This window comes from Corvus hawaiiensis, chromosome 8 (genome assembly GCF_020740725.1).
Source record: "Corvus hawaiiensis isolate bCorHaw1 chromosome 8, bCorHaw1.pri.cur, whole genome shotgun sequence".
Classification (NCBI taxonomy): Eukaryota; Metazoa; Chordata; class Aves; order Passeriformes; family Corvidae; genus Corvus; species Corvus hawaiiensis.
This window is the reverse complement of record NC_063220.1, coordinates 10,614,489-10,686,253: the sequence shown is the minus strand read 5'-3', so window position 1 is coordinate 10,686,253 and position 71,765 is coordinate 10,614,489. Positions and strand designations below refer to the sequence as shown.

At 45.0% G+C, this 71,765-nt stretch overlaps 1 protein-coding gene across 4 annotated transcripts; it reads right to left on the bottom strand.

Moving 5' to 3' along the window:
• Window positions 1–39,285: 39,285 nt before the first annotated feature.
• XPNPEP1 (X-prolyl aminopeptidase 1) lies at window positions 39,286–70,855 on the bottom strand. Of its 4 annotated transcripts, none has more exons than XM_048311537.1 (21): window positions 70,809–70,851; window positions 69,083–69,178; window positions 66,319–66,449; window positions 60,331–60,394; window positions 58,514–58,618; window positions 58,146–58,238; window positions 57,065–57,208; window positions 56,607–56,702; window positions 54,317–54,398; window positions 53,166–53,376; window positions 50,371–50,460; window positions 49,031–49,081; window positions 47,850–47,908; window positions 47,094–47,171; window positions 46,510–46,581; window positions 44,831–44,891; window positions 43,932–44,001; window positions 42,587–42,760; window positions 41,662–41,738; window positions 40,889–40,987; window positions 39,286–39,834 (listed from the first exon to the last, which is right to left on the bottom strand). In XM_048311537.1, the coding sequence occupies exons 3-21, from the start codon at window positions 66,433–66,435 to the stop codon at window positions 39,706–39,708; spliced, it is 1,872 nt and encodes a 623-aa protein (XP_048167494.1). In that variant the 5' UTR covers window positions 66,436–66,449; window positions 69,083–69,178; window positions 70,809–70,851; the 3' UTR covers window positions 39,286–39,705. The 4 variants fall into 4 exon arrangements, with proteins under 4 accessions (XP_048167494.1, XP_048167493.1, XP_048167496.1 ...); XM_048311536.1 differs by lacking the exon at window positions 70,809–70,851 and adding an exon at window positions 70,508–70,693; XM_048311539.1 differs by lacking the exon at window positions 69,083–69,178 and having other exon boundaries at window positions 70,809–70,855.
• Window positions 70,856–71,765: the final 910 nt, after the last annotated feature.

The window sequence follows — 71,765 nt, the reverse complement described above, 5'->3', positions numbered from 1 at the left end:
GGTGACTCCTTTCTAGTAGACACAGGCATGGGAATTCAGAAGACATGAATCATGTAGCACTGCTGCCAACCACTAATTGGATGTGTGTGTCCAAGTAAAGTAGCTCCTGCATATCTGGCACTTACAGGATACATTCAAGCCATGCCTAAGACAATGAAACTAATTTACAGCAGTGTCAGTATAAGCAACATGTTTCTACTTTTGGTCTTATAAATAAGCAATCTGGTTTTAAAAGTGCCACATCCTGAAATGCCCACATCCTGAGTAGCAAACTTTATATTTGATGTCCCAGCTTTGGGCAACGCGTCCCAGTTGTGTCCCACGCAGGGAGCCATGTCCCTGAATACTCTCTGGGAAGTTAGCTGAATAGTTGTCCAGAAAGTTCCACAAGTGCAAGGGATGAAGAACAGGTTGGGGTGAAATGAGGGAGCAGGCATATTTTCAAGTCATAAATAGAGCAGCGAGTGCAAGAAAAGTGAGTTTGGTGGAAAAGGAGAGCAGACTTGACTTTCTCCAACTCCTCTGATCCTCCCAACCATCTGGAATCAATCATTTGTCTCTATGTGGCCTTATAACATTAAAATGAGCACTGGTTTGAGGCTTGTGAAATGCTCTGTAATCCCAAAACAAAAGGTATCAAATAACTGCAGCATGGTTATTGTTACAAATATTTTCACTCTGAATTATAGCACCATTGCAAAGAGGTTTTGCGTTCCTGCGGCCCTGTAAATCTGGACACTCTTCTTTCCACAAATTCTTTTGCAATTTAGCTTGTAAGATTAATATTTTAAGAGCATCTAATGTTGCTAATTGAACAGGGAAACAGATATGTCAACTTTTGTTTTCCACAGGACTCACTTCAGAAGTATGAATGATAAATGCACCCCAAGAGATATTATCATAATCATCATTCCAAATAAATTTTTCAGACAATGGAGTGCATGGCAGATAACTTTCAGAGAGATGCATAAAACACACTCCATGCTAAGCTCTTTCCTAAACATATGAATATGTAATTTTTTCCTGTTGTAATGAACTGATATTGTTTAGATGAGAAGGACTATGACCAGGTAAAGGCAACATGAAGGAGCTCAAAACCAGAAGAGGTACTGAATTTGCAATCACATTTATCCTGCATACTCACTGTGGAGCTCCACATTTAGCAACTTGATAAGACCACACAGTCAATGGTTTCAGCAGCAGATTTTGCAGTGAAACAGAAGAGTGACCCTGTTATCGAAGAACAGCAGATATTTGTTGGTGTGAGATGGAGAGTTTTAATTTCCAGTAAAAAATGATCCACTGAGCTGAGAAGTGCTTTAAACCAATAGCTGTTTTTTCTGTCGTTAGACACCAATGATGTAAGGTGACTTCTCAAATATATTCTTCCTCAATTCTATAATTAATCCAGTGTTGTGGGAGGTGTTTCTCAGGGTTGTGTTTTACCCAAAAGAAGCAGTATTCCAAGCCAAGTGTCACAGCCCCATCTTAGATGTGTGAGGATCTCTTATGTGTGGCTGGCAGGTTGCTAACTGTACAGCAGGGATCCAAATCCTGTCCCCAAACCCCAGGGCATCACAGGTTGTCTGGAATTTCACTACATAGTTGGGTCCCCTCTTCCTTGGTGCAACAGCTCCTTGCCCCAGCCTTTGAAAATGAATTGTTTGGTTTTGCTTCCCACTCCTCTGTCCCTGATGCTTTTGTCAATAAATAAATAAAATATTAATTCATTGAAGTCTTTTGCTGGAATGAAAGAAAAACAGAAAACATGTTTCATTTCTCTGATTTTTGATAAGGACATTTTCTTCAGAAATGACTTTCTGACAACTTTTCCATCAATCCTACTCAAAGGTTCTCTGCATTGGGAGGCACAAAGCTGCTTTCCCAATTATGCTGCATTTCTTTGTAGATTCAGCTGAAGGAAAACATGTTAAATAAATGATTTGTTTCCAATTACTCAGTCAACTCTAAAAACAAATATGCACACACGTCTTTACATAGAGACTTAGCAGGCAGACCAAAATATTTGCAATTTTATGAGCTTATTGGGAAATAAAAAACACAAATGTCTCTTCTGATTGTGAGCAGGTACATCATCACTACTTGAGCATAACATGGAGGGCACAGGGTTTTTCTGTACTGCAGGTAACTGAAATAAGATAAAATTGCAAGCCTATAAATATTACTCCATACATGTTTTATTTATTTTTCAGATAAAAATGAAGACACACAGCTGTTACAGTATATCTTTGCCTTCAGAACAGTAATATATCACAGTGAAGATATTTTGATGGTGACTTCCAACAGCTGTGTGATCCTCTTTCCTGATAAGATCATGTGTCATCATCTAAGTAGCAGAGGTGAGACTACAAGAGAAATGAGCACACAAGGGAACACCCTGGAATATATGCACAAACATATTTGCTGTTTCATTTTGTTTTGAGTCTGTTTCACTCTGTTTGGAAAACAACTTCTGTTGTCTCTTTTTCTTACTTTAGTAACACTTCTTTTGCATACTTTCTGTTTGTTTGGTTGTGTTGGTTTGGTTTTGATAGTCCCAGGAGCTAGGTGCAATCCAATGTTGTCAGGATTCTCATGTTAAGGGTCCAGCTGACCCTGTCAGCTTTCCCAATCGTCTGTCTATAGTGGTCCTTTCCAGCTTTATCACCATCCAGAGAATGCTTCATTTGCTGCATCTGCTGGCCTGAAAACAAGTTGCTTTTTTACAGCCCCTCCTGGGACTGGTCCACCCAGACAATGCTGTAGTGTTTGACCCATCCCTCAGAACCACAGGTGCAGGTAGAACAATTCACCTGTAAAATATCCTGGACAACAACACACTGATCCACTCACTCACAGTCAGATGAGGATATACTGTCCCAGGAAAAAGGGAAAAAGGATGGGATTATTGCACTGCATGCAACCTTATGCTAACAGCTGGCAGAGACACCGAGTTTCCAACCCTGCTGCCCTGTGTCTGCTCATAACTGCAGATCTCAACCACCCCTGTCTGCTTTTCCTGTTTGTTGAGGAAAGGGATAGAAGAGGATTACAGGGATCTCAGATTTGTATTAGGTGAAATAATAATGCAATTATGTTGGGACTTCAGTCATCTCTGAACTAATCATATCTCCTCCATCTGCAAAATTATAGTGGAAATTGAAAACCTTTGAGCCTGTCATTAGCTCTATGATGTCCTCAAAAGACTTTTTGAAAATCCTGACTCTGGATTTTTGTCTCTTTTTGTTTACATTCTTTGCTTCAAAAGGCAAAGTTTTACTTCCATGTTGAGCCTCTGAGGTGTGTGTAAACCAAAAGGTCCTGAAATTTCTTGCTCTTTTTCATGTCAAGAAATAGTATGATTGATACAACTAAGCAAGCAACAAATGAACTTTAATAACATTGTCTACTTGTTATCTTCACAGTCATCTTTGTTCCAGGGAGAGATAGAGTACTTGTGCAGCGCTAGAGTTTATGTAATTGAACAAGTCCCTTAAGCTTATCATGCCTAAACTCATGCTTAAGCATTTTTGTTACATGTTAATGAGCGCAGATTCAGCAATTTATCCAAGTACTCTCTTAACACTGGTTTTAGCTTTGCAGATTTCCCAGCGGGCTGCCAGCCTCCTCCAACTAATTGACCTGGCTTCTGCTTCATGAAAAAGGAGGAGCAATAAACAGGGAAACATTATTTTCCTGCAGCAGAAAAGGCCACTGTCATCTAGCAATCCTTTCTGACTTGACTGAGCAGGAGCTGGTAACTCCCTTGGCAAGAAACTCCCTGGGAGTCCTCACCTTTAGAGAGCTCAAACCTGTCTCTGCTAAATCCTCTCAGCCTCCCACACACCTGTGTGTGTTTTTTCTTGGCCTTCCAGCTCAAAGAGAGGAGCTGAAAGCCCTAGGCAGCAGTTTTTATGCATGTGATTTCTGACACTGTAGGATGTGGAAGTTTATTTCACCAAGAGAAATCAAATCCTGAGGCCTTCCCACCAGGTGTCCTGGCCTAATGCCAATCAACTAGGAAGTGGTACAAAATTATTTCATCATAAAAACTGGTATCATCACTGTTAAGTGATGAGTAAAATAGACCTTATATCATCAACACTTTCAATTAATTCCCACTTGAGTTGAGCTTGGAGAAGCTCAAAAGAAGATTTACCACATCTCCCAACCCTGCTTGAAAAGCTACAGCTGCTCTGAGTCTCAAAAATGTTCTGCCTGAGGCTTTCCCATCCTCTTGCTTATCTCCTGTGGTTGCTGATGGGGACATGGCAAAAGGAACAAAGGTGACAGAGGAGCCTTTTACTATATCCAGTAATGGTCATTTCTCAAGGGGAAGTGGGCAATTACAGGATAACCTATCTAAGAGGTCTCTTCTGGCCCAGGTTTCATTGATGACATTTCAGTATGAGCACAATACCTTGGTCTAAAGCAGGGGTAGAGACCTTTTTTACTGGGAAGTACAGGTACTTTTGCACAGGGAAGATGCAGTTCCAGCAGGTGAAGCCTCATCAATTTATAAGGATTCAGCACTGCTGTTTTTTTAATCCTTATAAAGGAGAGGCAAGCCCCACAGGGTTGGGAGATCTTTCAAATTCCTGTATGGAAAATTCAGGGAGAAGGATACAAAAAATCCTAGGTTGAGATTCCTGTTCACATCCAAGCCACCTCCTCCCTACACAAGAGAAGCCCTTGAGTTCAAGTATTTCCCTTTATGGAGTGACAAGGACAAAATTGCCTTGAGCTGTCTGAATGTACTGGCAAATTTTCATACTTCTGGGGAGCAACTAGACCAGGAAAGATGATCTTGTGATTAAAATTCCAGCCTGATACTCTGGATATTTCAGTTTACTCCTTGCTCATTATTCTCTTTTTACCTGATACTGGAAAGGCCACTTAAACTTGCTATGAACAAGTTCACCATCTTAAAATATGCATAACCATATTTCCTTTTCCTCTGTTTTACTTATTAGAATGTACATTGTTCGGGTCATCTCCCAGTACTAAAGGGTATTTAGTCATTGCTGCAATAAAAATACATAAGAGCAATAAAACAACACTGTGAAAGACAAAAAAAAAAAAAAAGTGCTAGAAATGCATAATGTCTCCCATTATCAGTATGTCTCTAAGTCCACTGAGAATGAACCATTTGATGGTGGCTCCTGGCCTTCCTGGCATCTCAAAGGGCTGCTCTGACCTGAGGATTCAAGTGGGCCACCTGCAATGAGAGGACAACACTGCTGGTTTATCAGGCTCCAGCAAAGCTCTCACAGGTTGCAAGACAGGTCTGGTGAAGTGTTTGCACACATGGAGCTAAATGCAGTATTTGTTATGTCTATAAAAAACATAACTTTTAAAAGGACATAAGGAATAAGACTGTGTCTCAATCAGATACCAGTGCCAGATATCTGAGGAATTGGTATTTCCACCTTAACCTTGTTTTTTCTCCAGTCTGTTTGAAACACTGCTTGTGTAGAAAACTCATGTGTGTGTGTGTGTGTGTGTGCACACATGTGTTTGTGTGTTTGTACACACCAGTATTCCTCCTTCTGCAAATAAACTACACATATAGGAAAGTCTTGTAAAAAACTGTATGAAGTCTTAAGATCAAGGAACAACAGGAATTTCTTGAAGTCAGTTGAGTTGGACACAAAGTTAGGAACAGATCCAAAAGCTCTGTGAACTCAGCAGAACTGTACTGATGATGCCTTCACTCATTTACTGCAGAACTCTCCCTGAATGACCCTGCACAATGCATTTCATTACATATATTACGTAAGAATCATCAAAATAAAGTTAGTGAAATGAGAAAAAAATCTTCAATATTAAACATTGACAAGAGTGCTATTCATTACAAGTGGGGGACCAAAATTAATTGGAGTGAAATTTTACTCTATATATGACTGAGAATTTCTCTGGGCAGAGAGACTTCATGAAACCAAGGACAAAATGTTTGACAGCTGGGGGCAAAACCTCATCTGTTAATAAGATACGGCTTGAAAAGCATCTTACAGGGGAGGTTGACTTAAACAACAGCACTACCACCTTTAGGAAATACTGCCAGGTTACAGTTTGAGTTCTGTAATAGAGTAACAGTACAGTAATAGCACAGTAATTGATGAAAAATAAAAGTGATTCCAGAAAAATCTGTGGCCTTTCATTACAGTTTTGAAAATTCATCCTGTAGAAATTTATTATTATGTAAATTCACGTTAGCCTAGCCCCATGTATTGCTTAGGGCGAGGCACACACAAATAGTCTCCATCTTCCAGCTGATACATGGTAAATTGCTGAAGTGCAGTAAATGAATCACATGCATGAACCCTTTTTGACAAATGACCTCTCATAATTACTACTTTTCCTAAGGAGACTTCAAGAGTAGAAATTTAATCATAAGGAGAGAAATTCCAGCAAATGATTCCTTCTAGTCCCAGACGTAAAATTTTGTATCTGTGGTTATACTGAATGTAGAAAATGACTTATTGCATTAATTAGTGGAAGCTTTTTTGGCCGATTCACTCTCTTGGCAATCCATGACATGGATGGTGCCACAGGCGTAAGACACGAGGTGTGTGTCAAAGCTTACTCTGTGAGTAACTACTGCTGCTCCTCAGCAGTGCCATTTACCCACACGACGGGAATGTGCCTGGATCCGAGCCCCTGCCAGCAGAGGTCGGCCCTTTCAAAGGTAACCTCGGACAGCAAGGCACTCGCTCCTTCCCACAGCAGTAAGGAGCTCACTCCCTTTTAAACCCAATCTGCAGTAATTTCCCTGCCCCACCAGCGGAGCAATCATTTCAGCAGGAGCAGTGGACAGTTTGACCCCATTTAGTGTCTGCAGACCCAGACCTGTGTGATTTTGTCCCTGCCCACACCGGGTCAGCAGCCCAGAGCACTTCTTGCTGCTGCCATTCTCATGCCCCCATGCTGTGGGGCTGCCCCAGTGCCAGCAGGGAGCTGCCGGCCAAGCCTCTCTGCCCGGGAGAGCTGCGAGCGAGAGATAAAATAGTTCTGCTGAAGCTAAGAGCAAGAGGAAGCTTATTCTCACCCAAGGCATGAAAAAGCTGTAAAACAGCACGATGTGTGCGGGAAGGAAATGGAGCCTGACGGGTTCATATCATGAAAGCACCGAGCGTAGCCCATTAAAAGATTTTGCTATTACTTAGTGCAGTTGTAGCGTGAAGATACCGCAGGGTGGGAATCCTGGGTCTGACCACACCACCACAGCTCAGGAGAGAGCCAGACCTGCTCCTCTGTGTGCCTGTGTGTCAGGCTGTGTGTGATGTAGGTCAGGGCTCTGTCAGAATACACCCACTGTTTGTTCAGCATTCCACTCCTCCCCTCCTCTCAGAAAGGGGGGAAAAAACGAGAAAGGGAAATTTATTTGTCCATGAGGCCTTTTTAAACAGACGAGGTAATTACCTGAGTACATCTATTATATGCAGAGCTGCTCCAATCATCACAAAGCACGATTGCTAAACTATAATTAACTGCCAAACACCCCACCCTGTTTAAGTCACCTTAATGCAGGGACATGGAACAAAAATTTCTATTGTCAATCCATCGTGCAGTGTCAAAGAGAAGGCGGGAGGCCAAGAGCAGGGCTTCACCCTGAAATACATATCTTCAGCTCACTGTGTCAGAAATTCTTAACACTGTATTTTTTTTTTAGAACAAGTCTACTAAAGAGAGTTACTAAACATACATCAGCAGCCCAACACAGCACTAACGGGAGCGTGCGGCAATCAACCAAATGGACCGAGCGAGAGCCGGGAGCAAGAGAGTGTGGGAGAATTTCAAGTGAATTGGTGTGTTCATAAAAAGTGACAAATGGCCCAAAAGGCTCAAGGTTCCTGTTCAAGGAAAGACAGAGGAGCAGTGCTAGCTCCAGGAGGGGGTCTAAATTGTGCGGGGGCTGCAGATCTTGTGGAGCTACCAGGGCACAAACCCCACTCCTCCTCCCCACTTCTGTGCAGGCTGGGCTAATCATGGGTATTTCCTGAGACCAGGTGCTGTGGCCTGTTTTTATCCTGTCACATCTGCCTCCAGGGGAAGAAGATGCATCAGTGGGACCTGGACATTTCCCTCAGGTCAGCAGTGCTAACACCACAGCAGCAGTAATGCCATGGCTGTTTGGGGCCCCTTCTGGTGATGGAAGGAGTAGCTGGGTTGTAGTTTTCTGCCCCCATTTCTTCTCCAGGCCCCAAATACTGTGAAGACAAATGCTGGAAACATGGGTTTCAATGGTTGCTGAGACAGTTTGGTCCTAGCAGTCCCTCAGTACCCCACCACAACATCCAGCATCATGTACTTCAGGAATAAGGGAGCAGGGTTCTGTCCTGTTTTTACTCCCTTTCAGGTCTGCCCAGTTCAGTTTTTTAGAGCTTCAAATGGGCTTTTGGTTTTTTTCTTATGCCTCCATTTTCTGTGCCCAGGGAAGGCAGGAGTTCAGCTGGCTGCATCCCTGTGCCCGCAGAGAGAGGGTCCAGCTGCAGCCCAGTCTGGCCCAGCCCTTCCCTACTTCTTCTCCTTTGAGGAATTGGTGCAAAACCAAAGCCAGCAGCAAGCGGAGTGGATAACAGGAAGTCAGAGTCTCAACATGCTCAAATCCCAACTTCACGTGACAGTGCAAACAGAGTCATTCAAAAGCCTTGAGCTGAGGACCTCCAAAACTGCAGAAAGTGTCGCTGAGGAAAGAGAAATTACCTGGAAAGGAAATCTTCTTCCTGCTCAGCTCTGCTCTACCCTTCTCATATGGCATCAAATCCATCCCAAACAGCAGAGGCTGTTCCAGGGCAGAGCCATGCCAGAGCAGAGTGCACCACTGGACACTGGTAACATGAGCAGATGTCTGCAAACATGGTCCTCCTGCTTCTCACTCAGCACCAGGAACTGCTCCACAGCCCTCTCATCGAGAAACCTCTGGGGTTTGTGGAACTGCAGCTGCCTAGACACAAAAGATGCCCATGAAGCACTGGGTGGGGGTACCCAGTTAATGAAGCACTGTGAGAGAAGTCCTCGTACATCCACAGGCTCATCACTGTCACCACTCAGAGGCATTGGACTGGACAGTTTCTTACTGCTGTCATTTCTCCTATGTCACTGTGCTTGGTGCTTTTCAGACCCTCTGGGATAAATGATCGTGGCCACCATTTAGTTCTGTTTAGAAATACGTGTACCTACAATAGGATAAGTCAGTTGCTGTATGAAGCTCATACTGTACTCACAGAACAGCCACGCTGGCTCTCTGTCCAGACAAGAAAGCAGTAGCAGCAAAGACAGGTCACTACAGCTGGTTCCTTAACTCATATCCAAGAATTCAGGGACTGGGAAGAATTACAGAAGACCAGAGCAGGAAGAAAAGAAATATCTTGTTTCCCTACCCCCATTCCCATGTAATTCCACAGAGCTCAAAATCATTTTGTCCTGACTGCCACAAGCATGGAAGGAGAATCAAGAGTCACATATTTTTTGTTAGAGTGCGGAAAGGGGAAAAAATCAAGCAGAGGGTAAAGCAATAGCAGTTTTTATTTTTTTTCCTTTTTCCAGTCCTAAACTTAGTGGAAGTAAGGGGCATGCATTCAGGGAGGCCCCCAGAGACACCCCTGTCCTGCAGTTGACTTTGCCCATTGAGCAGATTGCTTAGTTGCATTTACACTACCTGACCCACTTTTCATCTCCCTGTTTGAAGAAAAAAAAAAATCATACAGAAAATCAAGCACAGTCGAGATGCACTTAAGAGGGGCTTTGAACTGTGTATCACATAGAAAGGAAACTTGAGGAATAGAGAGACCTCATTTTACCCAGGGAACAAAAGGGACCAGTGTCATAACCTAAACTAGATTTACTCCCCAGTCCTGCCCACAACACACTTCATCACTGCTCTGACAGCTGTTTTCAAAGTTCTGCCTAACGAATGTCATAATATGGCCTCACAAATTATTTTTCATCCAAATGAGAATGAATGGACTTGGGCTTCAAATGAGAGACAACTTCCAGCTCTCTCAAGAGGAAAATCTTCACATATGCATCTATGCACATGTATTCACATGTACTCGCACATTCAACAAAAAAATTTTGTCTATTTGCAACCAAACCAGAAAAATTTCAGGCAATCCACCCCAACAAAGTTTCTCCTTCTATCTTTCATTTGTTAACATAACACATCATGGTGTCCTATTTTCTCTTGCATTTTTAAAAGTGAGATTTAATGTCCCCATTTACCACGGGTTTTATTGAATATAGAAATCAATAACAAACTGCTGGTCAATAAAGAGCTGCTTATGGAAGGGAAAAGCTTCTTGCAGTGCTAAAAAGGAAAAAAAATAGAGAAATAATTAATATGTGTTTGACAGTGGCCACCAGGCTGTAACTAATAAGGGGAATGTATCATCTGTTAGGAGAAAGTTTTCATTTCACGGCTGCCTTGAAGACCTGGGGACATTTCTCTGGCTGTCTGCAAGAGCCAGGCATAGGTAGTTACCATCTCAGATGGATTTTTTAGCCAAGCAAGGAAATTTTTTTTTCATCTCTTTCAAAGTACTTACTGTTGGGACAGAACAGTTTCCTCTAGTTCCCAGCAAGTCAAAAACCACTTTTACATTCCTGTGAAGGAGGACACAGATGCTAATACCCTCATCATCACCATCATCTGATTGTATCTGTTGTTTCATCATGGTGTAGATCCTGCTCCCTCACCGACACAGATCTTCTAGTTTTTTCTGCATGGCTGACTCTGCTAACTGCAGCCTATCTCCCTATCAGCTTGCCATGGTTCAGTGATCTTGGTATCATCCAGCAGAATGCCTGACACAGACCTAGCCCAATTCACTACAGAAGTGATGATATTCTACCCCTATTGAACTGGAGAGGACCCTGGTCACCAGAACAGGCTGGCTACTGCTCATGGGAATAAGGCAACAAGGACAGGAAGAAAAATGTTACAGTTGGTACTCTGCAAAATAAAAGTGCTTGTAAGAAACAAGCCCTCAAACTGATGGAGAGCTAAACACATCAACTGAAATTCACAAATGAGTTATTAGATTTTTTTAGGAACTTCTTCTGTTGCTTCTGCTTTACAAATCCTGCAGTGAACTGCTCCAGAGAGTCAGGGTGCCATGATCACCTCTGCTCAACCTCACTCCTGTGGCCCAGGGATCCAAACAGCACTGATGTCACACAGACCAGGTGCTGTGCACAACCTTTGTTTGTCAGATTATAACATCATTTCTTCCTTTCCAGATGAAGACAGAAAGATGAAATAATGGGATTGTAGCAGGAAATAGTGAGTGTACAAGGCAGATTTCAAATCCTTTGCCTTGACAGCCAGGCTCTATCACCAAGGTTTTGTGGACATATTCCTGCTGTTATATCATCGTACAAACAACTTAAATGCACTTTTTACCTTCTTTTGCCCCATAGGGTTTTATTTTCTCCTTCAGTGCTATCACATTTTAGTTAGAAGTGATCACTCTACATTATCCCACTGTTTGACCCCTCAGGTGCTTCAGCTATTAGATTAGACTGCCCCATCCGTGAAGGCAAGGATATCGATATCAACTGTACATCCATCCTGATGAACCACTAACCACTACAAGATCACCTTGAGGGAGGAGGCATTTAAAATGCCCAAGAAATGAAATTTAGAGGGGAAAAAGACAAAGAAAAGAAAAAAAAGGACACTTGCCTGCATGGGGTACAAGTCCATGGAATAACAGCTTTCAGCAAAGAGTATCTCCTTCTGATGAGGAGAAGCCGCTGAGTTGCTGCTGCTGTTGTTTTTTATGGGAGTATGAACAAACGTCTGAGCTGTTCAGGTAGGAGAAATAATTGAGCTTGTAATCAGTTATAACTCTCCAGATGGAGCCTCATTAGCTTTTCAGGCAACATACATTAAAATTATGACCGGTTCATACCAAAGTCCCAACAAGTCAAAGATCTCCCAAGCATGTCTGCGACCTGTAAGGATCCCTTATAACTCCCACTGCTGCAGTATTTTAGTTAGAGAGGCAATGAGGAGAATGCTCCAGCTCCGAATGCAATCCATTCACAGCAGCAACATGAAGGCATCAGGATGTAAACAGACGGACATTTGGTATATTTAGGGTTTAATCTATATGCAAATTTCTTGAACACACTTCAATAAAAAAATAATTCACAAAAATTTATGTTTACAGCTTTGGGTGTGATTCTTTATGTCTTTAACTAATGGTCTCAGATCTGTACTGCTGTATTTTATAACACGGAGCTGATAGATTGTTTGAACAGCAGCAGAACTGAACATTTCCTTTTGTAAATACAGAAGAGACCTGAGAGTTTTTTCAGATGAGTAACAAACAGTGGTAAGGCACACAAGACCTCTAGTCTAAAATTGCACTTCCCTCTCCCTGTCCCCAGCCCACTTGTCTTTTGAACAGGCACGCAGAGCAGCATGGATGCTCCAGCTGGATCCCCAGGCTGGAGAACCAGTGATGAGGACTCTGGACACATCTGTGTAGGTCATGTGCCCCACAGTCTAAACACAGAATGCAGTTACTTGAAGATTTGCAGAAAGTGAGAAACCAAAATATCATGGAGTAGACCCATAGCATTGTCCTAAGTGAGCTCTAACCAAACCAGTGTCAGGTCAAGAGTATTCCTAAAGACACATACAGCACTGCCAGCAGGAGCTGAGACCTCCAGGGGATCTGGCTAGACTGAGTATAAAAAAAGAAATTTGCATCAGAAACGTCGTATCAGGGCCAGAAAAGGGCCTTAAAGAAAAACATAGGTCACTACCTCCTCTAGTTCCTCTTACAATGAGAACAATAACTCTTCAAGACAGCCAGCCTTGATTGAAAGTCTTCAAGCAATGGAGATTCATCATTCCATTAATTCTCACAGTTTCTCATTTCCATGGCAGTGAAACAGTAGTTTTCATGCAAAATGAGAAGCAGGCATTTTGAAAGGAAATGCTCATACATACAGAAGGAATGAATCACAAATGCTCATACTTAATATCTGCTTAAATCTGTCACAGCAACATGGAGGTTATAAACAAGAGACCCAACAATTTTCAGATCTTTATCTAGATGCAATGTTCTTTTTAATTTTAAATCCTGTATAATGCAGGAAATGCTAAAACATATACTTTTGCATATCACCAAGCAATTCATATGGAGATGGTTTAATTGCCTAGTTCATTGGGAGCCACATTAGTTATCTGCATGTAATTTCCAGAATATTTTATTCATATCATGTTTGTAGAAAGACTAAAAAAAAAAGGGCTATGTGCACTTTGATGGCTTTCTCTTAAAAAAGTAAGAATATTTACATAGCATATCTGATTTAAAATGTACCAGTTAGTAATATTGAATTGGGAAAATTTAAATATAGTTTCAAGGCAAAAAAAATGAGGAATACATAGAGGTAAGTTAAGAGCAAACCTGTTGCATGCAAAATCAATAAAAATACTCATTAAAAACCTCGGCTGCTCAGAGTTAATGGTTCTCTTAGAAGGCTCTCAAACACCTTAAGGGGAAGACAATGCACAATGAAGACATTTAATTAACCTTAACTCTGACCCCCACAGCAATAGTATTCACATATCTTGCAATCATTATTTCTTCCCTACCTGATATGTACCTCTGACAGCACACTTTCTCATCACCTCCTCATCACATGGATCTTTCTGTGCTCTTCTAAATTTCTCCAAGATAAGCATAAGGAACACTTAATGAAATCACAAAAGGGATCACAGGCAACAAAATGAGATTAAAGATAAGCATAGATGGAGATCATCTGCTGGGAAGATAAAATCTTCAAGATATGAGAAGATGATCTGTAGTAATGCAAATGCATCTGTTCCTCTCCCCTGGCTGCCCCACAACAGGAGATCGGTGAAGAGAGAGGAGGAGTTACAGGGAGAGGCAATCTTCTTTTTGACACACAAAAGAAACTACATGATTCTGGGAATGAGGAACCCTGCCAAACCACCCTGTTTTCTTGATTCCCTGTTCGTAAGAAATAATAATAATCATGGCTTTCTCATGGGCACCAAAGTAGCAAGCCCTATGGAGGTAAGATGAAGGATGGGAGCAAGAGATTGGTCCAGGTTGCTTCTCAGGAAACTTCCCAGGTTTCTGCTAACACACTTTAGAATCCCCCCTCCCTCAACACTGTAACCAAGATTAGAACCTCAGACTGGGAATTGTTGGAGATTTACTCTCCAAAAGCTTTTTAACTCAGCTTCCAAATGCACAGCTAATTCACACAAGATCGTACAGGACTCCTGAAAAACATGCCATCTGGAAAAAGGAAAAGGCTGAGGATTTTAAAGATGTGAAAAGGAAACACCTGATTTACACACAGACCCCTCAGTGTTCACAGGGGTCTGTGAGGACACACAGGTTTAATGGGAAGGGAAGGAAACCCCATCCATTACAGAAATTCCTGCTATGGAAGGTGGTAAAAGAAAAGTGTCATTTCCTTGCCCTAGAATAGCCACAAAGAAATCCAAGCAGGTCTTAAAAAGGCAGATCTGCTGAAGGTCGATATGCATTAAGCCTTCAGCTGAACTGCATGAGCAAAAAACGCAACTGAAAGATGTATTTGAAAGTTATTTGGAGAATAAAAGAACTATCTGTTGTGCACAATTACAAAGTAGACATCCCAAGATAGCAGTTATGTGAAATAGTGACAAAAAAAAACCCAGAATGCAGACTATTTAGGAAAGTAAAATTTAGTCTAATACGGGTTATTTTTCCTTGACTTGTAAAGGCAGTGTGCTTTTACTGTACCAAGTCGTAACTGTGAACCCAAAAATCCTCTTAAGTCAACAAAGAGACTGCCATTTACTTTATCAGACTATAAATCCAGTCCCAAAGAAGATGAGTGCAATGTGTGTCATTGATAAATGATGGAACTGAGGAGAGCTATTTTCTAGCCATAACCAGTTCCTTTGAACTCAGCCAAGTGCAACTCATGGCTGAAAACATCGTCCTCTGAAGCACAGCGTCTGCCAGGGCAGCACATGGGCCTTTTAAACAGAGCAGGACTGTAGCATAACCTGCTGTGGAGAGGAAAGCAGCTCAAACACACACAGGTGGGCCTAGAGTAGGCACGATGCTCTGGGAGCCCTGGTAGATCCCCTAGCTAGCCCATGGTTGCCCAAAGGTCTATGTGTCTGTTTTAACAGCTGGAAATTTCAGAAGTAATGTTCTTGTGTAGCCCTTCTCAGGCTGTTCAGGACCAGGAATTCAGACTCAGGAGAGATTATAGGGTTCCTTCAATCACCAGATCCATTCTCTTGGAAGATGCTGAGATGAAGTCAGCCTAGAGGGATCTAACCAGGCTGGATTGATGAGATGAGGCCAACTGTATGAGGTTCAACAAAGGGAGGTGAAGGGTCCTGCCCCTGGGTCACACAACCCCACACAGCATTACAGGCTAGGGGCAAAGTGGCTGGAAATCTGCCCAGGGGAAAAGGACCTGGAGGGCTGGTCAGCAGCAGCTGAACATGAGCCAGTGTGTGCCCAGGTGGCCAAGAAGACCAAGGGCACCTGCTGTGTCTCAGAGATGGTGTGTCCAGCAGGAGCAGGGTGGCGATTGGCCTCCTGTGCTCAGCACTGGTGAGGCCTCACCTTGAATACTGGGTTCAGTTTTGGGCCCCTCATGACAAGAAAGACTTTGAGGTGCTGGAGCGTGTCCCGAGAAGGGCAACAGAGCTGGGGAAGGGTCTGGAGCACAAGTCCCGTGAGCAGCAGCTGAGGGAGCCGGGATTGTTTAGCCTGGAGAAAAGAAGACTCAGAGGAGACCTTATAACTCCCAGAAACTTCCTGAAAGAAGGGTGTAGTGAGGTCTAGGTCAGTGTCCCCTGCCACCTAACAAGCAATAGGACAAGGTCTTAGGATTATCAAGGTAGGTTTAGATTGGATATTAGGAAAAACTTCTTCACTAAAAGGGTTGTAAGGCACTGGAACAGGCTGCCAAGGGAAGTGGTGGAGTCAGCACCCCTGGAGGTATTTCCAAGACATGTAGATGTGGCACTTAGTGACAAGTTAGTCGTGGACCTGACAGTACTGGGTTAATGGTTGGACATGATGCTCTTAGAGGTCTTCTCCAATCTAAACAATTGCTGATTCTATTATTCAATCCTGTTTCATTTATGAGATTCGATGTGATGATAGGCCAACTTATCCAACCTGAGGGCAATGGCCTTTTGCACCCAGATGCAAAGAAAAATATATGAAGTCATTACTTACTGGAGCAGACAGCCTCTGCTATATCGTGTCATCATGCAGACTGTCAAAATAAATGGCTTTGAAAGATCTGGTAAAAGATACCAGGGGAGAGGCAGACAGATGGCTCAGATGGGAAAAGACAAACTCTTCATCAGAGCTCTGATTTGAGCTCACAGTGTCTTGGTTGTTTCCTTAGACCTGACTTTTCAAGGGCTTGCAGAGCTGCCTGCATAGACAGACTGACCTGCCTGTGGGTGAGCTGCGATAGCATGAAGAGAGAGTCCAGAGCCTGTCTGATAAAGCTGCTACATCACTGCTGTTGTTTCCCTCGTAGAAACTCATACACATAGCTTCAACACCCAGGCTTTGATTGTGCTTCCTTGAAGTGAGTCTGGTGGCACCTTGCAGCAGCAAGTTTGGTCTCCTTCTTTGAACTAGCCATGGAAGGGCCAGGCAACACCCCTGGCCCGTATTATCCCCACTTGAGCACCATCTTTGTGTCCTAGGTGTTAGATCAAAACCCAGGGACTTTTTGATTAACTGCAGAAGAATCTCTCTGGCAGCAGATATGAATGACTTCGTGATAAATAACTCCTCCGCTGCCCTTTGAAATCCTAATGCTGCTGATAACTCAGCTATTGAGTCATATTGGAAAAGAGTGGAGACCTTTTGCTCTGCCAGCTCTTGTTTTAAGTCTAACTGCTAGTTCAATACAGCCATGAATTTTTGCCTCCTTGCATACAATATTTTGCTATCTAAAGCAGGAAAAGCAGGAGGAAAAAACACCCTCATCCTAGAAGGAAATTAGCATCCAGCAGCCTAATAACCCATTCTCTGCATCACATGCAGGGTGGTGTAATTAAAGCCATAAAATATTCAGAATTGATCTCCCCATTTGGAAGATACACTTGCAACAAAACTAATGATGGCTGCGGCTGTGTGCCTAGGAGAGGAGATCTCCCCCAAAAGGCTGTTCTCTGATTATTTACCAATGCACCCCATGGCACAGTGACATTTGCAGGTCTCCTCTCACCCTGACAATACCAGGACTGCATTAAACTTCCTGCCTGCGACTTCTGCTAAACAGACTGCCCCAAACAAGGATTTTGTTTTGATGGTCTTGGTTTCATTCTATAAGTGAGGAAGTCTCTCCAAGTGTGTTATGTTCCCTTTGGAAGCAGGACCGATTCCCTAATTTATAAAGTTTTAAAAGAAGGATGAGAAGTCAAGATGAGAAACCTTTTAAGCAGAGTTCATTGACAATAGTGTTTTAAACTGTACAGTAAACAGAAAGTATCTGATCTGCTTTAGGAAGATATCTTTAAACTCTGTGTTACATTTTTGTTCTCTGGTTTCTACCCTTATTTCAGCCACTGCAGTGACAGTTTTGCCATGTCTCTTCATGCTCCAGGGCAGGGTTATGAAGCCACTGCTCTCCTTTAAAACCAAATGTCTTGGAACCATTTGGTAGGAGATCTCCAGATTGATGCCTCCTGCCGAGTCTCCATCCACTTCATCCCAAGGAAGATGAGGAGCCCTGTAGCCAGGCCCATGTCTGCTTCAGCAGACCTACTGCAAAACAGCACTTATCCCAACCTATTACATGGAACAAAACCCATTACTAAAACCCTAGACATCAGAGCCAGTAACTGCAAGAATTTATGGTATAACCCAGTAGCTTCTCCCACTATATTTCATTCTGAGAACTAGATATTCTTCTGACATGCGTAGCTAAGAGAGCAAATGCAGCCTGAGATCCACCCTGCAGCCAGCTCTGAGCTAGAAGAAAACTATTCCCACAATTCAGCTTAATTTTGCTTCCTGTCTCACTCAAAAAAAAAGCTCTCTTGTAGAGAACATCTGATGACTCCCCTTGATTTACAGCTGGAGACTTTAGGAGATGTAAGAAGTAATTATGACCTCCTTCTTAAATATCTTGCTTCTGAAAGCCAAAAACAATCTGAATAAAAAATTAATTGATCAATATTCTCCCACAATTTTTGGCCAATTAAGCCTGTAAGTTAGTGTACCTTAAATAATGTGCCAGAGCAAAGGTTTCATGGGCTCAGCCTTGGCTGTTCACCTGTGAAAAATTAAATATGCTTAATTTTTATGTGGTAACAATTATGTAACTTATTTTTGTAAGTAAATAATTCAGCACAGATGAGATGCTCAACACAGAAGAATGGACTGTGCCTGTGTTTTGCCTACTGATAAGGGACAATTTTGCTGTCCCTTTGAATGCCTGCAGCACAAGCATTAACCTCTGCAAGCATCTTGAGAGAGAAATATAAAATAGCCCTCCCAGCAAAGCTAAATTCCGCTGCCAGCTGACATTTGTTTCTTTTTATCTATACATTTGTCTAATTAAGAAGATATAGTGCTGTTTTAATTTTCATATAAACTCTTAACTTCAATGGGGATGCATTCTGCAAACCAAACAAGGATTTATTAAGATAATAAAGCAAGCACTTCATAAAAATTTAAATGCCTGCTCTGAGCATCTTTTTTTTGTGGAACTAAGAGGCCAAACTGGGGGAAGGATCTGCAGCAAACCACTTCAGCAGGCCCATGCCCAGGCGCATGTGTGAAGTCTGTGTGCGCAGGGGCGGCTTCCCAGATCTGAGGCCACTTGCCCCCACAACACCTACATTCAGCAGGATTTAAGCTGTGTGCCAGCTTTGCACCTTTTCAAGCACAGGGGTGCCCTGGTTCAAATTAATGGATTCATTTACAAGGACCTTGTCTGGGGGGAAGGCATATTAGTTTCCTTTGCTTGTGCTGCACCTTCTGTTTATAACAACATAGTTAATCAAAGGAAGGGGAGATGAAGATCTTTTTTTGCCAGTGTGGCAGGACAGACCGTGAAGCTTTAATTGACCCCTCGAGAGACAAAGTGAAAAGCCTGTGGAATGAGTTGAATTTTTAACACAAGGGCATGTTTTCCTTTCAGTCCTACTCTAGAGACTAAAAGAAAGGGTCGTGCTCCCAGCTCCCTGCTGCCCTGGGTGCAGCTGATGCACCACCTCCTTACCTGAGTTGTTTCAGAAGCAATGCTGCTATTAATACCTCAGGGTAATGACTCGCAGTAATCCCTTAAACCCCATAACTGAAAAAAAATGGCCACCGCTGACTAATGATTTTGAGGCTCGGGCATAATGAATTGACTTCTGGATAAGGTGCCTGAGGATTTTAAAGTGATTGGTAGCTCTGCCTCACTTGTCTGGGCTGTGCAAGCTGCTCCCAAAGGCAACATGCCGTGGATCAACCAGGCAAAATGGTATCCAGGTCCTTTGAGATCAAGGTTGGGAGGGAAAAAGGGAGTCCCATGTGCTATGTCTTCCATCCCTCTCAACACATGGAGGCACCAGGGTGGACTTAGCAGTCACATCACTGCAGACTCCCAGCAGGGTGGGTGAGGAGGGGCAATGATCCTTGCGACTGAAGCAAAATTTTGCAAAATCAGAGAGGCTGAGAGAAGAGACCATATAGCACACATGATTGTCCAAGTTTTTTTAAAGGGGGACTGAGAAATTCCAACTTCAGCATTTAGAAAGATGGGGAAAGAGGAAAAGGTTTCCAGAAATACTCAAAATGTGATGAGAAGTTCCTGCAGAGAACTGGTGAAGTGTGCCTTCTGTCCCGCAGGCTTCTACCTGGCAAACTCTTCAAGTAACCTCTATCAAATCAGATTTTCCCCCTCCCCTTTATTTCTGCATGGGGAGAGAGACCAAGAGGCTGAAAATACTTGTTACAGCACAGGGCAGAAAAGGACAAGCTTCCTGCGCTCTCCTCCTTCCCTGGCCATGACCTACAGCAAGATTGCACAAAACTAAGGACAGGCAGGGATTAGCTGGCTGGCCTGATGAGGAAAGATGTGCTCAGGGTTAGTTTGCCATAGCAAGACCTGACCATGTTTGCCCTCCACAAAATGGACAGCAGATTCCAGTGGCGAAGGTTAGTGAGGACTGTGACAATTTGTTCCCAGTGCTGCATGTGAGCCCTGCATGTCCTTTCTTTCCACTCTCCCGGTAAATCTGAAGTGCAGAAGCAGCATTTTCCCTAGTGGACCTGGTAGTCAACAGGCTGCCACAAGTTCCAGCTGATAATTGATGTTTTAATACATAGAAATTCATGGAGGAGATAAACCGATAGCTTTCAAATGCTATAGTGAGGAATTCTTCTAGCCAAAAAAAGCAGATGATCTGCTTGCAATTTTCCACTATCACTCTGCAGATGTGGACACCTATGTGAAAACAATGAAAAAAAAGTGGGTTTATATAGAGGCAATGGCTTCTGTTACAACTAAAACCTTTTACTTCTTCTAAAAATCATTCTGCTCTTCTCTTCATACCACTGTAGCTCCCACAGTACTATCATAAATAATGAACATCATAAGCCATGTGGCAAGAAAATCTAAACAACACCATAGCAGCTCATCACTTGACTTAAAATATTCTAGTTGGATTTTCTCTCTGCTGTAACAACCATCATGTTTCTCCTCTTCTTCTCGAGTAACTGTGACACAACCACATTGCAAGAAAGTTCCTTCAAGCCCCTAGCATTATGCAGCCTCATTAGTAGCTCTGATTAATTATTCGGCACATCTCCAGCTTGCCCGAGTGGCTGTGACTGTCAGTCCTGCGCACTGATTCATATCGCCAGTGGTTAGTACAGTTCAAGTGCCAAAGGCAAGCCAAAGGGCAAAGTCAAAATAGGTAATAGCATCAGCTGGGAATAGTAACCAGTGCACGTAATGTCAGCGACCTCGTGGTGACCCCACTGAGCTGTTTTTTAATGGCAGGCGCTGAAAATTAAGATTTCATGCCTAGGGACATATTGATAATTTCATGGAAAAGACCACAGACCCGCACTCTTCTTCTATCAATTGCCCTTTAAATGATTGCTAATCTTGTTTTAAGACAAGAAAAACTGCAGTTTAGTTGAATGCTCTGAGTCTACAGGGAGGTTTCATTTCATTCTTCCCTTCCTTTCTCTGAAGCACCAGATGCTAGACAGGATTAGACAGCAGTTTGAACTAGAATGCAAAAAAATAGCCTTAAGAAACATTTGCATTGCCTTAAAAGTCCTCTTGGAGCCAGGCATCCAGATTTTGGTCCTCATTTGAACCAGCTATTTTTTCCTTCACTGCGGCAGTGTTAAGGAGGTTGATTGAAAGTCAGCAAAGTTGTCTTACATATAATGCCCCTGGGACAACTGACCAATGACCCATTGACCATCTCCAAATTTCAGTGAGCAGGACAGGAACATACTTTTAGCCTTGTCTGGAAATGCCTAGTTTTAATCTCCTTATCTTACACGAGAGGGGGAAAAACAGCCCACTCCTTGTTTTGTGGGAATCAGGTTTTTTAGAAGCCTTTCCTCAAATCAAATCCTCACCTAGAAATTCTTCCCCACTATGCCAAAATATAAGTGATGAATTTTATTGCCAAAGGAAGCAACAGATGAATAAATAATAGCTTTATTTTTAACTCATCCCTTAAAAGGCATAAGGATCCCAAAGCTGTCCCACAGGAGTTATACTTTACCACCACTGGGTAAATAGAGATTTGTCTGGTTTGTGAAGCCCAAGTCATCCATATTCATGTCAAACACATAGAGTTCCTGTCAAAAAGGCTTTAATCAGACACAAAGCAGAATGTAGGTTACTCTAGCACCAAGAGCTGCTGATATGGTGATCTACAAAATATCATAGCAACCAGTCCTGCACTGGGCTGGATTTTCCCTGAGTTCTATCAGCAACTCAAATCACGTCTTGGGATGCAGGTCAGAGAAAGGAACAAGCCCCAGGGACTGCCGGCACCGTGCTCTTCAAGCTGATGAGTTCCTGAGTTGTCTTGTAAGAGGAGAAAAAAGACATGAAGTGAAAAAACAAGAGGAATTCAGACTGAAAATGTTCTTTCCTCTGGTGTTAAGCAGTACATGAAATCTGAAGCATTATGTTCAGGATCCAGCCTTTGAGAAGGCAAATTCTCCACTCCATGGTGGTTGATGCGATGGGATTTGGCTCCAGGTACAGCATCCTTCCTAGCTGCCAGTCTTCCTAGCGCCCTTAAAGACTAGCTGGCTGTGCTGTGACCTTCCCAACATATCAGCTTATAACAGGAGAGACACATCCAGACCCACCTACACTCCTCCAGCCCACCAAAGTTCTTGACGGACCAGCACTAGAGAATTCTCCATCTGCAGTGTCATAACCCTGACATTCCAGCAGTACTAGAAACGTTTGTGCTGCGTACAACTCATGCAGCACAGCATGGCCGTGATGTGGTCTCAGACACAGAAGCCCAGTTGTTCTCGAGCCACAGAGCATCCTACAGCAAGGCACAGTGTTATGGCTCCCATCACATATTCAAAAAGCTCTCTGGGACTCCACTGCTGTGCAGCTGACAGCTCCAGCAGCCAGGCAAAGCAGCCTTTCCCACATTGTGTTTCCCTGTGTTTCCTCCCAAGTCTGTCCTTCACACTGCAATCAGCCTTCAGACACCACTCATCTCCTTGAAACTCAGATTCCCATCTCTTCACACGCACACCATGTACTCCTTGTACTCTACTGGGGACAAGGAGAAAAGGGGAAGGGGTCCTATCCCCCTTCAGGAAATGCTAATTAGATTATTTCAACCTGCTCCCTTCAAAATGTACTGTTATGGACCAATAAATTGTACACCCAGAGGTGACATTCCCCAAATAAACGATTACTTAAGGATTAGTCACGCAGCTGTAGCGAAGGCACATGGCTGGCTTTGCAGGAAGGATTATTGTAGCACAGATGAATACAGATGACTCAAGCAGCCAGGGCAGGGACCTGTCCTTCTACTTCAGCTGGGTGTAAAGCTTCAGGCTTCAGGTCTGTCTACCTGTATTCAGCATTTCTGAGGCACACCTACAACACTGCAGCCTGTAATTATGAAAGAAAGGAAATCCTTCACAAAAAGAAAGAGCGACAAACTGAAAAAGTGTTTGCATCTTGATCAATGCACTTAAAATTCTTCCCCCTCCAATTGCCAGTTTCTGAAGGACAGTGGAAAGGCAAAAACTTTCTGAGGCATTTTCAGATGCAGAATTCATAGGGGTACCCAGGGAGCTCTTGGAGAAGCCTGAGCACGTGGCCCTAGGCTGCACTGCAAACTCCTCTCCAAAGGGCCATTCTCAGAGCGAGCTGGAGCTGGGGAGTTTGTGCTCTCCTTCAAAACCAGGAGCTGCACTCCCTCTAAGGAAAACTGTTCTCTGCAAGTCCATAACTCATACTTTAGCCTTGATGGGGTGAAAAGAAATGCTACGGCTGACTTCACTAAGGGTTTCAAATCAACCCCATTATCTGTTACATTAATAATTGCAGCTTTTAGCATAGTGAAGCCCAGCAGTTTCTTAGGACGCAGCAGATGCCCTTTGATTGCTCTGCTTTTTTTCCTATTGCTAATTTAGGATAATGGTTGGACTTGATGATCTTAGAAAGCTTTTCCAGCCCTAATGATTCTATGACTCTATTATTACTATTACTCCCAGGACATCGATGGGACATTTCTTCCTTTTTTTTTTTGGAGGGAGAGAATGGAGACAGGGATGACACTCGCTGAGGCACCGGCATAGCAGAGGCAAATGTTCTCCAAGCAAAGAGACCTGCACCTTGCATCCACCTAAACCCATAATCTCTTCCTATTTTTGTCTTAGAGCCCACAAAATCATGAATAAGACTATTACAGAACAAGTTTGGCAGAAACAGGCCTTAGTTTTACCAAGACACTTCTACCTTCATAATTTCAAATACTTTGTCAACAAAAACTGCTGAACAAACAGCAGGTGACTGGGAAAACTTGGTTATTCGCTGCTTCCGTTCCCCCTCACCCGTTTTTCGCTGGCCCGCAGGTCTTTCCCGCGGTGGCTCGGTGCTGCCGGGCGCGGGTGATGCGTGCCCGGCCGGCGGCTCCCGGCGAGCCGCGCTGCGGGCCCATGGCCGGTCCGAGGGGTCCCTCTGCCGATGGCAAGCGGCGGCGGCCGGAGCGGAGAGGAGCGGAGCTGGGGATGCCCCTGCTCTTTCCCAGCCGAGAGCTGCCCCGCCAGCCCGGGATGCGCTGGCTCCCGACAGCCCTGGGTACCTCGCACCCTGCCCGGGCTGCCCTTGCACCGCCGGCCCCGCGCAGCGACACTGGATTCAGTGTTGTACCTTCGGGTCTGTGCTTGTTTTCAGTGCTAGGAGAACACTGAGGCGCTGGAGTGTGTCCAGAGGACAGTGAAGCTGGTGAGGGGTCTAGAAAACGCATCATAAGGAGCAGCTGAGGGAGATGGGGGTGCTTAGCCTGGAGAAAAGGAGGCTCAGGGGAGAGTTTGTTGGTCTCTACAGCTCCCTGAAAGGAGGGTGTAGCCAGACGTGAGGATCAGCCTCTTCTCCCAAGTAACAGGTGACAGAATGAGAGGAAACAGCTTCAGGTTGCACCAGGCAAGTTTTAGATTCGATATTAGGAAAAATTTCTCCACTGAAAAGGTGGTCAGGCATTGGAATAGGAGCCCAGGGAAGTGGTGCAGTCACCATCCCTGGAGGTGTTTGAAAGAAGTGTAGATGTGGTGATTAGGGACATGGTTTAGCGGTGGTCTTGGCAGTGATGGGTTAATGGTTGGACTCAACAATCTTGGAGGTCTTCTCCAACCTAGACAATTTGATGATTCTATGAGTTTAGGATGGGGTTTTTCTCTGTGGCTGCATGGGATCTGATCCCATGGTGGTGCACAGCCCATGGGGGCAGGCAGCAAAGCGCCAGGACAGTGCTGATAACCCCCCTGTCCAGGGCCATAGGATTGCTTGCTCCTACAGTAGTGCAGGTGACAGGGTGGCCCCACAGCATCCTGTCCTCCACCTCAGAGGAGGGAGGAGACCAGCAGGTCACAACCCAAACACAAAACAAGGCACTGCCTGCACTCAGGTTTTCAGGCTGACAAATAATCTGAACTTTAATGAATGGGAAATACTATTCCTCCCCAGCCTTAAAGAAATGAATCTGTAAGTCCTCACCTCAACAGGGACACAGACACAAATCCCAAATTCCCACACAGGAAGAAAAGGCAGAACAGGGAAGGGATGGATTATCTTAGTGCAGTGGGCAGAGAATGGACCAACAGCGATTTTCATGAGTTCTGCAGCTCGTACCCAACAAATTGTCTTCAAATAATTTTTTCACAAATCATCTACAGCACATTCCCACTAATGTAGTCCAAAATAATGAAATCTTATTTAGAACACTATTTACATTCAAAGTGCCCCAAATCACTGTATTGAAGATATGGATGATTCACCATCTCTAATGACCTGTCAAACCTGGGGAAAGGAGGTCAGAACCAAAGAGGTTTTTCTAAACTTCTCTGGGCTTAGCAGAGACCACAGCAATTCTGCTAAGTGGAAAATAATTTGATGCTGGTCCCAATCCTTCTTTCACACTCATTTAGCCAGCTGCAAAGCTGTCAACAGCAGTGGCAATGCACTACTTTAACACAGGTATAATTTAGCAGAGGGTCATGTCTGCTTTTTTTCCCTGAAGAGACTTTAGAAAAAGCCATCTGTCAGACCTTCCTATTCAGGTCATTCCCAAGTCGTGTACTGCAATACAGTTCATAGAGAATAATGTAGAGTGTTTTCACTTTAAAGTGTGATGATAAAAGAATACCTGGTAGCCAGCAGGAAATTTCGAGGGGTGAGAGGAGTCCTTCCAACTCCTCTGGGGGTCTGACATTACATACTCCTCAGACAAGTAAGTTATTAAGTTGCTTCATTCACACCCTTTAGTGGGAAGCAGAACTAAGTGCAAATCCAAGTCCCAAGTATTTCAGATTTCATTCCTGGTTTGGCATATTATCTTTTTCCAACTCTTGTAAGAAGGTGTTCATCATCTGAGGAGATCAGCTTTAACGAATGGAAGGATAAAAGTCCCCGTGGTTGCTGAATACAGATGTTTGCAGCTGCACCTTTTCTAGGGGCAGTGTGTCAGCTTTCTGCCAGTGCTATAAGGCAGCAGCAAGGTGTTCTACAAACCAGGGAGGATGGCAGCTCAGAAAACTCTGAAGCATCTCCTCTACAGACCACACAAGCGGAGCTGCTGTGTTCCAGCAGTGACACGCTCCAGAAAGGTCCCATCTTAATACCCCTGATGGTGGCAATGACTCCCCATTCTCGCTGGCACCTGGGCTGCCTAAGAGCTCAGTCTTAGCCCCTCATGTGGGACCAGATACTTTGCACCATGATAACTCTTTTCAGCATGTTCACAGCTAATGGGCAGAACCGACCTCGTGACCAAGTCTGCTGCAGAACGCAGACATCTGTGCACACAAGCAGTTCTCTTTGCAAAGGCACTTACACATCCCTAAGCCATTTTTAGCCTAACACTGAGGAGTTACAGGTGCCATCCTGAGAATGCTTTGCTCTTCCTATCACTTATCAGCAGAAGGTATTACTGCAGTCTAGCAGTGCACTCATGCTTAGTGCTTCCTCTGCCTGGAAAAAGAGCACTAAGAGGAAACTTTATACTGCAATTCATTCCTATTTTACTTTCTTCTCATCGAAACTGCTCCCAGTCCAGCTTATAATGACAATCTTATTCCCCAGCCAGGCAAGCCTCACACCCTCAGAGATGCGCTTCCCTCCACAATTCTCACAGGTGATGTTGCGGTGGCTGAGTCCACTTTACACCCCTCAAGTTGCCTTAAAAGTGGTCTCTCCTTACAACACTGTGCTAGAAAGTTCTCCCTTTGTCTAGATTCTGCTGGTCACTGGCCCTCTCCCCCTCCCATCCCTTTTCCCATTGGCCCCTGTTATGCCATTCAACCTTGCCTCTGCCCCCTAGCCCTCAGACTATTGGTTTTGGATGCTCTGCCTGCCTTTGGGAGTTTTTGGGATAAAAGGGGCGCAAGCTTTCGAGTTGTTCTTTCTTGCCTCTGTTCCCTTTGGGTGTGTTGCTGTTAAACGCCTTGGAATTGCATGCAGAGAACCACTCTCTCCTCTCTGTCTCTGGTTCATGCACAGACTCTGTGTGTGTGAGCAGCTGTTTGTGACCACCTGTGAAGGTGAGGTTGTGTGCACGCGTGGGTGCTGGCAGAGAGCCGCCTAAGTGTGTCCATGAGGGACCCAGCAGGGACAAACATCGATCCACCAAAGCCCTCACTTCTTTAAGGTACTAATGAAACTCCACTTTCCTGGCATCCTTAACCACCAAGCACTTTGGAGGAGTGCCTGGGCCCCACTAAAGGGAACTGACAAACACACTGCCTCTGATTCTGATGGGCTCAAATTAGGCCACAGGTTCAGCCCCAAGTAGCTCCATCCACAACGGACTCAAGCTCTTTGCCTGATTTGCAGATGGCAAAAGCATTCAACAAGCTCCTTGCAAGATTTGAAGATCTAAATGTGAAATCAGTGTTATGGATTGACACCAGTTTTTACCCAACAATGTTTTAATTGCCTGTTGTCTCTTTTCACAACCCAGGCTGGGAAAGAAAAACAGGTTTGTTTCACAAGCAGTACCCCTCCAAAGAAGCAGTGAGGACCTGGCATTTCTGAAGCTCTCTGGCAGCTTTGGAGCTACCAAGAAACTTTGAGGGACTTCAACACATTCTGCAAGTTCAGCACATTGCAGAGTATTGCATAAAGAAGCCATAAGCTCTTTTCTGGATCCAACCCTGGGACAAGAATCCATTTGATCCATATCTCTTTGAGATCCACCAAAACTTTCCCATTAGCTTGGCTGAGGTTTGAGTTGCACCCAGAGACAATTTCCTAAAGAGTCATCTAGCTTTTGCCAAGATCCAGCATATAAGGACATGAGGATTTAAGATGTGTCTGCTGTATAAATAACAGAGACATCCACGCCTGTAATTTTTAACTGCCAGGAGTGGGAGGACAGGGCTGAAAGGGAGGAGAGCAGTGGCTGGATGTGTCTCTCCACCCAAATGGCAGACATCACCTCCCCCTGGCCCTGCCAGCCAGCTAATGAAGCCCCATTTTAGCACCTAAGTAAAGGTCAAACTTTCCAAAATCATGCCCTACTGTGGCTCTTGAAGGATGATTTTCCCACACACATGAAGGAAGAAAATATGCTCAAAGCAAATTAGGATATAGACATGTGAAATGTGAAGCTGAAGGTTTATGGTACCTTTATGATGTCTCAAACTCTATTAACATGTTGATTTGTTTTCCAGAAGAGTTCAATCCTGTTTCATATTTAGGGAAAGGGACAGGGGGTGGCAGTTCACAGCACTTTACTTCAGGCTTCATTGAGAAACCTCTCTCTTTTTCCCCCAAAAGGAAGTGAAGGCAGGCAAGCACCCCAGTTTCTCTTGCACAGGTGGATAAAGTAGTGCTCAGGTGCCTAGAGGTGCAATTAACACAGATTTTGTGAGCTTCGGGACTTAAAAGTGTTAAATTTGACCCTGCCTGATTTTGGTAGATTCTGTATGTGCAGGGATATACTCATCCTGTCCTGAAAAAACAAAGCCAAGAGCACATCAGGACAACCCAGACTAAGCACAGCCGTGGCAGGCAAAATTAGTGGGTGGTGCACAATATTAATTCAGCTCCTTACCCATGTGTGCCAGGATGCTGCCTTTAATTAAATTAGCATGAGCTATCTCTTTGACATTCTGATTTAATATTATAGACTCAAGGTTTTATCCCAGCAAATGCATAAAATGTGTATGCATCCCAGGGTCATTTTTTCATGTTTGTCTATACATTCGCTGTTTTTATTTTCCTAATGATCCGGTTTGTCTTTGCCAGCTGGATGGAACGTGTGTGTTACAGACCAAGCCAAGGCTTGGTCCTCAGAAGTGGAGGGTGAATCACTACAGTGGTTTCTTTATTGCAGCCAGGGTGGGGGGGCTCCCCAGTGGGATGGAGGAGACTTATGGCTGTCATCTTCCCAAAAGTCATCCTGAGCCTGAGGAACAAGAGGTAACTGAGAACAATTTGTGCTGGGCTTGAATCTGCTGCTGCCCCATTCACCAGGGCAGAGCTCACATAGGTCCCTGGATCATTCTCCAGCAAATTATGAGGGCTCCTCTCCCTGGGCTGTTTCCTGTCTTTTAAGAGCACTTTGGTACTGTCAAGTCCTGTGAAAATGTCACAGGTAGCTGAGAGCCATGTTCAATATGTGATATACACAGCAGGGTCACACTGCTTTCCTCCTACAAGGAGACCCCTCACGCTCTCTTTGGGTAGGATTTGTTTCAGGCCTCTTGTGCACGAAGTCTCTGGACCACAGTGGCCAGGCTTATGTCCAGCTCGCTGCCCAGCACCCTCCTCGATGGGTTTCTGCCACCCAGGTAGCTGAGTGCCAACCCAAACCCCATCCTGGATCCCCCCCTTGGTATCAGCACTTTTCCTTCAGACTTTGTTCTCTCTCCCTGTGTGCAGGAGGTTTGCCCTGGGGTGGTGAACCCAGAGGAACCAAGGAACCGAACTCTGGTTCTGCAGCACGTGATTTGTTGCTTCCACACAGCCTTCACATTTGCATGTTACTGAATTAATCACTTTAAATTAATGCTTGTTGGTTTTCTCATCTCAATAAACACACTGAATGCAAAACAGTGTCATCCTTACAGGGACTATTCCTAGCTCTACAGTAGATTAAAACTAAATTAGCTGATGTTTCAAAACTGGCAAAACCATGTATATGCCATGCAATTTGTAATGCTGGCAGATTGTTATTAATGGTGGGATGGCTTGTATTAAAAATTCTATGTTTATGAAATGCACTTTTAAGTGCTTGGCTGTAGCAGGAGAACACTCCCTTGCTTTGTTTTGTAAAGGTAATGGGAACCTGCTCTACTCAGGGTCATTACCAGGTAGGTTGTGGCTGTGCTGCTTATCTGGTCTCGTCTCCTCTTGATTCAGCAGCTGGAACTTTTCTGAATTTTTACAGTTTTTCCACCCCACATTGGGAACTCTTTTCTCCTGCTGCAAGTCTAATTGTGTCCCTGATATTTCACCCTACAAGGACTATCTGAGCTGTGATTGAGTGATGTCCCTCTGCACACAGAGAACTGGATAAAGGGATCTGGAACACCTTCTAGACAGCCTCCTCTGTCCTAGTATTTGTGCTTTTCTCTTGCAGAAAAGCCTCCTACTTTTTCAGGAGCTTTCCCATTTATCTAGATCTTGCACATGTTGCAAGATAAATTTCACATTTTCAGGCTCAAGGAAAAGATGGGTGTCCCAGCTGTTCTTAAGATGGCTTGCACAGCTCAGGAGGAAGAACTCAGGCAGGGGAGGATGGGTGAGCCCTGCCCTGGAGCTTGTCTTCCATCCCAGAATAGGAGTGGCAGGACATAGCAGGCCACGTTGATACAACTGGGAATGCTCAGAACAAGGCTGTTCCCTGGGGACAGCCCAAAATTGGACAGTGCCAACACCCCTTCCTAGAGTGTTGAATTCACATTATCTCCACTTTTTGTTAAACAAGACAGACAGGCACTGTGCCATCCTCCCCAAGACAGCAGCAGAGAGCACAGGGTGTTCAGCTGGTGATTAAAGCAAGATCCATGCAATTTTACAGCTATGCCTGGTAGGATTCAAGGTTTATTTTTACTGAGAGATGATACTTAACAGCAACATTAATTTATCATTGTCAGCTTTTACTCCCAGTTATTCCTGCTCTCCATCCCGTTGTCAGGGCCCACACTGTCCCCTCTTTAATGCTGGCACCTCCCTGGTGCTCAGCTGGGGCTGCTTGCAGAATCCAGAGCTGATAAGAAATTATAGCCACTGCTGCAGGAGCAAGAGAGAGCATGCAAAAAAACCTGTCTCTACTGATATTTCACAAAGGAAAATTGAGTCCCACTGAGCCTCCTTGTAGCTATGCAGAACCTTTAATATAAAATGGGTTTGAAAGCTTTTGGTGGAAAGACCCTGTGAGGAAAGGCAAGGAAGCTGGGTATCTCTCCATCAGGTTGCTCACATTATCACAATGCTTTCAGAGGAGCTTTATGCAGGAGATGTTATATCTCAGTCCAGCTACATAAGGGGCTGGTTGCCCCAAAACAGCCACAGTCTTACCTGTTGGTTCCTGCCCAGGAAGAGGCTTGCATTCCTGACTTGCTGCTTATTGTGGGGCAAAAACAAGTTCACCCCTCATGGTGTTATGGAAACATCCAACTTTGCTCCTGTGGTAACAATAAAACCAGTGCACTTTTCTTTAAACTGTGCACTTGTGAAGAGGGGCTATCTTGTAAGCAATGGCCCAGACACCTGCTTCCTGTCACCTCCACTCTGCAGCAGAAGCAAGGCAAACTGCATGAGACATCTCCATCCCATCCCCTGCACCACCAGCTGTGCAGGGACCCATGGCCTTCAGCAAGGGAAATGCAGAAGCATCAATGCCCAGCGTTATTTGCATTGCCAAGCAGAAACATTTGGCCTTATTCCCGTGTGAGAAACCCAGAGACAGTAACAGCACCTGCTGCCTCTGGCCCAGGTGGGGAGCCCTTTTAAACTGACTTGCCATAATCTGGGCAAGAGGTTAGACAAAACGTGTGCTGCCATAGCTCAGCTGTGGGCAGTGTAGGTGGGATGCAGTTTGCTCACGGGTCTGTGCTGGCTGCCCACAGACTCCACAGCAGGTCTCAGCATCAGCAGGGATGCCCAAACAGCTGCTGGCCACAAGCATGATGCAGCCAGCTGCTCACCTGGTAAGCTGTACCTCATGCAAACACAAGGGCTGAGCCCCGTTTGATAGGATGAAACTGTCGGCGTTTTCGGGACGGGGAGCCCGGACAGGCGTTCCAGGAGCCTTTTTATTATTTTATTCTGTTATCAGTCTCACATACCAAGTTGAGACAGAGATGGTCCTGCTTTTTTTCTCACACCTAAGAGCTCTTCCACCTTTTTGTGTTTCCCACATTGATGCCTTTTCCTGATCTTAAAATCAAGAATCAAACATGGTTAGAAGGGAAAAAGGAATTTTACCTTGGTATTTATTTTAAGGACCCTTAGGTGCACTACGTCCAGGTTGAATGCACCGAAATGCACCCTGCAATGCCCACCCCCAGAAGATCTGGTATAACATTATAGGCCTTACTAATTAGCATAGCTATCAAAAATTCCACAATGAGAGGCTTGAATGAGCCCCCCTCCCCAAAGAGCCTTCCCCTGGATGGTTCTATCTCAGTTTACAGAATGTGTTCTGGAGAGGACCTTGGGGTCTGGGGCACGCTATCCTCTACCTCCAAAGCTTCTAAAATGTTTAGTCTCCTAGCTGAACAAACAAGTTCAAGAATGTAGGCAAAAAGCACTAAGAATGCAGAAGCTGTAAAAAGGTATAACAGGGGTATAAAAGAAAAGGCAAAAAATCTTCATGGCATCAACATGAAACCACATTTGGATGTCTCTCAGCTCCTACTCCTCTTTCTCAGCAGCAGTGCAATCACAGCAGCAGTTTTTCAGCAAAATGTTTTACGTCAGGGGCTTTTTTTAATGCTTTTGTGTTTCTTACCTGAAAAGTTCAAGTTCTTCAAAATTCAGCCCGCACAGGAGTTCAGGGCCAGGTTTCATCAGGTTTATGTCAAAAAATATTTTAACACTGTTTTAAAAAATGTCAGAGTACCTTGTTCCAACAAGTTCTAAATGGAAAATCTCTAGCTAATGTTTTTTCTTTTGCTTTAAAAACTAATCCAGTCTTTTCAGTTTAGTTAGAACAGCCAATATTTATAAAACTTCTTTATAATAATAAAAATTAAAATGTTTAATGGATGTGACTCTTTCAGCTCAATAATTTTTCCATGGTTTTTTGTAAGCAAAATTTTTCATGGTCTTATCATCTCATCCCAGAACAGAATAACCCTAAAAAATGTTTTCAAAAGGCAGAGAAAAAGAAAGATTTTCTGTTTGTCCCTTGTTTTGACCAACTCTGAAATTGCTGCAGTGTTTAATTCCCATAGGCACTCAGCCTCCTGAAGGGAGAAAGGGAATGCTAATTTCATGGTTGGCTTTACTTAATGAAGTAAAACTATTCTTGCCCAAATACTGTGCAAATAAGGCAGAATTCTTCCCAGACACTTCCATGATCAAGCTGCACTCAGAAACATGTGATCTGAGCATCCTCACTTGAGCACACTGACTGTCAGGTCTTTGTGCCCCAGCAGGAAGATGGGCTGTTAACAAGTCAGGTATTTACAGCACAGATGTCAACAATTTGGAGTATTTAATTACAGCACACTTCAATTTGTCCTCAGCTCAGACAAACGAGCTGCCTGTGCCAAGGGTCATGTGTGTGTATGGAACTGCTCCAGTGTATCTAATATCATTACATATATCCTTGTTCTGGTGTAAAAAAAGAAATAATCTCTAACCAAGAAGTGCTGGATTAGCCCATCCCCAGCCAAGGCCAGCTCCTGTGTATCTACTGAAGCTGAGCTCTGTGTGGGCTTAAAGAAGCCCTGAGTGAGGATGGGGAAGATTTGCTTTTTCTGACTAACGGCATGGCATACATTTTGCTTGCAAAAGGCCTCTCACATACGAAATTTCACAAATATTATGAAGAGGTCTTTTCTGAGTGCCCAGAGACAGTGCACAAGCTAATTCTGTAGCACTGAGATGATAAAAGCACACCCTGAAGGAATGAATAATTGAAGCCCAGCCCTAAATATTAATAGAACACAAGGAGAACAGGACACATTCCTCAACTTTGCACTTACAGAGCTGCCTGTTTGGATTTGAAGCAGAGATATTCTCACAACCACTCTAAGCTCCTTAAATCCCCTCCTGGAAGACCATGGTGCTCCAAACTAATGCTACCTTTGTCTGAAATTCCCCAGCTCATTTTGTATTCAGACCTCAAGAGGAATGTGGTAGTGTTTATTTGGAAGATGTGTTCCAAAAGCAGATGGAAGCAAAGGACACTGTCTGTTCCCACAGAGGAGAGAGCAGCATGTGTGCAGGAGAGAGGATGCACAGAGGGACAGGCTGCAGCGAGTGGGGGCTTCCTCCAGCTCCAGAGATGCCCAGCCAGGGGAGCCTGACACGACGCTGGGTGACAGGGGGATACCAAAGGCACACAGTAGACACCCTTCAGATGGGTAATGCTCTGCTGTGGGAGACGTTTACAACATGCTGGCCCCAGCCTGGTTTCTAAACAGGATCAGCCCAATGCAGCTTTGTGCATGGCAGTCACAGGCTCTGAGTGCTGCAAGAAAGGGCTCACAGCCAAGCACGCACACGGGAGGCCACCCACCTTCAGGCTCTGTGGGCAAACCCCGCCCTGCCAGCAGGCACCAGAGCGAGCCATCCATCGGCAGGGACATGAAAAATGGATGGAAATGGATTTTTTTTAATTCAAATGCCATCTGAGCATGGAGGTTGCTGTGCACTTGGTGTCTCATGGGGACAGGGCAACACTGCTCTCCGACAGCCGGTGGCAGTGGGCAGCCTTGATGAACCAATTCCCTCGCAACCTTCACAAGTCCTCAGGCCAGTAAAATAGAAGCAATTTAAATTAAATTTTTAAAAAAGGTATTTCTCACTGTCTGTTGATATGTCTTAGGCTGATGTCTGCTGGGACTAAAATAACCTTAAATACCTTCTGGCTGTAAATCAGAGGGATCTTAGACATCAGAGCAGCCACACTCTCTGACCACCTCACACAAGGCGCATCTGGAGGGGGAGCTCCCATCCCTGTGGCTTAAATCAGGGGGAAACTCCTGAAAGGCAGTGTGACAGGGTGATGGGACAGCCAGGGAATAGGCAGGGTAACTTGGCACACCCGGATGTCCAGGTTGGATGTGCCAAACCAGCACACTCCACTGTCAGCATGGAGCTGCCCTGAGGCCACCAGCCCCTTCCTCCTCCTGCAGCAACACAGAGGAACCCCAAGAAACAGGAGGGGGTTTATGGGGTCAGACAGCATTACAGCCCTGCTTCCTTACCCTGTGAATCCCCATCAGACAGACATCACTCCACTGCCTTGTGGAAGCAAACACATCCATGGGCATCCACCACTTCCCAAATTTAGAACGATTTTTAACAAGCTGGAAGCAACAAAATAAACAACACTTGATCTGCAAGCTCCCCGCTCTTGACAGTGTCCCCAGAGGTGGTGGAAAGCTGAGGAGATAGCTCCTTGCTTTAATTGGTACATTAAAATTCTTCCAGGCCACTACACAACTGTTAATAGGCAACTTAATTAAGCACTAACACAGTTCATATTTCTACCCTCCAGAGGCTCTTGTTTAATTTTTTTTTCTTATTACATCCAAAGCCATGGGGAGTTTTGTCCTAATCATGTAAAACAAGCTGAGGGCACTGACACCATGCAAGTTATTTAACTCCTGATCTTCAGACACCATTGCCAGATGTCCAGGCCTGCAGTTTCTTCTCCAAAAACAAGCCAGAGGACTCCAGGAACAAGGTGTGAATTGCTACAAGTCAACAAAAATAAATGTCAACAATCCTTAGCAGCAGCAGCCAACTCACCCCGCTGAGTGCCAAAAGGAGATGGGGTTGAGCAAAGACAGGTCCCCTGCAGGCATCAGGTGACAGACAACAAGCAGGTGGGGGTTTTATCCATTGCCTGAATGACCAAGGAGCCTTATTCAGCATACCACAAGGATCTTCCAAAATGCTCCATGCTGTCCTCTGCCTCACCCCACCCCAAGGAGACCCCTGAGGAAGAGAAGCGGCAAAGGAAAAAAGATGGCATCTCCGGCTCCCCAGGAGAGCTTTGATATTTGGCTGCTCCCACCACCTGGCTCTCACCTTCTGCTGAAGGAAACACAGGAACAAGCACCAACGCCCCACAACACACCCCAGCCCTTCAGTGTTTCTGGGCAACTATTTCCCCTGTGTGCAGCCTGCATGTCAGGCTGGTTTGATGGGTTTTCTGAGGAGGCCCTCAGCGACCATAGTCTCAGAAATTTTCTTCTTTCTAATGCTGGAAATCAAAACTTGTTCCAACAGCTCTTATGGGAAGCAACCAGTTTAATAGTCATGCAAACAATAGTGGGGTTTCCATTATAGGTGAGTTATGAGCCATTTAAGTTAAAAAACAACTGAACTTTACTGCTACCAGGCACACTTAAGGTAATACACACAGACTGAGGAAGGAGGGGTGATTGGAGAAGCCAAGCAGTCACCTGGCTTACGGAGGGAAGGAGCACATGTTGCTGGTGATGAATGAGTATGAATCCTTCTGCTCAAGGAGAAATGGTTTATTTGCCTCAAAAGCCTTGTACACCAACAGGCACATTGCCAATGTGTGCATCATGATTCGTGATGGAACCGTGAAGCTGATACGGCTTTTCCTTCACTGGCAAATAAGGTCTGTCTCCTGCTGGAACATTTTTAGTCCAAGGCAACAAAGAATTCCAGAGCCCCAAAACGCAGCAATAGTGTAGTTGGAGATTTCTAGCACAAACATTAACAGCTGGGAAGGGGACAGACAGGGAAGTGTTCTGGTGACATAAAGCAGGGTGGCCACATGGGCCTTGAGTATGGTTCACATTTGCTGAAGTTGTGTCCCATGGGTAGAAACAGGATCACATGGTGGTGGTGAGATGCAGCCACCAAGCTCCTGGGGTGGTGCAGGGACGGGACTGGATGGGCTTAACCCACAAGCATTCCTGTAAGAGATGTTGTCTCACAGCACAGAAATGTGCTTTGCAGCATGATCTAAAGCTCCAAGGTGCCCACTAGGTTAAAAGTGCTGCAAAACAAAATGTTTTGAAAATAGATCATTAAGTACGTTGTTACTGAAAATGCCCCTTCCTTCCTTCCTTCCTGCCCCCCCACAACTGCAATAAAAGCCTCTATGGAATTTTTTTTTTTCAAAATCAAATAAAATTACATTTTTCACTTGAAGAGTATAATTTTGTGGCTATTTCTGTGCATGGTTCATACAAAAATAAAATCTAAACCTAGCAGGAATTTGGTTTCCATTCAATTTTTTCCTTGCTCCATTCTTTCTTAAATTTTTCCTTCCACCAGGAGAGGGGAAGGGAGAGACCACTCAGAGAAAGCAGGCACTTATGGAATAAATCAAAGCCTGAAAAAAGGAAAAAAAAAAAATCTAAGTTTAATTTCCATTGGAAACTTAAAGCTCAGACAGGACAGGATACAAAACGTAGCTGTGTTTTCAAGGAGTGAATAGGGAGAGAGACAAACGCCTTAGTTAGGAATGCGTCAGCAGCCCTGCCCTGCAAACACCGTGGCCCTCTGCTGAGGTGCCAAATCTGAGAAAGGGGTAAAGATCTCCAGATGTGACCAAGAGCTGGTGTCAGATTCCCTGCAACAAAAGCCCACAGGGTTGTGTGGCATGGAAGGATGAGCTGGGGAGTGAATGCTGGGAGGGATCTGCTGAGACTCCCAGGGCCTAGAGGAAAATACAAGTATGGATTGCCCCACTTGTGGTCCTGTGCATTGGAGGAGACTTTGGGATGAGAATCAGCCATGAATTTCTGTGACTGGTGTGGGACTGGTCCCAAGGTGGCATCTGGCTGTAAAGAGGGAACTGAGGTGGGGAAAAAGTCTAATAAGACTATTCAAACCTGAAAAATTGCTTTTGGTGTTGTGCTCCCCCTTCACACTAAAGTGTCCAAGCCAGCCACACTGTCTTTAGGCTACAGGGACAAAAGCATCCCTGGCTTCTGTGTTCCTCCGTTTGGTAGAAATCCTCCTCTTCTGCCTTCCTGTGGGATGCACCTGTCCTTACGTTTGAAGAGACCTATCCAGGCTCAGTCTTTGCCAGGAGATCCGGGATGCCATTCTTGGGAACACCTGGGTGAGCAGTGCCCTGCCCCCACCGGCCTGCAGCAAGCAGCAGGGGTCTGCTGGAGCTGCCAGCACTGCCCTGCAGAGCAGCTGCCTTCCTTCAGCTCCACAGGGCCGGGGGAGGCTGGGCTGCCAGCTCCTGAGCTCAGCCTTACTGAACACACACGGATTTTCCTGGGAAAGGCCTGCCTTGACACAGCACAGCTGTGATCGATTGTCCTTCCATCCTGTACCCACAGAAGCAACAGGCTCCTTCAGCAGAAAGCTTTTGCCTGACCTGTTTTAAGGGACAGCACAGACTCATGAGACACTTGGGCGTGGTTACGGTGTGAGCTGGGTTTCCACAATCACAGCTGAGCTGAAAGTTGATGCTTCCTGCAGGTGGTGGGAAAGCACTTGGATACTTAAATACATGTACTTGTCTACAGAGGCTGAGGGGTGAAAATGACCTTTTAAAGCACTTACTGCACTTCTGTTTTATCACCTCCTTGGAAAAAACAGCTAGGAGGAACTTTGTTCCTCTTCCCAGCCCTTTTTCATTTGACTGCATGATACTGCTTCTGAGTTCCAGGACTTAAGAGAAATACTAATTTCATGCCATTTAACAGAGGTTCGTTTTTCCCTCAGAAATTCTTGTGGGGAGAGGGAAAGAAAACTACATAAACAAACATTTCCACTTGCTCTGAAAATTTCTTTGAAGTATCAGGAATTTAAGTTGCTGTTACCCGATTGTTCTCTTAATATCCGATATTGAAGCTGAGTTTCGATCAAACACTCGCAGTGAAAGCTTCAATGCCCGAGGAAAGCGCTCAGCCCGCAGTACGTGGCTCGGCCACCGGGTGTCCCTGCGCCCTGCCCGGCCCGGCCGCGCCGACTGACCCCACCGCAGAGTTCGGCCTTTGTCCATTGTGGGCATATTTATTTATTTTAACTTACTAATTGCTTTGTGTCCAGGAAGAGCTGCAATTCCGTGATACTGCCCACGCATCCTGCACTGCCATGGGCTGAACAAGCACGCAGTAAGACATAACAATAGACAGAAGTACTGGCCCGGGCGCTCTGCACACACAAACCTCGGCCGAGTGCCTCCATATCCTTCCAGGACCTGTCACAACGCAGAACCGACTGCTCCTGCCAGCTCTCTCCATAACCTCTGCCCAGTGCCTGGCATCAGGCAGTCCTATACATATTTCTTCCCTGTCTGAGCTGCATGCACACGTAAAGGTGGAAAGATGAGGTTCCTGTCCTTCTTCAAGCTGCCAAACCCAACACATCACCGACTGCAAGAGAAGACAGATGGAGCAAACAGCAGATTGGAATCTTTTATTCAGTAATCAGTCCTGCTGTGTGGGTAACATCTTAGCAACTGGAACCCAAGTATGCAAAAATACTGAGTTTTCACAGTGAAAAACCAGACAATATAAAATATTCCAGTATTGCCTCTTAAAATCATTATTGAAATAAGACCCCTGTTTCAAAGGCAACGTGCTGATTTATTTTGTTTTCTATGCTCAATCCCTCCCCCAAAACACTTGTTCAGACAGTAACCCTCCTCAGCCCCACCTTACCCGCACGTGTTGTGGGGCAAGAAACACTACATGAAATCCCTTCTTGATTTCCAAATGCTTATTGAAGAATGTCCTCCCAGTAGTGCCAAGGTCCAGAAGACGCAGGTGATGGGAACACGGAGCCGTGCTGATGTTCCACACACCGCAGACAACAGCGGTGCTACTGAACTCTGCCCAGAGGCTCCGTCTCCCGGAGCAGCCACTGAAGAGCTTCGTGCCGGCCTTGCCTCTCCAGCTCTGCTCCAACTACTTCCCTGCACTTCTGATGGTACTCGTTCACCCAGTTACACTGGAGAAAGGGAGGGGTAGGACAGTCAGCACACACACAGAAGAGAGTTCGTGACCTTACAAGTTACGTACAGCCAAAAACATTGGTAGGCCCTTGTGCTCTTTGGGTCTGAGCTGCTAGGCTGCGCTGGAATCCTGTCCTGAAGAGGATTCAGATCTCTATTATATGGATGTGACTTGTAAATTTGATAAGGGTAGGAACTGAAGCAATTTGTCCTGGGTTTTCAGAGGAGACAAGAGTCAATTCAGCTGACAAGTAAAGTCTCTGCAAATCACTGCCTCCAGCAAGTCTGAATAGCTGCCTTGGCACAGTTTAATAAACAGCTTTGCAAAATTGTAACTGGACAATGCACTCCTGAGGCAGAAGCTGCCCTATTGATCTGAACAGGTAACCCTAGGGCAGATCTTGGTACCCTCCACAACCCTCCTCAGCAAACAGAAATGCAAAACAGGGTTATCATTCCAAAGAGGAGGATGTGCTGAGGTAAAATAAGGAGTATGGTAGAAAAACAGGATGAAATATGCCATGGAGAAGGTAGTGGGAGACTTAAAAAGAAAGCTTAGAGTATGAAGCTGTTCAGGAAATAAATGCTGCTGAGCAGGTGTCAGAGAAGTCTGCTCAGAGTTGCTATGTACTGAACAATGGGGTGTGCCTGAATGGGACTGGTCACAAGCAGATAGAGACAAGATGGAACAGTCATCACAATAGTCCTTGGGGAAACAGCATCATAAGACAGACATTTGCCAGAAGCAAATTAAGGCAGGAGTAGGAAAAGAGATGATAGCAGCACGTATCATATTAAGGGAACTACCAAAACGACGTAATTGGTGGGACCCTCACTGCCCTCATCATATAACTTAGATAGGAAGGACCTCTGAAAAGCTCGTTTAGTTCACCCCCTCACTTCAAAGTAGATCAAGCTTAAAAATAAGTCAGAGTGCTCAGGATTGCTCTCTGGATCTATGAAATGGAACAAAGGCCAGTGGTTCTTGCAAACAGAACAGAACAAGCTGGTTCTAGTGTAAAGAAGGCGATGCAAACCTGTTTTACTTACCTCCTTTTCTGTCAGCAAATTAACATCAATCATTTTCATCTGGATTGGAACCAGGGTCAAGGGTTCAAAAGTCAGGCTCCCTCTGTTTTTGAAATTGTACTGCAGCAGAAAGACAAACGGATTGTATGGTTTTAGAAACAGCTCCACCTGGATCATACTTACTCCTTGGTTATGTCATCACTACAGAACAACCCAGGTAACATTCAAATGAGAGGGTAGCAACTTGCAGTAACATTTTTCTTACACCTCAAGCAAAGAATCTCAATATAAACCTTAGTTACTTCTTTCAGTGGTCCCTTTCTAAAGGTCAAAAATCATACAGGACTTCAGCTTGATGACTATATGATCATTTTCAGTCTGGCACTTCTAAAAGCATAACCAGCCAGACTGGCAACTATAGTGTCAAGATCTGTAGTTTCGTTTCTACTGCTGCTGAGGACTCTCTACCAGAAAGGAAAATCCCAACTTGCGGTCAACCAGTTCTACAGCAATGACTCCAAGGGGCTGAAAAGATGCTTCAATACACAGACAGAAAACAATTTAAAACAACTCTCACACACACATTTCAACCCATGGAAACTCTGCAGCTGTTTCCTGTGCCCCCATTAACAAGGGCAACTTAGAACCACTGTTCACCAGTGTGGGGGTTTGGAGACCAGGAATCTTGAGTAGGCTTTAACTGTCTGCAGCATGGTCCCACCTAAAGTTCCAGTACTTTAAGTTTTATAACCAGCAAGTCATGGAGAAAGGTGCATCCTGAACAGGTTATTCACCTTGGTTTCGGCAGGGATCACGAGGACAACGTTTTCTATTCGGATCCCAAAGGACCCATCTTCGTAATAGCCAGGCTCTGCAGAAACAGACAGTAATTAAATAAGCCACATTGCTGCACTCTGCAAGTTCTTATTCCCTATGGCCAAACTTCCCCTCTATGTCTTTAGTCCACTGAAGTCACTAAGCAATCTTGACATCAGGCAACCACAGAGGCAAACAAATTTCTGATGCTACTAAATAAACCCGCACAGAAGCCCCGAGCAAGGTGACAGCAGAAGTTCTCAAAGAGAGCAGAAACAAGACAGACAGCCCTCAAGCTTCAGAAGCTCCTTGGAATTCAAGAGAGAGCACAGAATTCTTGTGTTATATACAAATACCAGAAACTCTGAAAATATTAATGTCTTCATGAAAGGCAGGTGGGTAACCCCTTCCTCAAAACACTCTTTTAGAGACTGTTCCCCTGACTTCCTGAGAGGACTTTGCAGCCCTGAAGGAATGTAAATCTCTCAGCAAACCCCAGCAGGCTGTTAATTTACTACTGGAAGAATGAGGCATGCAAAGATTTAACAGCTGCCTCAAATAGCCCATAGCAAAGACAGGATCAGCTCCTGAAAGCTTGGTGTCCACCTTGTACTGCAGCCAGTTCTTCCACAGTATGCCAGGGCCAGCTGGTCAGCACAGCTCTTCTGCGGCCTGTGCTGTAGAGAGCAGGAAGCAGTCCTGCAGCACCCCACTGCAAAGGTGCTTCATGGAAGGTGAAAAGCTAAAGTGAGGGTCTTTACCTAGACAGCTTAAATGACAACTAAAACAGCAAGCTGAGGAAGCAGGCCCAGAGCTTTTGATCCAACCCTTCCTGTCATCTGCAGGTCCCTTAAGAGCTTGGTCCCTCCCCAGTGACCACAGAGAATCACCAGTGCTAAATACCATCAGAGACAATCATTCCAGCCTCCAAGGGCTCGTCTGCAAAGGTTTTGTAGCTAATGCCACAAGGACCCTCATGTACATTTAGGAAAGAGCCAACTCCATGTCCTGTCCCATGCAGGTAGTCCAAGCCACAGTCCCACAGGGCAGAGCGGGCAAAGGAGTCTAGAAGGTGACCTGTAGACAGACAAGGAGAGAATTCAATCAAGTCAGGGTCCCTCAGAGACACTGATAATCACACTGAAGGTTCAAACCTGAAAAACATGCAAAAAAAAAAAACCAAACAAAAAAAACCTACCAGCACCCCCATCAAAAGTTTCCACCACCACCAACCAAAGAAAGCAAGTCATTGGATGGTTAGAAGTTATGGGGCAGATTTGACAATTGTGACATTCAGGCTCTTTCTCAGCTAAAGAGCCCCTCTCTCTTCCATTACATAGGTCTTGAGAAGACGGTCTGTAACAAACATTGCACTGCTGCTTGTTCCACTGGCATTTTCAGAAAATAATCTAATGGTTAAAGGTCCCACAGAGAATTCAGTACCTTTCGTAAAAGGAGCTGCACTAACTGAACTGAAAATAGGAGAGCTGACAATTGTATTTGGTGGACTAATCAGCCAGGCTTCTTGCCTGGATGACCACCCATTTCACATTGTTTCAATCAGAGGGCACAGAATTTCTGTTGCCTGCATATGAACACCCATGTATCCAAGTTCAGACACCTTTCAGTTTCAGTTTAGGTTTCTCATAGCACCGTGCAGCTGCTTTTAACTTGCCTACCCAAGAATGAAAACTAAAGAAATCTCTAAAAAGAGGTGGTTTTGTATAAGGTATGATCAGGGAGAAAATAACTGTAACAAATTCACCAGAGGTGGATGTATGTCACAGCTTCTCCTGCACAAAATCAAAACAGCTCCTTTGTGTGTCATTTTCCCCAAGTATTTTCCCACTGATATAAGAGATTCCACAGTAACTGGAAGAGAATTAGCCAGTCTTTATGAAGCTGGAAAGGGACCTCTCACTTTGATAGGGCCATTAGTAAAGAATAAAGACAACCTCCAAGCACAGAAAGGTCACAGATGTGTTAAGAGTGCCACTGAGTGATGAAAGTCACTATCACCCTAGAGCCAGAGCACTTCCAATATCCTTTGGACTCCCCCCTCAGAATTTTCAGCACTGGTTGATGCTGAGAGAAAAGGCATCAGCAATCCAGAATCCAAACTGCTGTGACAGAAACAGACAGTTACATCAACATCTGCCTAATCTGCCTAGACCTGTCAATCATAACATTGTTCTCAGACCACTTAATGGCTCTTCAGAGGTCAAAACACTCCAACTCACCAACCCACCTTTGGTTCCATTTGGGAAGATGGCTGCACTCACAGCTATATGTCCCTTCAGGACATATGTGAAGCATTCCTGTCAAAGAAATGTGTGCCATAAGTAAAGAGGGAAAGAAAAAGCTTTGTATTTCCCAAGAAGAGAAAGAAAGGCTGCATCTTGTAGCAAATTGTGAAAGATATGGAAAAACTTGCTTGTGGTCTCCTGTGGCTGGAAATGCCAAAGCAAACCATGAGTAAAATACATTTAAATCATTCTGAAGATCCCTCTCCAGTAACTACAGAGAGAGCATCACAAACTCAGACTGCAGGTTTAGCAGCAGCATTCACCTGATCTACATGACTGATGTCCTTTGTGGCTGTACTTTTACTTCCTGGGCTAAGTGAACTATAATAATGAAATTAGTTTTAGTTAAGACTAATAAAAAGTTAAAGAAGCAATTTAAAATAAACAAAATTACATTGGTGAATTTTCAACAAAGACCTTTTCAGGTAAGTCTGAGACTGATTTTTCATATGGTACACTAGGCACAATCTGACTGGAGCCTTGCATCAAACACTGAGCCTTGCACTAAATTACACCCTCCTGGCTCCTGTATTGGACAAACCAGTAATGTTTATCCTCAGTTTGCTGATTTTCTTATTTCTTAGAAGAAACATGTCACTTTGCAGATGAGAACTGTGCATTTTAAGATAGGAAGGTGTCAATTCTCTATAACAGTTTATATTTTGGAAGTCTGAAGTATGACAGTCTCCTTTGCAGTCTTTATCCAAATGCTGCCACATACTGGTAAATAAATGGTAACTCGATAGAGAACTTTGACTACATAGCAATAGGGCATATTACTAATTTAAGTATCTCTAATAATAAGGGTCAGATCACAAACCACAGTGTGATGCCAGCTTACCTTTTCATAGGCTGATGGTGTGCCAAAATGCATTGTCCTGGTCACATCTGTTGTACCATCTCTTCAGAGGCAAACAAAGATGCAGGAACCAAAGGGATGGGAGAAAAATAAAGATCAAAGTGAGAATGCACAGAAAACCCAGTCACACTGCAACAAACCAACCAAGCTCATAAATGGATAAAGTCATCTGCTCTGTGCTACACAAGACTGATGATGTAACTGCTCCTAATCTCAAAAATTCCTGAACACAGTGCCCCAGATGTAGCAATAATGATTTACAATTCTAACTGTTATCTTTCAAACATAAGCATCCCAAAGCTCTTCACAAATTGGAATCTAAACTTCTCATAAAAACGATGCTAATTTGAGGTTTAGCAACTGGTACCTGTCCATTGAGAACAGGCCAAATTTAGGCTATTTGTATGGAAGGTGATTCATTAACAGCTTTTAAACATACACTTATGCACAAATGACAGCTACCAGCTCAGGAAAGGGAAGTGTAAGGGGAGATAGTATCCCTTTCATCCTCAGGATGTTTTCTGCTAAGATTTCTAGAAATCATCCTGCATTTGGATAGGGGTTAATCCAATAGATCAAAACTGGCTCTAAGTTCCTTCTGCAAATAGCATTTTGAGCCTGCTGTCAAAACCACAATGGCTCTTGAAATAACGAGTTCCCTTTGAAACGCTCACTCCTGTCCCTGTGCTCTTCCCCAGCACACACAGGCCACGGTCACAAAGAACTCACGGTTTAACTTCTCAGCAGGGACAAGCAAAGCATCCCTGTCACAATGCTCTGGTAAGTGCCATTGATGTCCAGCTTACATTGTATCCAAAGGGCTGCTTTTCATAGTGGCACTAAGGAAATCGTTAATTAGGCCATCGGGGGGAGGAAAAAAGATCTCCTTGTAAAAATCTTATCAAAGGATGTCTGTATGGCTCTTTTTCAAAGCTCTTCCTGACTGACATAACAAAAAGGCATAGCTCTAAAGACAAAGCTCATCTCAAAGGAGCAGCCAGGCTTGTCCTGCGTCTTCCTGAACAAGCCACTTCTCATCTATTTACACTGGTTAAAAACATCACTTCTTTCATTTTCCAGGGAGTCAAGAGTTCCACAATAAAGGAACTGAGGCCACTGAATGGCACTGTCAAAACAGCATTGAGTGAGCTTTCAGATATAATGCCTTCCAAAAAACATATCCAAGACCCAAGTGGCCACTGGGATGAGGAACCCTGACCTGAGTCTCACTGAAAAGGAAGAGAGCACCACAGGGCAGTGCTGTCCTGCTTCTTCGCCCCACCTTGTTCTGACCTCAATATCAGTCAAATCTGCCCACAGGGCAGATCCTGGCAGGGTAGGTGCCTCACCCAGCTGTGCAGGCTGCTGAGTAGGCAGCCCAAGGCTAAGCCAGGGCAGTCAGGCCTGCTCCCTGTTCCTGCAACTTTATACCAAAACCATCAGCTAAAGCACAGCTCCCATCACACTGAGGGATGGATGGGACTCAGATGGGAAATGTACTTTGACATCTTGTCCCCAACCCCAACAAGGCCTGTCAGCAGCCCTGATCTGCTGTCTGCTCAAAACCACATTGCCTCGCTTGCCAAGGCAACTGTGAGCTGACCCTGCAGGGGTCATGGGGAAAAGAAAACATGGCAGCTCAGCACTGTTCATCCACTCACTTGTATTGTGCTCCTGAGTCCAGGAGGTAGATCTCGTTCACAGACAGCGTTCTGTTGGTCTCAGGAACTGGCCTGTTCAGTTAAACACAAAGGTTTTTGTCCCACAGTTTTTAAGTCTCCAGCCCACATCTGCAGTCCAGAAACCATATTAAGTGCAAGTTTGGATGTGTTGGCTCTGATTTCTTGTGGCAGTGATGGAAATCCCACACATGCTGAGCCAGGGATCATACTGAGGAGAGGATTTGCATACAGCAAATAGCACTACAGTACAGACCTTTGCTGCTTCCAGCAAAACCCTCAACTTCTGTTTCTGGATGTATTTCAGAACACTTGTGGCACTTCATACTCGTCCTTCCCAGACTTCTAGCCCCAAAAAAGCCCTTTTCTATGGCCCTGAGCAGATCAGCATCATAATACATGCATGCTGCCAGCAGGGAAAGATCTTTATTTAGTAAGTGTGGAGTAAAGAAAGATAGCAAGCAACATCTCCCTGGAGTACTTTGTTGTGACTCCATGAAGAAGAGAGACAGCTCATTCCAACTATGTTTGCTGAGGGATGCAAGGGGAAGCTGTGTTTCTCTTACTTGTAGTGAATGATGGCTCCATTTGGACCTGTGCTTGATATGGTAGCAAAACTCAATTCAACAAAGTCTTTCTGCTGACTGAAAGAAAAGATTGTGATCACTACAGCACAAGTGAGAGGAGCACAACAGGCACCTAGGGCACCTGGAGTGCCCCATCCTCAATTTCACATCACCTTAGCCTTCCCCTTGGTCTTGACAGCACCTGGGCAAGCAAATTAGGGTAGAAGAAATGTACAATTTGAAGCCCTCTTCTCCCAGCCATGTGAAGACCTGTTTTCCAGAGCTACTCTTCCTTATAAGCAGAAAATTCACCACCCAAACCACCCAGGAAGAGATGTAATGAACAATTTCTGCGTTGTTACTTATTTACTCAAAGGCATTTTAGAGGTCCTGCTGATGCACACATGGGAGTAACTCTCAAAACAAATGGTGTTCTTTCTCTATCAGAAGAGATTTCTTACATAAATTTCTCTGTGGAAAGGAAGCAACTGTCTTGTATTAAAGTGTCCTAACTTGCAGCACTCGTCATTGCTATCTCAAAAGGAAAGTGGATAGGATCCAGTGGGCTGGGACTTGTATCTCCCAAGAGACCCAATTCTTCCCAACTCTTTCAAGTTTTCAAGGAAATCCATTAGTATAGGTTTGTCCTCAGGTAAAATATATCTGCAAGTGAGATGCATTTTTAAAGAATAAAATAAAAGCAACGGATAAAAAATGCCACCCAGAAAACCTCCCCAGAGTAGATTCACTTTTTACCTGCGGAACTCCTCTGCTTTGTCTGCAGCAATTATTTCTGTCACTGTTCCCTTTGGAACCTGGTGGACAAAGACGTGGGCTGGATTAGTGCAGCGACAAGCAAAGAAAATGCTATATGCTTAAGCACTGGGCCTTGTCTGGGCAGTATGAAACCCAGTCTGGAAGTGGCTTCTTTCCAGGTTTTCTGTCCTCATTCCTCAGTAATGACAAACAAACCCAGCAATACCGTGGAGGGCACTTGAGAAGGAAGTGGAGACTGTCACAGAAGGGTTGCTGAACCCTGACTAGGGAGCAGTTAGGGCAGTACTAACTTCACTGGGATGTGCAGAGGTAACATCTCACAAGGCAATTCTCTTCACAGTCAGGTTACACTAAGCTTAAATAGCTCTCTTCAACAGCCCATGCTATTAGAAATTTTATGCTTTTAAATGGGAATGGAAGCAGTTGCAGAAAAAACAAAGTGTGTTAAACTTTACTTTAGGCATTTGATAAATTCAAACCTGTGACCCAACTTCCCCTGGACTGGAAAACAGGCGAAGCAGGGCAAGAGCAAGGTTTCATAATCCCTGAGGTTGACTTCTTGAGATACTCAGACATGTAAAAAGGCACCTTCTGGAAGTCATCAAGCCCTCTCCAAAAATAAAGTCAATAGACTCAGACATGCAGTAGCATAGCTCAGTAAGGTGCTGTGTAACACTTGGCACTCTGCACATCCACTGTGTACTTCTAACCCAGTGAATACACAAGTAATTTGTTTTTATCCCATTTTCACTGCACCTCCCATTCATAAGTACCAAATTTGTTCATAATGGCAGACAATGCTGATTATCATGAGAATAATTCCAAAGTATTGTATGAAACTGAATGTTATTTTATTATTTACACTAGCAAACCAGCACAAGATAGCATTAACACTACACTAAGCCTGCTCAGGTCATTTCTCACTTGTTTGAGCTTTGGTCTGTGTAAAATAAATGGGAATATGTTTTCAAAAAAATTAATTCAGCCTTGGATGAAAGCATGATTGAAATCCTTGCAAAAAACCACAAACCACCAGATAAACCCCCAATTGTTTCCCCACTTTCAGCAAAGGCACTATAAAGACTTGCAAAATGCTTATGCCAATGAAGAATTTTACACAGCAATAGAGCCTCCAAATTAAAAAAAAAATTATACAATACCTCCTTTTCCAGCCAGTTAAAGAGCTCACACAGGGCAACAGCATCTTTAATCTACGTTGAAATAGGCACAAGAAAAGGGAATTGAGAAGAAGAAAGGTTTATCAAGCCTCAGTATAAACAGGTTTTGATGCAAAAGAATTCAACCTGTAAGTTTCAGAAACACAAACTAAGAGATGATCCAAGAGGTATTTTCAGGTTTTGCACCCTGTAATTTATATAAACACTGAAAAAGTATCTGGAGAGTTAAATGAATGTTAATAATTACTGCTGGGACATATCTTACTGTCTGAAGTACTGGCTTTACCCCACACATGACTTTCAAGACAATTTTGCTTTAACAGCCAAGATCTTGGATCTCAGATCACAGAAGGCAACCACAGGACACATCTGCTGATGTAACAGGGGAACATGTCCTTTGGGCACACGGCCACCACACAGTCTCTGTCACACAGCTTCTGGCTCTCTTGCCTTATTTTTTTTCATTTATTTTCATTTTTTTTCTACATGTTTGCAGCATGCAGGGGCAAGAAGCAGGAGATGTGTACAAGAGCAAGGCACAATTTTGTCCTCAGGTGGCAGGTGACAAAGTGCCTCAGTACAACTATTTTTACTTCCCCTTAACTAACAGGGAGAGAAAAGCACTGAAATAGAAAGTACTGGTTCCCAGGAAGCTGCAGAAAATATGGGACAAGCCCTGCTTCAACTGGCACTTTTCTCTTATTGTGAAAACTGCTGCTTGAAAACTAACTGGAAATAAACAAGAGACAAGTTCAGCCCCACCACGAACCTGTTTCACAGACAGCTTCTTTGCTTGAAACTATGAAGCTTCCTGGGAAATCATTTCATGGAAGCCTCATTTCCAGTGTCATGATGACAAGACTAAAAGAGTGCTTTGAGGACACTGGCTGCTTCTGAACATCTTGGCCTGTGTTTTGCACCATGTGTCGAAGAATTTCTGTGTTCTTTAGGCTGTGTTTATTCAAGTGATAACAATTTGAAGACTCCACTGACAAAGACAACAGAACTAGCAAAAGGGAAAGAACATCCCTTTAAGGGCCCACACTCCAAAAAACACTTCTCAAGTCTGCACAGTCTTCCCACAGAGCAAGGCTGTTTCCTCACACTATTGCAAATGTTGTTCTTCAAGGGAATGCAAAACAAGCAAAAAATCTGCTTCAACAGCAGATGTCTGAAAAAAAAGCCTTTTTTATCCTGCCATCCAAATTCTTATTTGCTTTTTATCCAAAGCATTAAAAACTGAAAGGAAAACATTATTTCTTTCCCTAAAGGTAAAGCAAACCTGTTGCCATGTGCAAGGAGACACTCAAGGCTTCACTTACGTGTGCTCTTCTCATGCCTTCTGTTTCCGCTGCGTTCTTCACAGCTTTTGCAATGCAGATGGGGGTATATGGGGTGAGGTATCTGTAAGCCTGCAGCAGAAGGACAGGGATTACTTGTGGATTAGTCAGACTACATAATCCTACAGATTTAATAACTCAGCCTGGCCACAATTTGTACTTTGGCAGCCCCTCTCAACCTTCAGCACTGTGAGATGCTGGTTGCCAATAGTCAGCTAAGTGCACTGGGGAATAGAGAGGAAAAACAGTCCCTGACTGAAGGAAGAACAGCCATAGGGAAATCCAAAGAACTAAATAACAGCTTGTCATGAAGCAGGGTGAAGACCTGGATCTCCCAAATACCAGAGATCTATATCAGTGTCTGAGCCATAGGTTTCCTGTTGTTGATGGACACTGAAGGCCCAGAGGCCAATGAGAAGCACTACTTCCAGATGCTATGGTGGAACTTAGGCTGTGGAAACAGACCTAAAAGCCACCTTGACTTGTTACCTGACAGTCACCCTCAAGTAGCAAGGAGCAAAGGGTACCCAGCCCAGGTACCAAGTACTGAGCGTCACCACTGTTAATGATCAGCAGCTCTGATAAACACATTGAGGCCCCAAAAAACGTGAAAGGCCTTTGCAGAGCTCAGCTTTACATGCTGCCAGTTCTGAAAGGAGCTTACATCAGTGGTTTGAGACAAAGCTTTCCTGTGCTTGGATGGGGTGACCCTGCATTAAGAACTAGTAACTGATCCCTTACCACTGCATACTTCCTCAAACACCACCTGCCATTAGATTAGCAGGAATGCTTGGCTGGTTTCAGCACATCTTCAGAAATTCACCAGCTGAAGTGACTTGCTCAAATCTTGTCACACTTGGCATCAGAAGAAGGAAGAAGAACTAAGTCCTTTGCCCCACAGTTCTTTGCTCTACCCATTATAGATCAGGAGATGGGATGAGCACCTACAGAAGCACAGCCCAAGCAACATGTTGTTTCCTACTTCAAATGCATCAGCATACAAAGAATCACTCAAATTCAAGGAAAGGCCCCGTAGACACTCTGCAAAGACTAATTTCACATAAATCCTACAGGCTTACAATTTCCAAATTCTTAAAAACAGCAAAACAATGACACCACATAACGCAGAAACTAAATTACAGAAAAAGCCACAAGAAAGTCAGAAAAGTCCTTTTATCAGTCAGGATAAATAGTCAGATTCTTAGGTTGGCTTGCCTTTCATAGATACTGGTAAGTACTATTAATCTTCTGTGAAAAGTATATTTACATGCAGCTGTAAACAAATCTATAAAGCGTTTGCAGATCTGTGTTTAATAATGGAATGGATTTTTGCCAGTGTCAATATTTGGCTCTGATGGAGACAGACACTAGATGGACTTCCAGCACTGGTGTTCTTCACACCAGCTGAGCAACTGGCCTGGAGTGCTTTGAAGTGGTGGAGAGCCAGGGAGGAACTAGGAAAACTGGCTCTTTCAGTGACTCACTAAATGGCTTTTAATCAAGACATTTCAGTCTTCCTTGCCTGCTTTCTATTGCACAGAGCTCCTCAAAACAGGGACTCTCCCCATTGCATACAGAGGGCATGCAGCACTGTAGTGACTCAATATCAGCCAAAACTTCCAGTGCTTGCAGGGTAAATAATGTCACTCTAACTCATTTTATTCCTTTACCTAGGTCACACCTTCTGTACTTCTCCATATGGATACTCTACATAAATCAACTACAGCAACTTAACCAAACTGGGGATAAACCATTGATTACGACTACAGCAAGGGACTCCCTACTCTGAAGTCAAAAGAGCAACAATTCATCCTGAATGCTTCACAGCCACTATGCTGTCAGTATTCTGTACTAGGCCTAGAAATGGATTGATGGTGTCTGAAGATTTAACCCTGGACAGGGACAAAAAAACTGTATATTTACTCACAGTATCTGTTAGTTACTAGACATCACTGTAACTGGATGGTATTCCAGAGAATGTGAGCTCTAGCAAACAAGAGATGTACCTAAGATGTATGGAAACCAGCTTATTTGTCCAAAGCTGCTGTGTCCTTCCCCAAGTATCTTCTTTCATGGCTATTAGAATATTAGGTGGACAGGGGGAGTCCTATTCAGCCAAGTTCAAAAGGGTAGCAAGATATAGCAAGTATGGGTGTACACAAATTATTCTGATGCTACAACTGTCCCTCGGCAGATGTACTTAGTGCATGGACAACCAGTGCCTGCACCTTATCTGCGTCCTCACAGGGTTCCCTGCTACAAAAACTCTGTCATCTTGTCCCTCCAGCCTTCAGTAAAAGACATCACATATTGCCTGATATCCTCAAGTCACTGAACTAAGTAAGGGCAACCACCTTCGGACACTCAGATCAAGCCAAATGTACCCTCCCAGAAGTCCTGCTCAACTTTCCTGCTTCAATTTCTGCAAGTTTCCAGTTCTTGCTGCTTGTCCACATGAAGCTAATGCTCCACCCGTGGGCAGAATGACCTGAGTTCACCCTGCTGCCTCTTCCCTCCCCTCTCTCACTGTACTTGTTTTATCTTAAGCTGACAATTCTTTGGATAAATCGGCTTAGCGAGTTGGAAGGGCAGCTCCAGCAGGAGCAACCCCAGGATTAACAACCCCTCAATACCTCAGCATGGCTGGATCCCTTCTGCACAAGCTCCAGCCTGCATTGGGCTTTGCAGAGGGGAAACTGAGGCCAGCTGCCCTCATTAACACCCTTCCTAACCACGACAAGCAGAGAAAAGTATTTTCCCTTGCTAGGGCCACTGACCTTGGGAATGGCCTCAGTCAGAGCATAGCTGGCTTTGTCACTGAGCCACACTTTCTCCTTGGGTGAGAAGCCTGCACCAACAGCCTGCAGCTCCGACAGGATAGATCCGTAGGGCATCACCTGGATTTTGAACTCAGGCTCCAGGGTGGAGTCAAGCTGTAAGTGCTCCCTCACAGGTGGGTCCATCATCCGGTCACCATCAATGAAGAGCCTGAGAAAAAATTGGAGAGAACAAATAGGTGAGACCACATCTGAAACTGGTTGGAGTAAAGGAGGGAAGGAAAAAACATTCTGGCAACATTTCAGGGAGAAAGGAAATTGTGAATTATACACTCTACTTTGTCCTATGTCATTTTAACCTGTGTGCAAACCTGTGGCTTGCACACAGCTTAAATGAAATTAAGATGTGCTACCCCAGTAAGAGGAAAGAGCTGACAGGATTTCTATTTGTATGACACATGCAAAATGGCTACATCCCATCACTGTGCTTGAAACAGGAAAGTAACAGAGGAAAACAACAGCCACACTCTAATTTTTAAGGGCAACATCTGAAAACAGAAAAGCTACTGTAGTTCTAAGTATCACATTGCTCTCACTTTCACTGAGTTGAAAAGTTCAGCTCAACCCTCACACACAACCTGTACTCACTCACCCAGCCAGGATTTACCTTAGATGGATCTAGGCAGCAGCTTACAGGTGCATCTAAAAGAACTGTGCTTGCTGAGGCTCAATATATGGGGCAGGAAAGAAGCCTTCTGTCATAAGCCAGCCCTGAAACTTTCCTGCACAGTCCTGCAGTTTTGAAGTGACTCAGCAATTAGACTTTTGCCTAAAGTTTGTAATGTCCAGGCCAGGCTCAGCTCTTACCCACATTTCACCCAGAGCTCCACAGGCCCTACACATTACCTCAGGGTGACAGACAGAGGGCTCAGCCATCATGCCCAGGGTCACCCAGCAAGTCAGCCAAGATGCTGAGGAGTGCAGCAGAGCTCTGATCAGGGAAGGAGAGTAACTAATGTTGAAGACAAAAGTGCTCAGAAAGGACACTGAAGTACCCAAGTGTAGGCGTTTTGAAAAGACAAATACTTTGCTAGAACAGCTCTCCTCCAGAAAAATGTGTCTTGGGGAACAGAAGAAGGGAATACAAGCACCTGATTGTGTTCATTCCTATGACAGCGTATGCGAAAAACACTGGATTGTACTCAACATCAGAGCCTCGAAGGTTGAAAAGCCCTGGAAAATAAGAACACCAAGAATCACAGTCCTGGTTCATCTTCTGCAACATTAGAGAAAGCCAAAAATAATCTCACAAAAACACAGGCAAGTAATGAGATGTCACGGGTGCAGGCCGTGGGTCCAGCTCCCACCCAGCTGTCCCACAGCCTGCTGCATTCCCGGCAATCCTAAATTTTTGCCAGGAGATGGCACCACAACCACAGTATGAACACTCCCTGGTGTTTAACTTCTAAAGGAGGGCTGGCTTGGAAAAAAGCAGGTACAGGCAAGGAAAGACAAGGACACGTGTACAAAAAGTAGTGTCTGCCCTTTCTGGTCTGTGCAACGCAATAAAAGCTCACTCCTTAACAGCCAGAAACCTTCAAGGTTACAAACTATCATTTCATTCCAATCCTTTTGACATTTGAGGTAAGAGGAAGACACAATAGGCGAGACTAAAATACCCCAAAAAGGCCTCTCATTTGGGCACCTCCAATATCTCAGATTCAGACTGTACAGCTATTTTTCACAAAGATTTTATCCAACACAACTCCAGACAAAGTCAAGAGGGGAAGTAGATGTTCAGCACCTCTAAAATTCTGATTTTAGGGTCAAATAAAAACTCCAGGGTATCCAATTAGCTGAAATGAGTTACTCAAGCCAATAAGGCCAGCCAGCAGGACAGCTGGGAAAAGAACCAACATGTCCTAAATTACAACCCAGCACTGTATTCATCGAACTGCAAATTCTGCCATGAAAGTAAAAATAGAGCTTAATTCTCCCCAGGGAATGAGTAGGTCACTTGAATGCAGGAAAGAGCCACAAAGAACTTTTTACTGCATGGGTACAAACTTCCTCGCTCAGTCAATTCCCAATGCAGTAAGAAGGCAACAATCTCCTTTGTGGCTCTTTTTCTGTCCCCAGGAACTTGTCTGGAGTTTATTACAGTGAATTGAATTAGATTAAATTAAAACACAACTTCTCCCCTTCCCCCTTTAGGATAAGAAATCAACCAGGCACTCAAAAATGAGCTTGTCTCATGACCTTCTCTGGTTCATCTTAACACTCTTGATTCATAACCAAGCTTCACTTTGCTGGAGACATTTAATCTGAAACCACCTCAGGGCACCAATTTATCATTAATTTAATTGGAGATGCTCCTGAAAACGTGAGACATACAATCTCTGCTCATGCAGGCCTCCCCAGGGAGGAGTCATATTCACCACTCTCAGAAGTACTTCTTTCACAAAACAAGCTCTTTGCTCAGTGTCCCAGATCCAGGAGAGCCCACAGACCTCATCGAGCTGGCTTCAGCCAGTGCCAGGGACATTGTGCTGGCAGTGCTGGAGTGAGGAAAACACCACCTCCATTTCTACCTTTCCAGATCAGACATGGGGCACAGGCATGAGCAGCACTCACACCCTGCCAGTGTTACACTCCCCCTACAGCAGTCCATGCACTGGTGATTTCTGCAAAAAGGACACGCAGTACTAGGAACAGCAGTGCTGGGGAAACCACTGCTGTTTCTGGCCATTCTCCTTTCCTACACACTGGGCTGGGAGCCAGCATGTGGAGACCCAGCCATCCTGGGGCCCCAAACACAGAGGGGACTCTAGTGAGACCCTGGGTTGAAATGATCTGGAAAAACAAGTTGAGCCCTGACATACTTGTTTTAACCAAAGCATTGGCTGAACACAGGAGAGGTAGAGACTGACTTAAGAAGTAGTGACAATTAGGAAGATTACTGTGAATGCGGTGAACCCCACCCTTGCCTTATGTATACAAAGCCACATGTTGCACTGCTTTGTTTATAGCCCAGACTGCACAGCAGAAAACAGTCTCCATCTTTCCAATGGGTGAGGCAGCATCGGGATATTTTACAGCCAGAATATCTCACAGGTCTTTTTTTTTCCATCACGCTGCCTCAGGCTTTATACATGACCTTCCTCTCCCTTTGCCTGGGCTGTTTTACAAAGGTGGTGGTTTGCTACATTTCCTGGGCCAAAATTATACTCAGGAGCTGCACTGGTGTAATGAGGCACGGTGCAGAAATACAGGCTTGCTGTTTGTGACCTGTTACCACCACTGTACTTGATAAGAAGTTAACTGATGTCTAACGAACATGCTGTCATAAGTGCCTCTCACCCTGGCATGGCTCTTCCTTTCCAAGGCAGGAAGAACATTTATTTTGTAGAAAGAACTGAGAAAGGAGATGCAAAGACTTACATGCTACTTCATCCAAGGCCGTTACCACAAACCACATGACTTTCCTCTCAGCCATTTTTGAACGGAGGGCTACAATTTTGTCTCTCCAGCTGACCCCTGCAAAACACAACAGGAAAAGCTTCAGTGCCTAACTTTGCAGGGGATAATGAAGTAAATACAGACCAACATACTGTGCTTGTGCTCCTCACTCCTTTCTAGTAACTGATATGAACTATCTCAAAGGAGCTGCCCTCTAGATGCCCATGGATTTGTTTTGAAGTTACCTAACTTCTAGCAAATGGTTATTTGAAGTTTTGAGGATAGAGGGCTCATTAGCTAAGGTTTGATCACCTTCTTGACCTATTCACAGAGACCACATTGTGCTGCAGTACTGTTTTTCTCTCTCCTTTGTAAGAGAAAAGCAAAAGGGGATAGGGCAATAGGAACAACCCATGTCTGTTGGGAGTTAAGCCTCTCACCTGTGTAACTCAGGTCAAGCGTGATGAGAGGCTTGCAGGGGCGTTGAGGACAATCTGTCCAGATTGTATCAATCAGGTTTTCTTTGACAGGCACAAGGTCGTGGCCAGCACTTCTCAAGACTTTGGACATTCTCTTCCACTGGTCTGCCAAAGGGAAGAAAGTCAGGAGTGGTGGCTTTAAGGAACACACGTATGTTCAACAACATATGTTCACAGAGGTCAAACTCAAGAATCAGAGTCTTCTCCTTTCCTTCCAGCCCCGCTTTATTCCCATTCCCTCAAAAAAGAAAGCAAAATTACTTTGCTTTTACTGCAGTTACAGTTCCACAAACACGCCACAACAGCCAGCGGCAGGTACAGAACCTCACAGTCCTGTAGCCTCATCCTTGAGCTGAAGAAGAACTGCTCCAGCTGGGAGACAGAAGTCTCTGGAAGAAGCCATGGCAGAAGCTGCCCTAAGGGTGTCCTCTCCCCCAGTGCAGAACCATGCTAGATTGAAGCTAGACAAGATGAGAGTTGCTTCCACACAGCCATGAGACAGGTTCTTAGTCCATCTGAACAAACAAATATCTCCCCTAGCCTCCAGTGACCTTTGCACTGGGCCTCATGATTTGAAGCATGAATAGATGGATACTATGATATAAATGATACCTCTCCCTGTGCTTCCTATAGGGAACGCTGCAGAGATCCCAAGACCACCAAGCAGGAGTAGCAGCATGAATTTTGCCTGGGTGTTCTTGCTCACATGCTGGCCAAGGCATTCAGCACCTTTGTACTGAAGTGCCCGTGACAAGCCAAAGCACAGACAAAAATTGGTGATCAGGATTCTGCTTTTCAGGTAAAGTCACTGCAAGCCTAGAAAGCAAGTTTCATCCCTTGTGTTTTGGAGTCAATGTACTGCTGTGGAACTCTTGTGATACATAGCTAAACCAAAATCTAACCTGTTTTGCGTAACAGTTTAACCACCACTACATCTGAAACATGGTTAGCTGCACATCACCACACAACAGCTCAGCCAGAGAAGCAAGGAAGCAAAATCTAGTTGCCCAACCCAGAGTTAAAAACATAGACTAAAACCAACCCGCTGGAATAATGAAAGGGTCCACTCCCACCTTCGAGCCTTCTGGGAGGACACTCACTAGCCAATCCTCCTGAGTTGGTGTATCTTTCAGACCTTCAAGGATTTAAAAGAAAAAGTTCAAATAAGTAGTCACATTGAAACATTCCAACACTATACAAAACGTCCAAGCTAATACATCAGATATATCTACTAATGAATGTTTAGACCCACAGACAAGAGTCTTCACAGGACACTAAAGCAGAAGCAATGTATCCAAGATGTCCCTAAGTCCCTGCATGATGGGATATATCCCTAGGGCTGAAGCCGTACATGTGCAAAGGGACTGTTCTCCACTGATCAGTGGAGAAGTATCCCAGGCTCCTGCATACCCATTTTCATGAGTGTCCAGTTGTTATCCATTTGATGTGCAGCTTGCAGGAAGTAGCGTCCATCAGTCCACATGGCTGCGTGCTGCTCAGTGACTATGGCGGTACCTAGGCAGGGAGGCAGAAAGGAGGGGTGATTCAGGCTGGGCTGCCACCATGCAGAGACACAGACAGCAGGGACAGTGTTTGAAATTCACCCCAATTCCCTAAAAGGCACCTCTGATCACTGTTCAAAAGCTATTCCTGTTTCAGTGGAGACATTCACTGTTGCCTCTGCACTGTGACCTTCTAAATCCTGTTGGAGACAGTATGCACACAGATGCACCTTAATGAACTGCCTCAGATGAACTCAACTTAAGCAAATCTCAGCCAGACAGTGGAACTGGGTAAATGGGGCTTTCCAAACACACTGTAACAGAGACTGTGGTCTCCACTTGGCTCTTGTCACAGTAAGACACATACTGTACATCCCTGAACTCCATCCCAAACTCTTTTGGGGAGGAAGCCTGGGCTCTGGCCACCCACAAGAATCAGCTGATACCAGCCTGCAGACATGGGTGTCACTCCCAGCTGTCAGCTGCACCCCTTTCCCAAATGTTACAACTCTAGCAGAGATGGCTGAACAGGAAACATGACTACAAACTTCTGCTGGTTTCATTGTCTGTCCCATTCCACTGACTCCAGATGGAGGGATGCAAGCAGACAGCTGAGGAGCAGTGACACCCCAGCAAGGCACTCAAGCTGCCTTGCCCTTGACAATATAAAACAGAACAAACCATGGCACAAACTGAAAGTGAATCCAAGTCTTTGGAGACTGCATCTTGACCATACTCTCTGTCACCAAAAACTGATGCCCAGATTAGCAGAGCAGAGTTTCCAATTATTAACTCATTGTCTTCTACCAAATTCTCCCAACACCAACCCCATTTTAAGTTGCTTCAGCCTGAAAAGATGAAGCAAGAAACACAAGGTGAGTCCCTGTGTGAAACCTCACTGATTTGCTGAGCATTAGGCTGGGAACAGACCTTCCAAGTACATAACAAGGGCACAAATTAGAGAGGAAGGTTATGAAGAAGTCACACAGAAAGGGCAAAATTAGTACAGGATTCATGTGAGCCATTAACAGCAGCCCACAGCCCTGGATTTATCACCTTCCAAATGAGGTCCCAGACCTCATAGGAACTGATGAATAGACCCTCCAAACAGAGGTATCAGTATTTATTAAACTGATATACAATTAGAGGGCAAAAAAACTTCAGTAGACTGAAGTGACTTTCCAACAATCACAGAGCAGAGTAATTTGCACAGCTTAGGGTACAGCTAGGGTAAAAACTAGGTCTCTTGAAACACAGACCCATCCTACAGCCAAGAAAACATCCTGTCTCGGCAAGATAAGCAAACTTTTCCACAGTGCATTTTCCAAATGCAGAGTTTCTGGCCCTGGCTCTGTTTAAACAGAAAGGCCAGCTAAAGTCCATCCACTACTCACCCAGCCCGAACGGGCAACGTAAAAATCTGTTCATACTGGCTGCACATCAAAAGAAATGACCACAGGTTACAAGCACCACATTAAAGAGTTAACAGGATTTTACTTTATGAGAGGTTCATTTAGGGGTTGAACATTTTCTGAAAACTTATTATTCCGCTGATATTACATAATTCCAGCGGGTAGCCAAGACACTATTCTGCAGATGCTGAAATGGGAATAAAACAGTCCAAACAAGCTGGATAGATTTTCTTTTCCATCCTGCCTCTATGCCATGAATGGAACTGTTTCTTTAGAGGAGAATTATGCAAGAACCCAAGTTCTGGAAAGGTACCTGCAGAGCCATCAAATCCAGAGATGAATGCCCTTCTGCAATCACAGGGTGCAATGTACTCGCTCTAGAAAACAAAAGAGGCAGCAATTATTTATAGCAGCAGGGAAAAAAAACAATCAGCTGATGACAAATACTTTGATAAGCTTTTTCTCCTAAAGGACACCACAGAGAGAACAAAATGAGTTAAAAATTCCTGGGCTCTACTCCACTGTGATTATACTGTATTTATGTTCAACTGGTGGGGTTTTTTTAAGCTGCAGCACTTTTCTCCCACAAATATCTGTAAACACTGAAGTGCTTCAGGGTTTGCAGACGTTTATTTCACACTCAGCCTCCCCTTTGGGCAACAAATAAATCAGGTCTGCAATGTGAAGGGAAGGGAAACCAGAAGCACCCCCCGATCTCGGAGACCAGAGTAATCAGCACCTAAAATCTGTAAAATTGACTATCTCCAGTGAAGTCCCCTCACTGGCATTTATAAGAATTCCTTTAAGACTTTTTTTTCTGCAATTGTGACATTGAAAGAAAATCATCAAGGTGGTAAGACTGTAAAAAATTTAACCCTTGGGACCTCTCATAAATAGATACTGATCCTCTCACTTCTTCCTTGCCTACTCAAAATCGACTACAGCCAAAACCACCAGACCATGGTTTGATGGATGAGAGGGAATCAAAGGCTATTAGTCCATCTTCATCCCAAACCTGTGCTTCTGGACACATCTTTTCAGAATGTTGTAGAAGAGCCTGAGAATGCACAGACACCTGATATTAACAGGAACTGCCAAAACTAAAAGAACAACTGTACCTTCACATGGCCCACATGCCTTTTTTATGGGATTCCATTCTCGCAAGTTTGTAGGTCAGAACTGCTGAGTAGGCCTGTTAATGAACTAGTGCAAATCAGCAAATCAGCTTAATCCAGGCTGACAGCACTGACGTGTGAGCTGCAAAACCCCTGGATTTGTACCTTACAAATGGTCTGAAAAACAAGTCTGTTTCTCTGCCCATAAAGTGTCTCTGCACCCAGCTGTGCTGGGGCAAAAGAAACATCTTGGGAACTGAGCTAAGAAATCACAGCCCGATTCTCAGGTGGTTTTAGTCTCTACTGTGATAGAATCACCTGATTGTTAAAAAAATACTCCTTTCAAATCTGTTACTCTTCACTGTTCTAAAGAAGACAGAGGGTTCAAAGCACAGGAGTGAGGGAGTGAGCAGCACAAATTACAGCACCTGGGACCAACCCTTTATTTCTGCTCCAAATCACGCCATGATCAAATCCCTTCTGCAACAGCCATGTCTCTTCCTTCCTGGGAGAAGCCAACCAACCATCCCCCACTAACATCTTGAAGCTGAACCTTGGGACAGTAAATCTCACAGCCCAAAAGAGGATCTCATTGAGTGGGTTTTGCTCCCAGTTGCCAAGGAAGATTTCTGGTATACAGTCCAAAGAAATCCTCTATTTTATCCAAACACTAGTGAAAGCTGGCAGAAAGGAGGGGGATATGGAGACCATGCGTGCCCTCCTCTATGACCCAGTTAGTTTCCTGTGCCTTTTCTTGTCCAGCCCCACAGGGCTGTGACACGCTCAGCAGGAGGAGGGAGGCTGGGATACCCACCTTGGGAAGGGAGGACTGCCCTCAGCACAGCTCTAGCTGATGGAGTGGATCCCTCAGCCCCACACAGCACATTGTCACCAATAATGACAAAGGCATCAGCAGACAGAGGACAAAGTTGTTGAGGGAACAGAATCAAGCATCTGTTTCCCCATGATGCCTTAGGTTTTAACTTTTATATTTTTCAAATTCTACAATGCTTAGTGTGTAACTCTGAAAGTTTCTTGTAGCCTGTTAATTTCTACTCTCTCATGCTACATAGACATAACAAAGCCTCTCTGGATTTGCTTTCCAAGGACACCAAGACTTTCCTAGGCCAAAAGTATAAACCAAAGAGCCTCTAAAGCGAGGGTAAGCTGAGGGGAAAACTGAAGCTTTAATTGGAGAATTAACCCTGATATGCAAATGAACCAAACCTATAAAAGGGTGAAGAACTCATGACCTGTTGTCCATCTTGGGGCCCATTTTGAGAATAGCTTCAGGCTCCCCAGGGTGTACCTTTGAAGGCCTTTCAAATAAATACCTACTTTTATTCCCTTACTCCTGTCTAGTCTCTGTTTCTAGGAGTCCTGTTAAGGCATCACCCACTGCCTGTCTCAGAGCAGCAGGAGAGAACACAAAGGCAAGAGCGATGCTGGACCTGAGGATTCCTCATTCCAACATTTCCTAGACTGCTATGACTCCCCTCCCCTACATTTCCCAGCTTGAAGGTGGGACACCATCTCCCAGGGTCCAGTGCCTGAAGGAGATACTGGAAATTTCCCATCATGGATCACATCATTTAAGTGCATCTCAGATCAGACGAGCGATTTCTTTTCCATTTCTCTTGACCAACACAGCAGAGACTACAGACTAGTTTCCTTGTGCAGACAAGCAACCTCACATTCATAGCATGGGTTAATACCACAGAAGAGTGAAATGGATGAAAACAATTTTTAAAAAACACAAAAGGAAAAGAAGTGTATCAGTTTTAGATCTGGTAAAAGTTGACCCAAATTAGCAAAGACCTTGACTGCATGGACATACCTCATGCTGTCCCATTCACAGACAAATCCAGGGAGTGTTTTAAGAGCTTACAATGAGGCAGAAGGGCTTTAAAAGGGAGTATCAGGGATCTGGAGGGAAAGACAGTTCATTCATCTGTCAGTCTGAATTCTTGCACACGCACCTGTTCTATTCCATGCAGGAACCCCCACTGTGCAAAGATGACCCCATGTTTTGCACAAGCTAAAATTACATGGGAAACACCTGTGTATGCCACACAAAGCACAGACCACAGCACAGTGAGAACAAGGTATTTCCCTGGGGCTTGTCTTGCAGCTCTGACGGCCTTCAACCTGGCCTTCCTCAGTCCTTTCACCACACCTGTCAGTCACACAGACAAAACTGGGGGCTACATCACAAAAACCCCTCAGCTAAGCCAGGAAGAACCCCCAAAAAATCAGTGCTGCTTATCCCCAGAGCCTGCATGGTTGTGCTGTAAACATGTTGAAGCTCATTCTAGCCTAATGTCAACCAAGATCAGCAATGCAAACTGCATCTGGCTACCCTTAGAGGCACAACACTGGTGTCATTAAAGAACAAACATTGCTGCGTACCTGGAGAGAGGGAGGTATTCACTGCCAGAAACCTAACTGCATTGGTAAGATCTGGAACAGGTCAGAGCAACCTGTGCACAAACCATCTCTTGCTTTATAATTCGGCTGATTCCTCAGCTCAGCACAAGTGTGTGTTAGAGGAGCCAGCCCTGAGCAGAAGACAGCACCTCTGCCAAGCCAAACACGGGGCCCTAAGCTGGACAGGTGCTTTCTTCATGTGGCAAACCAGCCAAACCTGACAAAATTTGTTTTGAGTCTGGAGGCCTCAAAGGCCTGGAGGGTGAAGCCAGCCACAGTTAAGCTGTGCCTGGCTCCAAACCCAAGTTCTAATCCAAACATCATTCACTCCCATTAAGAAGCAGCTCTTCCAATCTCTGAATAGTCCCATATGGACAAACTCCAGATTCAATGTAAACACACACTGACTCAACATAAAAATGGATCCTGCTTTTTACCACTGCAACATCCCTCTGACAGACATTTTTAACCAAACCACAAAGGGCTTAGGTGCCTCATTCCCAAAAACATGGCTTTTCATCCCTTCATGATCCTTGGGCACCTGTAGACACCCAGCATGCATGAAAAGAAGTGAGACTCTTTGGGCTTCATTCCACTTTTGGCTGGGACTGTCCTCCTTTCTCATCAGCCTCTGGACCACGCATGTCCCCAAGGAAAGAGTCTGTTTCTCTGACTTCTTATCACCAGCATCAAAAATTTCAAAGATTAAAGCAGCCAGCCAACATCCAAGGCTGAGTGCAAGAGCCACAAATCCAAGGCAGCCTTGGTTAAGCCTGAGTCAGAGCCAGCTGTGTTTGAGAAGCTCTGCAAGTCTTTCAGTTTCTTATACAACTAAACATGGAAAGCAAAGGATACAACTGGTAGCAAGACTCCTGGCAGTATGATAATCTAGGAAATTGCAGGAAAACCAATATTAAAAGCATCACAGAAATCACAGCTCATCAACATTCCCAATGTTACAAAGAGAAATTAGTCAGCAAGTTGCAGCATCAGGGTATATCAGCATCAGTCCAATCCAGGGGTTCCTTTGCAACCCAGAAACGAATAAAGCTTCCCCCAATCTAAACCCTGTGGCAACACCACAGGATGGAAAGCCCTATTTGTTGACAAGTTCTGTGATGTGGATGCCAGGACAGCCTCAGGAATAGCCGAGAGAAGCAAGGACAGCAATACATAGCTTGTTTGGGCTGTGGGGAAAAAATGGCTTAGGCCACCAAACGCTTGGCTATAATTATTCTGAGTCATGGAGGGAGCTGCCTAAGAGCAAAATCTGACTGCAGAGCTGTAAAGTTCTTGTTTGCACACAGGAAACAAACCCTTGCGTGGACCATGGAGAAGTTTTCAAATCACAGGTCATCACAATTTACCTGGAATCAGTAAGGCTGTTCTGGGATCAACAGGTTTCTGTCATTGGCAGAAACTGCCTCAATTCCCAACCCTCACAGAAAAAAATCCTGCACCAGCTATTCAGGAGGCACCAGAATCGGCAGTTTTTAGTAATCGTTTCCATTCAGATAGATTCCCTCTGCAGAGAAACCTGACCAACTCGCCTGGCAGGAAATAGCAACATGGGGTTCTCTGCTTAACTGCACTCTGTCAAGGAAAAGAAAGCAACAGAAAAACTCAGAAGTCCTGAGGGTCACATTCTTCAACTCACATGACAGCATTTAATGTCTAGTGAAATGAAACCAGAGTTATATACGGACAGAGGCAGCTTGAGGCAGGAATGCAGCAGACAATAGCAGCTGCAGAAAACGCCTTCCCCCTACCTGCCCAAGTTTGGACCTCCCTATGAGGAAACACGATGCTGCACATATGGTCCCAGGGCACAGGCAAGTCTGGACCTGGCTCACCCCAGTGCCAAGTCAAGGGCAAAGGTTCTGATTCAGTTGCATTTTGCTCTTGTGCACCCTGGGGTAAAAGGGAGCTTTGGGTGTGAGCCAGTAAAGCTTCAGGTCTTTTGTTTCCTGAAAATGGCTGAGGAAGGAAAAACCCTCAGCAGTTCTTGGGTCTCCTAAAAGAGTGAATAGAAGAGTGAAACATGCACATGAGCAAGCAGGGGAGGTAAAAGGCAGTTGAGCAATTTAAAATTTATGTCACGGACTACAAAATTCTAACAGTGGAAGCAGCACAATTACTGTCATGGGTTACCACCCTGGGGCCAGACTTCCCTCCTGTCTTTGGTGCATAGAACATGATGCAGAGCAGCATGGAAAGGGAAGTGTCACTGTGGCCTGTTCCTTCCCTGCCCCTCCAAAGACTCCTCCTTGTGGGATCTGAAAGGGTCTAGCATAAGGCAACAAATTCCACCAAGAAATGAATGAAGCAAAGAGAAAGCTCTGCAACTAAACCTTTGCTACCTTGCTTGAGAGTATGTATTGATCAGGAGGTGCTACTGGGGAAAGTCAAGCCCAGATAAGACCTGTTCCACCTCGAGTAAACCCCATCTTCCCAATAGCCAGCATGGGCACAGCAAGTGCCCTGGCAAGATCCCTTTTCTGCAGTGTAAGCTCCCTGAACACAATCTGATGAAAAGCAGTTGGTGGAACATGCACTTTGATTTGTTACAAGAAGATAAAAACCTCAGTCTCCCGAACAGACCCCAGAAATGCTTTCCAATCTGATATTTCTCAGGTTACCCAGAATTTTATGCTAGCACCATTAAAGCGAGTGAACAAAGGATGATTTTAGTTACACCTGGCTTTTATTTTTTGCAGGGAAGGAAAGTGTGACCATTCCCATAATGCATCCATCCATACCTGGTGGGCATCTCCAGAGGGCACTATGTAGGCTTGGACAGGCTCCTGGACATACTTGGGATTCTTCATCACCTGCCGCAGTTGCTTCAGCAGCTCTGTTGTAATTTTTGGACTCATCTTCCTACCTGCAACTAAAACAAAGCATGAAACTTCAGTGTTTCTCTAGCCATCCCAGGTCACTCACATGCACAGGCTGGAGGAGGCTATCCCCACTGGAAACTCCCCTTGAGGACAACTGTGCCAACATCATTCCTGTCAGACCTATCTTGTCCCTTCATTCATATTCCTTGAGAAAAAGAAATCAGGTTAAGGCCAGAGAATCAAAGCTGGCCTGTCCTGGAAAGGATTTTTCCCACCCGATGATGGATGGCATGCCCTGTAGAGATACATGAAAGCTTAACATACTGGTCAACCCCTTTTTGCATGTGGACAGCAGCAGGAACCAAAGCACCTCAGGCATACCCTATGACAGCCAGGAAAGGTCTTGGAATGGGATATGAATGGTCCCAAGTACCCACACATCAGAACCAGCCCCACCTGTGAAGTGCACTGAGAGAAACTTTCAGTCTTTTCTCTCTAGGGCCACAGATGGTGTGGCTTATACACCACAGGAGCACAGGCTGCTGGGAGAGGAAGACATGCACGTCAGGAACTCAGAAATGGACCAATTATAAATGCAATTTTTAGAAGTTTTACTGTAGCCGAGAGTTTCATGGTGACCTGGTGACTGAATGAACTCAGACAAAAGAAATCTGCTCCCAAGGACATTCAGAGGGATGCATTCACTGGCCACATTTTACCTCAGGGCTGCATGCTAGTTCACCTAGGAAGAACACAACTGTAACAGGAGGAACAGCCCATTGAGCTCTCACAAGTGACTGCCAGAGGACAACTGAGGATGCTTTGGGAATGTTCTCTAAAGACCTTTGGCAAATGCTCTGCAGATCTCAGCTGGTGTCAAGCAGGGTTGGGGCACTGCCTGGATAGCACACAGCAGATCAGAGGGCAAAACAAGGGCACAGGCGAGTCAACCTCCCTGGCTGTGTTTCTGCAATGTGAACACCAGCCTCTCAATGTGCTCCCCTAAAACCCTCACCAGCCAGCGCCCGCTGTGAGCACCCGGCACAGCGATGCACCAGGCCCTGCTTCTGTGCTGGCACAAGAGACAGCTGCAGTGGGAGGCACGTGCTGGCTGCAGAGGATGCCTGGCAAGAATAACTATGAAAATCAAGAAGCCTGAACCTTTTCAGAAGTTGTCCATCTTTTTCTTCACTCCCATCTCCAAAGGGTACCCAATGTGGGATAATCCCCTTCCTGGTTTTCTCCCCGCTCCTTTCACAGTTTTAAGAACTCTTATAACTTTAATCCTGTCACTTTCCAGGGCAAGGTGGGTAGGTGATGTGCTGCTTGAAGGCCATGCTATGAAGTATTTCATTCTGACCAGTTAATTTCACAGCTCATTTCACAGCCATGTCTACAAACAGGTCATAGATGGGAGAAGCAAACAGCATGCAAGTCTCAAACATTTTTTGCTTATCCAGGCACTTATTCTATTTACACCTCAGTAGCTACCAGGAGTCCCACATGACATTACGGTCTTATGGCAAAAGACAATAAGGCACAGTCCCTGCCCTGTGATGTTTGCCATCTAAACAGGAAGGCAGAAAAGCTGCCTCCATTTCACAAGATATGATTTGACCAAGGTCACGCAGCAGTACTGTGACCAAGTCAGGAACTGAACCAAGATCTGATGCATTCAGGTGTAAAAAACCCAAGACCATCATTCACATGTCTCATCATAGGAAGTTTAAAGCACACCAGACTTGTGTGAGATTGACTCTGCCCACAGGTACACTGTCTTTTAAAACCCAGACCACAATAAACAAATCAAGCTCAAAAGGCACCATACACTATATCCTCAAATTGGTAACTTGTCTCTTTGCTGGGGATTACACCTCAGACTTATTTCCAGGACAAATTTCATTGTTTTATACAGTGTTTGCAGGCTACCCTGAGCTTTATAATACTGTGATTGTTTCTGTTTGTCCTCCACAGAGAGCTGCTGTAACACTCTATAACATTGCTGCTGATTTATGTTCAGATAGAGTGAAACACAAAAGAGAGAGAGCAACGACATAGTGACTAGCCAGCAGAAAAGAATCTCTTTCTACGAACTCATAAGGACACAGTTTCCTTTCTTGGCCTGTGCTTTGTCTCCAGGAGTCTAAAAGTCTCATATAAATAGGCAAGGCATGACAAGGCTTTGCCTTTTAATAAAGCTCCTTGCTGACAAGCCATGGTTTTCTTAGCAAGAGGAGATTCTCTCAAGGACAAAAAAAAAAAATTTAAAAAGTACTCTCACTGTTGAAAGATTTACTTGCAATATTAAAAACACAACTAAGGTAGATTAGCAACAAAACCCATATTAAGGGCTTCTATTTTGGATAACCCCCACATTATAAGAAATGGCTTTCAAAATATCCTCCACGAGTTTTACAATAAAAATTGTCTTCAGTTTCCAGAGAAATAGAAGCTGTTTTCTCAGAGATATTTGGTAGTCATTTACTCTGGTCACCCCTATAAATCTTAATTACAAGCCTCTACAAAGTTAAAACAGTTTATCTGTCATTATTTCTATCACTATTTAATCAGTCCAGTGATTAAAACCAAACACAGCTGAAATTAAGGCAGTGGCTGTAGCACTACAAGAACCAGTCCCATTTCCTGCCCTATCTTTTTCAAAGGTATCATGCTCCCTTGTTACCTGTCTCTGCAGTTCCCCACGTCTGGATGCCACTTGTCTCTGCTCACACAAAATACCATCCAGCTCTTTGCTCGGCCTTCATAAGCTCCACTGTGCCTGAGAAAGCAAAGGGCAAAACTGAAGTGGCCAACAAACTTTGCCCTCCCATAAAACATTCTCATCCCCCAGCAATAAGCTGAAAATGCATTAACACTGCATTCTTGGTGGTAAGATTAGAGACCCATTGAGGGTGAACCATGAGGGAACAGGGAACGTCAAGGGCCAGGCATTTGCTGGTCAAGATTTATGATTAAATCTTGCAAGTGTGTGCTGGTTTATGCCAATTTGTTTTCTCAGTCATTCTGTCAGAGGCCACTCATTTCACAGATGGGGAAATTAAAGCAGAGCAGGAGTAACATGCAAAGTATCACTGTAGCATGACGAGAGTCAGAGCTGGATCCCAAAATCTGTCACTGTCTAGACATATATTATCTACACCTCACTCAGACTGCAGGAGGCAGTTCTCCAAGAGCCCAGACCAGATCCTGCCTGGACAGCATCTCCATCACACACATGGGACAAAGAGCAACCACGAAAATGCTGCCAGAGGAACCAGACACGTCCTCCTGCCTCCCACACGCGCACATAGTGATGGGCTGCTGCAGCACAGGCGCCAGCGACAGCCAGGGCCACCAGGCCCACTGTATCAGGGTGTGTGTCAGTGCCACAGTGGGGAAGGGAGGCAAGGCCAGGAGGTCTGGCTACAGCTGAGTGTGCCTTTGGCTGCTGTATCAGACCACCCTGAGTGTTTATGTCATGCTTTCTTCAGATATGCTCATCCTTGTGATAATTTCCTCTCCGCTTTCTCTTTAATGAATACTCTTGCTCAAAATAAGCACAGTAGCTTGCATAGCCAGGAGCCAGCAGCACCACCTCAAAGCCAGACCTCTCTGGCCTGGACTGGCTGTACACAGGGCAGCCCAAGCATTCACTGCCCAAGCAACCACACACTAAGGCACAAGATCCATTGCTTGTCCCCTTTCCACATTATCTGCAGCACCCCAAATTCACCAAACAGAATGGCAGAATTGTTAGGGTTGGAAAGGACCTCTGGTCCAGTCCAACCCCCTGCCAAAGCAGGGTCACCTGGAGCAGGTGACACAGGAACACATCCAGGTGGGTTTTGAATGTCTCCAGGGAAGGAGACACCGAGGCATCCCTGGGCAGCCTGTTCAGCGCTCTGCTACCCTCAACGTAAAGAAGTTCTTCCTCACGTCGAGGTGGAACTTCTTGTGTTTTAGTTTATGACCATTGTTCCTCATCCTGTCACTGGGCGCCACCAAAAAGGGCCTGGTACCATCCTCTTGCACCCGCCTTTAAAATACTTATATGCATTGATGAGATCCCCTCTCAGTCTTCTCCAGACTGAACAGGCCCAGCTCTCACCGTATCTCCTCGTAAGTGAGCTGCTCCTGCCCACCTGGGCCAAAAACCTCCCCCAGCCCTCCACAGGACCGACGGAGCCGCCTGGGCCTGGCCACCCCGGCTGGGCCCGGCTGTCAGTGCTGGATCCCCTGCAGGGCCTGGGTGCCCAGGCTGGGCCTGGAGACCCGTCGGGGACCGGCCGGAAGGGAAAGCCGAGCCCAGGCCGGGCCGAGACTCCTCGGCCGAGCCCCGGGCACAGGATCCGCTCTCAGCCATCAGCTCGGGGCACCCACCCGGGGCTGCCCCGCTCGCCGCGCCTCACCTGCCGCCGGCCCGCCCGCCGCCGCCGCGTCAGCGCCCACGCGGGCCGCCAGCACCGCCCCCCTGCGTCACGGCTGACGTCACGGGGCGCGCGGGCGGGGCCGGGAGCGGATCGGTGCCGCGCACCGGGCACGGGCACCGGCTGAGCCCTGCGGGCGCCGCTCCGCCTCCCGCCCGGCGTCCGGCGCTGTCCCCGCCGGCGGTGTCCGGGCTGGGCGCGGGGCTCCGTGTCGCGGATGAGGAGAAGGCGGTGTGGCGCCCGGGGCACCCGAGTGCGCTGCAGCCGGCGGGGAGGGACCGGAGCGGAGCGCCTGTCCCACACCTCGGTCTGCGCTCGCCTCCGCGATCCGCTTCGCTCTTGAACTTCAAAAATCCAGCGTGGAGAAGCCATTGAGGCCGCTCAGCGAGTGTGCCCGGCTCCGCGCCCTGCGCGCCCCGCTCGCCTCGGCCGCGGTGCCTGGGAGCCGGCGGAGAAGGAGCCGGGGCAGGGCCGGAGGGGCTGGGGGCTCGCAGCTGCTTCCCCAGCACCCCGCTGGGGGACAGGCTGAAGTTGGGTATTGGGGAGAAATTCAGTGCTGTGCGGGTGGTGAGGCACTGAAACAGGTTGCCCAGAGAAGTTGAGCGTGCCCCAACCCGGGAAATAATCGAGGCCAGGCTGGATGGGACTTTAAGCAACCTGGTCCAGTGCGCATGGTTGACACTAGATGATCTTTAAGGGCCTTTCCAACCCAAACTATCCTATGATTCTGTGAAAATGCGGTCATTTGCCATGCATGCTCCGTAATGAAAATACCTTCCACCACCCTGCTATGCCCCAGCAGTTTTTTACAAGTGGGCCATAAGCGAACCCTATTGCCAGAAACAGGAGGCTGTTACAGAAATGCAGACCATGAGAAGATCACCACCAAGAAACGCTACAAAAAAAAAGAAAAAATTCTGCTTTGTAACTGTCCAAGCA

Coding starts and splice junctions, on each gene's coding strand:
- XPNPEP1 (XM_048311539.1), bottom strand. CDS start 66,435: ATGAGTCCAAAAATTACAACAGAGCTGCTGAAGCAACTGCGGCAGGTG. Junction 44,002..44,830: donor CACCATCAGCCTATGAAAAG/GTAAGCTGGCAT, acceptor TTTCTTTGACAG/GAATGCTTCACATATGTCCT. Junction 42,761..43,931: donor CTTCCCAAATGGAACCAAAG/GTGGGTTGGTGA, acceptor GTCTGTCTACAG/GTCACCTTCTAGACTCCTTT.